Raw genomic sequence first — 72,089 nt, forward strand, 5'->3', positions numbered from 1 at the left:
GCCCTTTCCACCACCTCTATCATTTCCTCCACCCCCATTATTGCCCTTTCCACCATGACCATGATTGTACTTTCCACCACAACCATCATTGCCTTTTCCCCCACCACCCCCATCATTGCCCTTTCCACCACCTCCATCATTTCCTCCTCCCCCATCACCCTCATCATTGCTTTCTCCCCCACCACCTCCATCGTTGCCCTTTCCACCATCATTGCCTTTTCCCCACCACGACCATCATTGTCCTTTCCACCACCACCATTGCCTTTTCCCCCACCACCCCATCATTGTCCTTTCCACCATCCCCATCACTGCTTTCTCCCATACTACCCCCATCATTGCCTTCTCCTCTACCTACACACAGCACGATTCACCTCTCTGCACATTCCCCCGCAGCACTACACACACACACACACACACGCACACACTCACAGCACCACTCACCTCTCCGCATGTTCTCCCGCAGCATCACCGTCGCTGGCAGCTTCCTCTGCCTGACACAGCCGCGCGCTGAATGATGACATCATCCAGCCGCACTTCGGGGTCGAGACGGGAAGCGCAGGCAGGAAGCAGGACGGATGGCTGCAGCTCCGCTGCCATTTTCTCCTGTAGGCAGCCAAGCTACAGAGATCTCTCCCTGCGCGCCGCACAAGAGGGAACTCTGGCCAGGGCCCCTCGGGGCAAGATTGCCTTCATTATCGGCCTCCCTGCAGGGGCCCCCCTCCACCTCCAGGCCCCGGTGCAGCCGCACCAGCTCCACATGCAGCATGTCCACCCCTGCTCTCCTGTGTGGTACCATCATTGAGGGACAGGTAAGTAAATGACAAATAGAAATGATTTTTCTCCACGTTTATTTCCGAGGTGACGAAACACATAACTTCCATATAATCCTGTGCTCGGTTCTGGTGATGACGGTTCCGGTACATAAGACGTTGCGTTTCCCGCCTCTGATGAGCGCTGGTTGGCGGACGCTGGTTTATATTCTCTCCTTTCCATCTGATAATCCAGAATAACAGATTTTTCCCGTTATTGGGCCCTGACGCGTCCCCCAATACTCCGGGTTCCTCGGACCTCGGTGCGGAGACCCCACAGTCCCACCATGGTGGTGACACATTTGGCACAAGGGAAGATAAATATACGGGAAGGGGAAGAGGACGACATTTACACCAGAATTTATCAGATTGGTAAAAAAATGTAAAAAGACAACATTGAAAAATCTCCATACAGGTGAGAAAGTAGAAAAAAAGTCACAAAAATACCAGAAAATCTGTCACATTTATCCTGCTACCCTATGTTTCCGAGTTTAATGACTAGGGGACTCTATACATCATTCTTTATCAAGGAGCCCTTTAAGGCTACTCATAAGTCCTTTTCAGATGGATGCCAGGCCCAGTATACGGCCGCCCATCCTCCACTCCGACAGCCAGCAGAGAACTAGAAAGCATCCAAGAATGGGAACACAATGGCTATAAAAAGGGCCGAACGTTTCCTTCTGTCCTACAAGCTTACATAGAACCAGAAAACAGAAAAACCCCACGGAGCTCAGACATTAGTAATGGGGGCACTGCCAGACTGGTACTATCATGAGGACACTGGCATTAGTAATGGGGGCACTCTCTTGCTGGCACTATGAGGTGTCTCATGCATTCATAATGGGGGCACTCTCTGGCATTAGTAATGGGGGCACTCTCTTGCTGGCACTATGAGGAGGTGTCTCTGGCATCAGTAATGAGGGCGCTGCCAGACATTGGTAATGGGGGCACTCTCTGCTGGCACTATGAGGAGGACATTGGAATTAGTTATGGGGGCACTCTTGCTGGCACTAAGAGGAGGTATCTCATGCTTTCATAATGGGGGCACTCTCTGGCATTAGTAATGGGGGCACTCTTGTGGCACTATGAGGAGGACTCTGGCATTAGTAATGGGGGAACGCTCTTGTGGCACTATGAGGAGGACACTGGCATTAGTAATGGGGGCACTCTTGTGGCACTATGAGGACACTGGCATTAGTAATGGGGCACTCTTGTGGCACTCCACATAAAGCTATAGAATGGGACGGCACTAGAACGATACCATATACAGCAGTCAGGACTTGAGATGGGATCCAGAGTATTAGGCGTCACGCTTACTCCGGGGTATGAGGTGCTCAGCAGCTGAAAACTAATAGTTCATTTGTACTCATAAGTAAGAAAATATGCGGCACTCACCCCAAATTCTGCAGTGGAAAGCGTGAATTTTAATGGAAAACTTCAACAGATAAACATCCGTTACAACATAAGGTAAGCAGGAGGGTGCGGTGTTGGAGCTTGGACGACGGCCGTTTCGCACAGCAGGTGCTTCAACGGGTCCAGATGGTAGATTGCTACACGTCATTTCCTTATAAAGGTTTCTTGACGTGCAAGCGTTATTCAGAAAGTGAAAATACATATATAAAAAATATGTGAAATGGTGACAAATTATAACATAATCTACATAAACAGAACCTGCAATATAAAGGATTAATGCAATTAGTATTTTATACAACATTAAATATTAAATATTCTTATTAGTAATATTGCTTTTTATTTTTTACTTTTTAAGAGCTATATTTATAGTATTTTTCCGACCTATACTATTATAAAAATACAGACATGTCAAGCCTGTCGTTTAATCCTATCGGACCTTGTGCGTTAGCATTTAGGATCCATTTGGCTTCTTTTTGTAAAAGTAGCCTGTCTTGATCACCTCCCTGCGGGGGAAATTTAACTATTTCAATGCCTGCAAAACTGAGCAACTCAGGGTTGGTTTCATGTTTCTCTCTCATGTGTTCTATTAGTCTTAGACAGCCTTTTCCCGTTCTGATTGAATTATAGTGCTCTCTGAACCTCACAATCAAAGGTCTTATTGTCTTGCCGATATAGAAATACCGGCACGGACAAAACAAAACATATATCACATATTTGCTTTTACAGAAGATAAAATCTTTTACCCTATGTGTAATAGAACCTATTTTCAAAGGATTTTTTGTTACATGAAGGTGACAGAATCTGCAATTGCCGCATTTATGGTTCCCTACAGCAGTATTACTAGTTAACCATGTATTTTTAGAAGACAATAATCTGTTATGCACCAATAAATCAGACAAATTGTGGGCACGCTTATATGCAAACTTTGGAGCATTTTTATATATTGATACAAGATCTTTATCTGTTTGTAATATGTGCCAGTTTTTTCTGATAGAGGCATGAATAGCCTTATCCATATTACTGTGCTTAAAACAGAATGAAAAATTACTGTCAATTTTTTCACTTTTATTTTTTCTTTTTAGAAAATGGGATTGAGTATATTTATTTATCCGAGTTTCGGCTTCTTTTAGTAGCTGTGAAGGGTAACCTCTTTTTAGGAAGCGGGTTTTTAATTCATTTATCTGTTTATTAAATGTTATACTCTTGTGGCACTATGAGGAGGACACTGGCATTAGTAATGGGGGCACTCTCTTGCTGGCACTATGAGGAGGACTCTGGCATTAGTAATGGGGGCACTCTCTTGCTGGCACTATGAGGAGGACTCTGGCATTAGTAATGGGGGCACTCTTGCTGACACTATGAGGAGGACTCTGGCATTAGTAATGGGGGCACTCTTGTGGCACTATGAGGAGGACACTGGCATTAGTAATGGGGGCACTCTCTTGCTGGCACTATGAGGAGGACTCTGGCATTAGTAATGGGGGCACTCTCTTGCGGCACTATGAGGAGGACACTGGCATTAGTAATGGGGGCACTCTTGTGGCACTATGAGGAGGACTGGCATTAGTAATGGGGGCACTCTTGTGGCACTATGAGGAGGACTCTGGCATTAGTAATGGGGGCACTCTTGTGGCACTATGAGGAGGACTCTGGCATTAGTTATGGGGGCACTCTTGTGGCACTATGAGGAGGACTCTGGCATTAGTTATGGGGGCACTCTTGTGGCACTACGAGGGGGACTCTGGCATTAGTAATGGGGGGCACTCTTGCTGGCACTATGAGGAGGACACTGGAATAAGTAATGGGGCACTCTCGTGGCACTATGAGGAGGACTCTGGCATTAGTAATGGGGGCACTCTTGCTGGCACTATGAGGAGGACACTGGCATTAGTAATGGGGCACTCTCTTGCGGCACTATGAGGAGGACACTGGCATTAGTAATGGGGCACTCTTGTGGCACTATGAGGTATCTCTCTGGCATTAGTAATGGGGGCACTCTTGCTGGCACTATGAGGAGGACCCTGGCATTAGTAATGGGGGCACTCTTGTGGTACTATGAGGAGGACACTGGTATTAGTAATGGGGGCACTCTTGCTGGCACTATGAGGAGGACACTGGCATTAGTAAAGGGGGCACTCTTGCTGGCACTATGAGGAGGACACTGGCATTAGTAAAGGGGGCACTCTTGTGGCACTATGAGGAGGACACTGGCATTAATAATGGGGGCACTCTCTTGCTGGCACTATGAGGAGGACTGGCATTAGTAATGGGGGCACTCTCTTGCTGGCACTATGAGGAGGACACTGGCATTAGTAATGGGGGCACTCTCTTGCTGGCACCATGAGGAGGACACTGGCATTAGTAATGGGGGCACTCTCGTGGCACTATGAGGAGGACACTGGCATTAGTAATGGGGGCACTCTCTTGCTGGCACCATGAGGAGGACACTGGCATTAGTAATGGGGCACTCTCGTGGCACTATGAGGAGGACACTGGCATTAGTATTGGGGGCACTCTCTTGTGGCACTATGAGGAGGACACTGGCATTAGTAATGGGGGCACTCTCGTGGCACTATGAGGAGGACACTGGCATTAGTATTGGGGGCACTCTCTTGTGGCACTATGAGGAGGACACTAGCATTAGTAATGGGGGCACTCTCGTGGCACTATGAGGAGGACTCTGGCATTAGTAATGGGGGCACTCTCGTGGCACTATGAGGAGGACACTGGCAGTAATGGGGGCACTCTCGTGGCACTATGAGGAGGACTCTGGCATTAGTAATGGGGGCACTCTCGTGGCACTATGAGGAGGACTCTGGCATTAGTAATGGGGGCACTCTCGTGGCACTATGAGGAGCACACTGGAATTAGTAATGGGGCACTCTCTTGCTGGCACTATGAGGAGGACTCTGGCATTAGTAATGGGGGCACTCTTGTGGCACTATGAGGAGCACACTGGAATTAGTAATGGGGCACTCTCTTGCTGGCACTATGAGGAGGACTCTGGCATTAGTAATGGGGGCACTCTTGTGGCACTATGAGGAGGACTCTGGCATTAGTTATGGGGGCACTCTTGTGGCACTATGAGGAGGACTCTGGCATTAGTTATGGGGGCACTCTTGTGGCACTACGAGGGGGACTCTGGCATTAGTAATGGGGGGCACTCTTGCTGGCACTATGAGGAGGACACTGGAATAAGTAATGGGGCACTCTCGTGGCACTATGAGGAGGACTCTGGCATTAGTAATGGGGGCACTCTTGCTGGCACTATGAGGAGGACACTGGCATTAGTAATGGGGGCACTCTCTTGCTGGCACTATGAGAAGGACACTGGCATTAGTAATGGGGCACTCTCTTGCGGCACTATGAGGAGGACACTGGCATTAGTAATGGGGCACTCTTGTGGCACTATGAGGTATCTCTCTGGCATTAGTAATGGGGGCACTCTTGCTGGCACTATGAGGAGGACCCTGGCATTAGTAATGGGGGCACTCTTGTGGTACTATGAGGAGGACACTGGTATTAGTAATGGGGGCACTCTTGCTGGCACTATGAGGAGGACACTGGCATTAGTAAAGGGGGCACTCTTGCTGGCACTATGAGGAGGACACTGGCATTAGTAAAGGGGGCACTCTTGTGGCACTATGAGGAGGACACTGGCATTAATAATGGGGGCACTCTCTTGCTGGCACTATGAGGAGGACTCTGGCATTAGTAATGGGGGCACTCTCTTGCTGGCACCATGAGGAGGACACTGGCATTAGTAATGGGGGCACTCTCGTGGCACTATGAGGAGGACACTGGCATTAGTAATGGGGGCACTCTCGTGGCACTATGAGGAGGACACTGGCATTAGTAATGGGGGCACTCTCGTGGCACTATGAGGAGGACACTGGCATTAGTAATGGGGGCACTCTCTTGCTGGCACCATGAGGAGGACACTGGCATTAGTAATGGGGCACTCTCGTGGCACTATGAGGAGGACACTGGCATTAGTATTGGGGGCACTCTCTTGTGGCACTATGAGGAGGACACTGGCATTAGTAATGGGGGCACTCTCGTGGCACTATGAGGAGGACACTGGCATTAGTATTGGGGGCACTCTCTTGTGGCACTATGAGGAGGACACTAGCATTAGTAATGGGGGCACTCTCGTGGCACTATGAGGAGGACTCTGGCATTAGTAATGGGGGCACTCTCGTGGCACTATGAGGAGGACACTGGCAGTAATGGGGGCACTCTCGTGGCACTATGAGGAGGACTCTGGCATTAGTAATGGGGGCACTCTCGTGGCACTATGAGGAGGACTCTGGCATTAGTAATGGGGGCACTCTCGTGGCACTATGAGGAGGACTCTGGCATTAGTAATGGGGGCACTCTCGTGGCACTATGAGGAGGACTCTGGCATTAGTAATGGGGGCACTCTCGTGGCACTATGAGGAGGACTCTGGCATTAGTAATGGGGGCACTCTCGTGGCACTATGAGGAGGACACTGGTATTAGTAATGGGGGCACTCTCGTAGCACTATGAGGAGGACACTGGCATTAGTAATGGGGGCACTCTCTTGTGGCACTATGAGGAGGACACTGGAATAAGTAATGGGGCACTCTCGTGGCACTATGAGGAGGACTCTGGCATTAGTAATGGGGGCACTCTTGTGGCACTATGAGGAGGACTAGCATTAGTAATGGGGGCACTCTTGCTGGCACTATGAGGAGGACACTGGCATTAGTAATGGGGGCACTCTCTTGCTGGCACTATGAGGACTCTGGCATTAGTAATGGGGGCACTCTCTTGCGGCACTATGAGGAGGACACTGGCATTAGTAATGGGGCACTCTTGTGGCACTATGAGGTATCTCTCTGGCATTAGTAATGGGGGCACTCTTGCTGGCACTATGAGGAGGACCCTGGCATTAGTAAAGGGGGCACTCTTGCTGGCACTATGAGGAGGACTGGCATTAGTAATGGGGGCACTCTTGTGGCACTATGAGGAGGGCACTGGCATTAGTAATGGGGGCACTCTTGCTGGCACTATGAGGAGGACACTAGCATTAGTAATGGGGGCACTCTCTTGCTGGCACCATGAGGAGGACACTGGCATTAGTAATGGGGGCACTCTCGTGGCACTATGAGGAGGACACTGGCATTAGTAATGGGGGCACTCTCGTGGCACTATGAGGAGGACACTGGCATTAGTAATGGGGGCACTCTCTTGCTGGCACTATGAGGAGGACTCTGGCATTAGTAATGGGGGCACTCTCGTGGCACTATGAGGAGGACTCTGGCACTAGTAATGGGGGCACTCTCGTGGCACTATGAGGAGGACACTGGCATTAGTAATGGGGGCACTCTCTTGCTGGCACCATGAGGTATCTCTCTGGCATTAGTAATGGGGGCACTCTCTTGTGGCACTATGGGGAGGTGTCTCTGGCATCAGTAATGAGGGCACTGCCAGACATTAGTAATGGGGGCACTCTCGTGGCACTATGAGGAGGACACTGGCATTAGTAATGGGGGCACTCTCTTGTGGCACTATGAGGAGGACACTAGCATTAGTAATGGGGGCACTCTCGTGGCACTATGAGGAGGACTCTGGCATTAGTAATGGGGGCACTCTCGTGGCACTATGAGGAGGACACTGGCATTAGTAATGGGGGCACTCTCTTGCTGGCACTATGAGGAGGACTCTGGCATTAGTAATGGGGGCACTCTCGTGGCACTATGAGGAGGACACTGGCATTAGTAATGGGGGCACTCTTGCTGGCACTATGAGGAGGACACTGGCATTAGTAATGGGGGCACTCTCTTGCGGCACTATGAGGAGGACACTGGCATTAGTAATGGGGCACTCTTGTGGCACTATGAGGTATCTCTCTGGCATTAGTAATGGGGGCACTCTTGCTGGCACTATGAGGAGGACCCTGGCATTAGTAATGGGGGCACTCTCTTGTGGCACTATGAGGAGGACACTGGTATTAGTAATGGGGGCACTCTTGCTGGCACTATGAGGAGGACACTGGCATTAGTAAAGGGGGCACTCTTGCTGGCACTATGAGGAGGACTGGCATTAGTAATGGGGGCACTCTTGTGGCACTATGAGGAGGACACTGGCATTAGTAAAGGGGGCACTCTTGCTGGCACTATGAGGAGGACTGGCATTAGTAATGGGGGCACTCTCGTGGCACTATGAGGAGGACTCTGGCATTAGTAATGGGGGCACTCTCGTGGCACTATGAGGAGGACACTGGCATTAGTAATGGGGGCACTCTCTTGCTGGCACTATGAGGAGGACTCTGGCATTAGTAATGGGGGCACTCTCGTGGCACTATGAGGAGGACTCTGGCATTAGTAATGGGGGCACTCTCGAGGCACTATGAGGAGGACACTGGCATTAGTAATGGGGGCACTCTCTTGCTGGCACCATGAGGTATCTCTCTGGCATTAGTAATGGGGGCACTCTCTTGTGGCACTATGAGGACACTGGAATAAGTAATGGGGGCACTCTCTTGTGGCACTATGGGGAGGTGTCTCTGGCATCAGTAATGAGGGCACTGCCAGACGTTAGTAATGGGGGCACTCTCTTGGTGGCACTATGAGAAGGAATCTGGCATTAGTTATGGGGGCACTCTCTTGCTGACACTATGAGGAGGCATTAGTAATGGGGGCACTCTGGCATTAGTAATAGGGGCAATCTCGTGGCACTATGAGGAGGACTCTGGCATTAGTAATGGGGGCACTCTTGCTGGCACTATGAGGAGGACTCTGGCATTAGTAATGGGGGCACTCTTGTGGCACTATGAGGAGGACTCTGGCACTAGTAATGGGGGCACTCTTGTGGCACTATGAGGAGGACTCTGGCACTAGTAATGGGGGCACTCTTGTGGCACTATGAGGAGGACTCTGGCATTAGTAATGGGGGCACTCTCGTGGCACTATGAGGAGGACTCTGGCATTAGTAATGGGGCACTCTCGTGGCACTGTGAGGAGGACTCTGGCACTAGTAATGGGGGCACTCTTGCTGGCACTATGAGGAGGACTCTGGCATTAGTAATGGTGGCACTCTTGTGGCACTATGAGGAGGACTCTGGCATTAGTAATGGGGGAAATGTCTTGCTGGCACTATGAGGAGGACTCTGGCATTAGTAATGGGGGAACTGTCTTGCTGGCATTATGAGGAGGACACTGGTATTAGTAATGGGGCACTCTCTTGTGGCACTATGAGGAGGACACTGGCATTAGTAATGGGGCACTCTCTTGCTGGCACTATGAGGAGGACACTGGCATTAGTAATGGGGCACTCTCTTGCTGGCACTGTGAGGAGGACACTGGCATTAGTAATGGGGGCACTCTCTTGCTGGCACTATGAGGAGGACTCTGGCATTAGTAATGGGGCACTCTCGTGGCATTATGAGGAGGACACTGGTATTAGTAGTGGGGCACTCTTGTGGCACTATGAGGAGGACACTGGCATTAGTATTGGGGCACTCTCTTGCTGGCACTATGAGGAGGACACTGGCATTAGTAATGGGGGCACTCTCTTGCTGGCACTATGAGGAGGACTCTGGCATTAGTAATGGGGGCACTCTCTTGCTGGCACTATGAGGAGGACTCTGGCATTAGTAATGGGGGCACTCTTGTGGCACTATGAGGAGGACTGGCATTAGTAAAGGGGGCACTCTTGCTGGCACTATGAGGAGGACTGGCATTAGTAATGGGGGCTCTCGTGGCACTATGAGGAGGACTCTGGCATTAGTAATGGGGGCACTCTCTGGCATTAGTAATGGGGGCACTCTCTTGCTGGCACTATGAGGACTCTGGCATTAGTAATGGGGGCACTCTTGCTGGCACTATGAGGAGGACTGGCATTAGTAATGGGGGCACTCTCGTGGCACTATGAGGAGGACACTGGCATTAGTAAAGGGGGCACTCTTGCTGGCACTATGAGGAGGACACTGGCATTAGTAAAGGGGGCACTCTTGCTGGCACTATGAGGAGGACGGGCATTAGTAATGGGGGCTCTCTCGTGGCACTATGAGGAGGACACTGGCATTAGTAATGGGGGCACTCTCTTGCTGGCACTATTAGGAGGACACTGGTATTAGTAATGGGGGCACTCTCTTGCTGGCACTATGAGGAGGACACTGGCATTAGTAAAGGGGGCACTCTTGCTGGCACTATGAGGAGGACTCTGGCATTAGTAATGGGGGCACTCTTGTGGCACTATGAGGAGGACTCTGGCATTAGTAATGGGGGCACTCTCGTGGCACTATGAGGAGGACCCTGGCATTAGTAATGGGGGCACTCTTGTGGCACTATGAGGAGGACTGGCATTAGTAATGGGGGCACTCTTGCTGGCACTATGAGGAGGACACTGGCATTAGTAATGGGGCACTCTTGTGGCACTATGAGGTATCTCTCTGGCATTAGTAATGGGGGCACTCTTGCTGGCACTATGAGGAGGACCCTGGCATTAGTAATGGGGGCACTCTCTTGTGGCACTAGGAGGAGGACACTGGTATTAGTAATGGGGGCACTCTTGCTGGCACTATGAGGAGGACTGGCATTAGTAAAGGGGGCACTCTTGCTGGCACTATGAGGAGGACTGGCATTAGTAATGGGGGCACTCTTGTGGCACTATGAGGAGGACACTGGCATTAGTAATGGGGGCACTCTTGCTGGCACTATGAGGAGGACACTAGCATTAGTAATGGGGGCACTCTCTTGCTGGCACCATGAGGAGGACACTGGCATTAGTAATGGGGGCACTCTCGTGGCACTATGAGGAGGACACTGGCATTAGTAATGGGGGCACTCTCTTGCTGGCACTATGAGGACTCTGGCATTAGTAATGGGGGCACTCTTGCTGGCACTATGAGGAGGACACTGGCATTAGTAAAGGGGGCACTCTTGCTGGCACTATGAGGAGGACTGGCATTAGTAATGGGGGCTCTCTCGTGGCACTATGAGGAGGACACTGGCATTAGTAATGGGGGCACTCTCTTGCTGGCACTAAGGAGGACTCTGGCATTAGTTATGGGGGCACTCTCTTGTGGCACTATGAGGAGGACTCTGGCATTAGTAATGGGGGCACTCTTGTGGCACTATGAGGAGGACTCTGGCATTAGTAATTGGGGCACTCTCGTGGCACTATGAGGAGGACTCTGGCATTAGTAATGGGGGCACTCTCGTGGCACTATGAGGAGGACTCTGGCATTAGTAATGGGGGCACTCTCTTGTGGCACTATGAGGAGGACTCTGGCATTAGTAATGGGGGCACTCTCTTGTGGCACTATGAGGAGGACTCTGGCATTAGTAATGGGGCACTCTTGTGGCATTATGAGGAGGACACTGGTATTAGTAATGGGGGCACTCTTGCTGGCACTATGAGGAGGACACTGGCATTAGTAATGGGGGCACGTTTGCTGACACTATGAGGAGGACTCTGGCATTAGTAATGGGGCACTCTCTTGCTGGCACTATGAGGACGACACTGACATTAGTAATGGGGGCACTCTCGTGGCACTATGTGGAGGACCCTGGCATTAGTAATGGGGCACTCTCATGGCACTATGAGGAGGACTCTGGCATTAGTAATGGGGGAACTCTCTTGCTGGCACTATGAGGAGGACTCTGGCATTAGTAATGGGGCACTCTTGCTGGCACTATGAGGAGGACACTGGCATTAGTAATGGGGGCACTCTCTTGCTGGCACTATGAGGACTCTGGCATTAGTAATGGGGCACTCTTGCTGGCACTATGAGGAGGACACTGGCATTAGTAAAGGGGGCACTCTTGCTGGCACTATGAGGAGGACACTGGCATTAGTAAAGGGGGCACTCTTGCTGGCACTATGAGGACTGGCATTAGTAATGGGGGCACTCTCGTTGCACTATGAGGAGGACACTGGCATTAGTAATGGGGGCACTCTTGCTGGCACTATGAGGAGGACACTGGCATTAGTAATGGGGGCACTCTCTTGCTGGCACTATTAGGAGGACTCTGGCATTAGTAATGGGGGCATTCTCTTGCTGGCACTATGAGGAGGACTGGCATTAGTAATGGGAGCACTCTCGTGGCACTATGAGGAGGACTCTGGCATTAGTAATGGGGGCACTCTCTTGCTGGCACTATGAGGAGGACTCTGGCATTAGTAATGGGGGGCACTCTCTTGCTGGCACCATGAGGTATCTCTCTGGCATTAGTAAAGGGGGCACTCTCTTGCTGGCACTATGAGGAGGACACTTGGATTAGTAATGGGGGCACTCTCTTGTGGCACTATGAGGAGGTGTCTCTGGCATCAGTAATGAGGGCACTGCCAGACATTAGTAATGGGGGCACTCTCTGGTGGCACTATGAGAAGGAATCTGGCGTTAGTTATGGGGGCACTCTCTTGCTGACACTATGAGGAGGCATTAGTAATGGGGGCACTCTCTGGCATTAGTAATGGGGGGCAATCTCTGACATTAGTAATGGGGGCACTCTCTGGCTTTGTCTTTTGAACTCATTACTGTCTAAAGAGGCACCCTGGCACTGGTAACGGAGGTATTCTTTTGCTATCAATACTGCGGGGGTTCACTGGTCGCTGCACGCTGGCATTGTTGGGGCTCTGGACCGTACTGTGTATAGGGCCCCTGTACACGGAGTCTGGTACTGTCTGTCTGCTGGTCTATGCCTTATGGCACTTTTTAATGGCACAGTGTCAGCCCACACTGGCGGTATAATAAGCTCATATTCTTATAGAGATCGCACCTTTACTGTTCTAATCTCTAACTTTAATCCCATATGCTAATTAGGTGCTCGGTGCACCCTGGGTGTGTCCAGGAGACTCCACTCTCGCCCAGGCAAGTCAGTGCTGTCAGTCACCAGTGAGGGAGGTGGGACATGCACAACCATGGGTGGAATGGGGCGTGGAGCCTGGGGTGCACTGGGGGCGGGGTCAATGTGAAGGCGGGGCTTCTACGTCTATTACCAGTGATGTCTCCCCAGTTTTGGCATTTCACAGAAGGACATGGATCTCCTGACACTACGACATGCTAAGTAACAATATAACACCGTATATAATACACCACGCTACACGCAGAGCGGACGGACGTCTCCGCCGCAGGAGAACGCCGACCGTCCACAACATCGCATTCAGAGTATCGGGAAATTATCAAATGAAGTCCATGGTCCCGAGAGGTCTCCAGAGCGTCAGCCGGCCCCCCGGTGCAGGATGGTGACGCAGCCATGGTAGCTGGTGCCGCGCTGCAGGGGCGGCGCCGCATCAACCTGTCCGGTTCTGGGATCAAACACAAAAGCGTTTTCTGTTCCTTCGCCGTTTTCGTCTCTGCCGCCCAGTATGTACATTTTACCGCCACACACCGTCACACCGCAGCTCTCCTGCACACACACAACCAGAAAGTAAGACTAGAATATAGCGGAGGTAAGAAGGTCACATCCCAGGTCTAAAGGCTCAAACATGGCCGACCGGGGAGATAATCATAAAGGGTCATAAAAGCCTGGAAAGGGTAAATGGAGGTGTATGGAAACCATCAACAAGAAGGATGGCTGATTCTGAAGGCTCATGGTGGACAGGCGAAAATTGTCCAAACTCCCCAATCTCGGTCAACAATGTGTGTCTGGAGGGTCCGGACGTCAGATGTCGTCGGGGGGAAGAGTTCATTGTGCTCCATTCTTTGTTCTGACAGTAGATAAATATCTGCCGGAGGGACAAAGGGGTCTAAGGGTGCAGAGGGGTCTGCAGGGGACAAAGGGGTCTAAGGGTGCAGAGGGGTCTGCAGGGGACAAAGGGGGGGTCTAAGCGTGCAGAGTGGTCTGCAGGGGATAAAGGGGTCTAAGAGTGCAGAGGGGTCTGCAGAGGACAAAGGGGTCTAAGGGTGCAGAGGGGTCTGCAGGAGATAAAGGGGTCTAAGGGTGCAGAGGGGTCTGCAGGGGACAAAGGGGTCTAAGGGTGCAGAGGGGTCTGCAGGGTGCAGAGGGGTCTGCAGAGGACAAAGGGGGTCTAAGGGTGCAGAGGGGTCTGCAGGGGACAAAAGGGTCTAAGGGTGAAGAGTAGTGATGAGCGAGTGTACTCGTTGCTCGGGTTTTCCAGAGCACGCTCGGGTGATCTCCGTGTATTTGTTAGTGTTCGGAGATTTAGTTTTCATCCCTGCAGCTGAATGATTTACAGCTACTACCCAGCCTGAGTACATGTGGGGGTTGCCTGATTGCTAGGGAATCCCCACATGTATCCCCACCTCACTAACACACCCCTCCCCCTGTCTGACCACAACCTACTGACATTCTCCTCCCTCTCCTCTCCTAGTGTGCAACCCCCACTCCACAAACTCACTCACCCTCGCAGAAATCTCAAACATCTCAACTTACAATCACTCTCTGAGTCCCTTCTCTGTTGTGAATTCTGTGGCTGAATTCACTCCTGTGGTCACAAGTGGTACTGCAGCTTCTGAGCTTCCTTCCTCAGGTGTTCTGGTGAGCTCATTAGCTGCTTCGTTACTTAACTCCACCTGATGTTGCTATCCTTGCTCCTAGTCAATGTTCCAGTGTTGGATCTGAGCTTCTCCTGATTGTTCCTGTGACCTGCTGCTCTGTATAGCTAAGTGCTTTTTTGCTATTTTGTTGCCTTTTTTCTGTCCAGCTTGTCTTTTGTTTTGCTGGAAGCTCTGAGACGCAAAGGGTGTACCGCCGTGCCGTTAGTCCGGCACGGTGGGTCTTTTTTGCCCCCTTTGCGTGGGTTTCGCTTTAGGGTTTTTTGTAGACTGCAAAGTTCGCTTTACTGTCCTCGCTCTGTCTAAGAATATCGGGCCCCACTTTTCTGAATCTATTTCATCCCTACGTTTTGTCTTTTCATCTTACTCACAGTCATTATATGTGGGGGGCTGCCTTTTCCTTTGGGGTATTTCTCTGGGGGCAAGTCAGGCCTATTTTTCTATCTTCAGGCTAGCTAGTTTCTTAGGCTGTGCCGAGTTGCATAGGTAGTGGTTAGGCGCAATCCACAGCCACTTTTAGTTGTGTTTAGGATAGGATCAGGTGTGCAGTCTACAGAGTTTCCACGTCTCAGAGCTCGTTCTTTTGTTTTTGGGTATTTGTCAGATCACTGTGTGCGCTCTGATCGCTAGGCACACTGTGTCTCTGGATTGCCTTCATTACACCTTTCATTAGCAGACATAACACTTCTCCCTCTCACAGACATAGCTTCCCTTCATGACACAGATGCTGCTGCCACTTTTTATAACACCACAATAACAACAACACTCGATTCGGCCGCCCCACTCATGCATAGTAAAACTCGTACAATTAACAGGCAGCCCTGGCTGACCAGCCTGACCAAAGAATTGAGACGGGCTTCCAGGATTGCTGAGCGGAGATGGAAGCGATCCCACTCTGCCGACCACTTCACTGCATACAAGCAGTCCCTCGCCAGCTTCAAGTCTGCGCTCACTGCCGCAAAACAAACTTACTTCTCATCCCTCATATCCTCCCTGTCCCACAACCCTAAACAGCTTTTCAACACTTTCAATTCTCTACTCCGTCCCCCCGCACCTCCTCCCTCCCCCCTCATTTCTGCTGATGACTTCGCCTCTTTCTTTAAACAGAAGATCGATACGATCAGAGAAAGCTTTGGCCCACAGCGCCCACTGCCCCTCTTAGCTGCTCAACCCTGCTCCTCCAAAACCAGCTTCTCCACCATGACAGAAGATCAGCTCTCCACCCTCCTGTCAAGATCACACCTCACCACCTGCACGCTTGACCCGCTCCCATCCCACCTCATCCCTAACCTTTCCACGGTCTTCATCCCAACCCTAACGCACCTCTTCAACCGCTCACTCACAACAGGTGTCTTTCCCTCATCCTTCAAGCATGCCAAGATCACACCCATCCTCAAAAAGCCCTCCCTCGACCCATCCTCTGTGTCTAGCTATCGCCCAATATCTCTTCTCCCTTATGCCTCCAAATTGCTGGAGCAACACGTCCATCTTGAACTGTCCTCCCACTTCTCCTCCTGCTCCCTCTTTGATCGGCTACAATCAGGCTTCCGTTCCCATCACTCAACTGAAACTGCCCTAACTAAAGTCACCAATGACCTACTAACTGCCAGGAGCAAGCGACACTACTCTGTCCTCCTTCTCCTGGACCTGTCTTCTGCCTTTGACACTGTAGACCACTCCCTTTTGCTACAAATCCTCTCATCTCTTAGCATCACAGACTTGGCCCTTTCCTGGATCTCGTCATATCTGACAGACCGAACATTCAGTGTCTCCCTCCCCCACACCACCTCCTCATTTCGCCCCTTGTCAGTCGGTGTTCCTCAAGGCTCTGTTCTAGGCCCCCTACTCTTCTCCATCTACACTTTCGGCCTGGGACAGCTCATAGAATCCCACGGTATGCAGTACCATCTCTACGCTGACGACACGCAGATCTACCTCTCCGGACCTGACCTCTCCTCCTTGCTTACCAAAATCCCGCACTGTCTGTCTGCCATTTCAGCCTTCTTTTCTGCTCGCTTTCTACAACTGAACATGGACAAAACAGAATTCATCATCTTTCCCCATCTCACTCTACCCCTCCACCAGACCTATCCATCAATGTCAATGGCTGCTCACTATCCCCAGTCCCACACGCCCGGTGCCTCGGGGTGATCCTCGACTCTGCCCTCTCTTTCAAGCCACATATCCAAGCCCTTGCCTCCTCCTGTCGTCTCAAACTCAAAAATATTTCCCGGATCCGTGCTTTCCTTGACCGCAACACTGCAAAAACGCTAGTGCATGCCCTTATCATCTCCCGCCTCGACTACTGCAACCTCCTACTCTCTGGACTCCCCTCTAGCACTCTGGCACCACTCCAATCCATCCTACACTCTGCTGCCCGACTAATCCACCTGTCCCCCCGCTATTCCCCAGCCTCTCCCCTGTGTCAAGCCCTTCACTGGCTTCCTATCGCCCAGAGACTCCAGTTCAAAACCCTCACACTGACATACAAAGCCATCCACAACCTGTCTCCTCCATACATCTGTGACATGGTCTCCCGGTACCTACCTACACGCGACCTCCGATCCTCCCAAGACCTCCTTCTCTACTCCCCTCTCATCTCTTCTTCCCATAACCGCATCCAAGACTTCTCCCGTGCTTCCCCCATACTCTGGAACTCTCTACCCCAACACATCAGACTTGCGCCTACCATAGAAACCTTCAAAAAGAACCTGAAGACTCATCTCTTCCAACAAGCCTACAGCCTGCAGTGATCCTCAACCTACTGAACAGCCGCACAGCCAGCTCTTCCCTCTCCTAGTGTATCCTCACCCACCCCCTGCAGACTGTGAGCCCTCGCGGGCAGGGTCCTCCCTCCTCATGTACTCGTGTGCCTTGTTATCTGCTCATGTTTAATGTATTTGTCTATATTTGCCCCGTATTCACATGTAAAGCGCCATGGAATAAATGGCGCTATAAAAATGTATAATAATAATAAATAATAATAATGTATTCAGTTCAGTCTGTAAATCATGCAGCTGAGGCAACGAAAACTAAATCTCTGAGCAGTCACAAATACTCAGAGACCACCCGAGCGTGCTCTGGAAAACCTGAGCAACGAGTATACTCGCTCATCAATAGTGAAGAGGGGTCTGCAGAGGACAAAGAGGTCTAAGGGTGCAGAGGGGTCTGCAGAGGACAAAGAGGTCTAAGGGTGCAGAGGGGTCTGCAGGGGACAAAGGGGTCTAAGGGTGCAGAGGGGTCTGCAGGGGACAAAGGGGTCTAAGGGTGCAGAGGGGTCTGCAGAGGACAAAGGGGGTCTAAGGGTGCAGAGGGGTCTGCAGGGGACAAAGGGGTCTAAGGGTGCAGAGGGGTCTGCAGAGGACAAAGGGGGTCTAAGGGTGCAGAGGGGTCTGCAGAGGACAAAGAGGTCTAAGGGTGCAGAGGGGTCTGCAGGGGACAAAGGGGACAAAGGGGTCTAAGGGTGCAGAGGGGTCTGCAGAGGACAAAGGGGGTCTAAGGGTGCAGAGGGGTCTGCAGAGGACAAAGAGGTCTAAGGGTGCAGAGGGGTCTGCAGGGGACAAAGGGGTCTAAGGGTGCAGAGGGGTCTGCAGGGGACAAAGAGGTCTAAGGGTGCAGAGGGGTCTGCAGGGGACAAAGGGGTCTAAGGGTGCAGAGGGGTCTGCAGAGGACAAAGGGGGTCTAAGGGTGCAGAGGGGTCTGCAGGGGACAAAGGAGTCTAAGGCTAGGTTCACATTGCGTTAAGTGCAGTCCGTTCAGCACATACGCTAACGGACTGCGTTAACGCAAGTGCCGAAAAAGATCGCGTTTATGCGATCGCGCTAGCGCAGATGCTCTATCTGTGCTAGCGGTGACTGACCCAAAAACGCTGCAGACTGCGTCCGAGGGTCCGTCACAGAATGACGGAACATCGCTAACACATGCCGATTATGACATGCGTTAGCGATGCGCTACATAATGGTAGTCGATGGCTGCGCTAACGCATCTGTTACATAGCGTTAGTGCCGCTATGTAAAGGATGCCGTCAGCGGACCGCACTTAACGCAATGTGAACCCAGCCTAAGGATGCAGAAGGGTCTGCAAAGGACAAAGGGGTCTGAGGGTGAAGAGGTGTCTGCAGGGGCATCTAGGGGCACGCAGGGGCGCCTAGGGGCACGCAGGGGCATCTAGGGGCACGCAGGGGCATCTAGGGGCACGCAGGGGAGTCTAGGGGCACGCAGGGGCGTCTAGGGGCACGCAGGGGAGTCTAGGGGCACGCAGGGGCGTCTAGGGGCACGCAGGGGCGTCTAGGGGCACGCAGGGGCGTCTAGGGGCACGCAGGGGCGTCTAGGGGCACGCAGGGGCGTCTAGGGGCACGCAGGGGAGTCTAGGGGCACGCAGGGGAGACTATTGTCTACGGACCCTTCTAACAAGTGAGGATTGTTGGAGGTGGAGAAGCCCTTTAAGTAGGCTGAGACTCACCAGCGCCCCAGGCAGAGATGCCACTTCATTCCACGCATCGGTCTTTGGATTGTAACTGAAGATTTTGCTCAGCAGACCACCGACAACATAGATGAGACCATCCAGCTCTACGCCGTTAATGCATCTCTGAGAGAAAGGCGCCGACGTCTTATACGTCCATGTGTCCGTTTCCGGATCGTAGCACTGCACCTGGAAAGGGTTAATGAAGATTTACAAATTATGGGTCTATTAGGGTCCATCACAGTACGGGGGTCCTGCTACTCTGAAAAGCTGCATGGCCTATGCTGTAGTTTCCTCCGGGTCAGCTGCATTTATTACAAGTTGGATCTCTAGTTTTTCTGATACACAGCTCCAAATCTTCATACGCAGCATCAATAGTAAAAAGTGAAGCGGTGTTTAAATCCCGCTTGCCTTGTCTTGCTAAAGGGGTGTAAATATATTGGAAACTGCCCCATGTAACTCCAAATCCTCTGCTTCCTATTACGTAGTACAGTCTAAAATACTAGATGCAAGCGGCCACCTCTAGGGGGAGCTCTTCTTATATTGATTTATATACTGCCACTAATAAAAAATAATTATACAGTGAGCTCCCTCTAGTGGCAGCTTCGGGAATTTGATGTAACAGTCTTAGCAGAGGACCAGAGTTTGGTGACCCCTTTCCAATAGGATATGCATGATAACCAATGACTAACTCAGCTCTGCTTCAGCTAAAGAACGGCAAAACGACTGCTGTACCTTATCAGTGTTCCCACAATCCTCCACCGCTCCTCCAATAACATACAGCTTGTTCATGCAGGAGACCACAGCGGCCGAGGTCACAGCTTCCAACATGGGAGTCATAGAAGACCAGGAGTTCTTAAATGCGTTGTACCGTTCCACCGACGACAACCTCTTCAGGCCATCAAATCCTCCGACAGAGTAAATCTGTAGAATATAGCCCACCCCCTTTTATAAATTTCTGCAGTATATATTTATACAATGAAAGAGAAAAACTTTGCAACTTTAAAAGCTGAGAATCTTAGCTGGAATTCCCAGGTCTGTCCTGATGGCCCATGGGTCTCTTGATCGCCTCATGCAAAGAGACCCAAGGTCAGGTCAGGAGACCCGCGGTCAGAGCACGGACTGTGCAAATTCAATCTTAGCCCTGATTCATTGTAACAAACCCTGCACCGGGGTGAGGAGGACTAGATCAGGATGAATTTTGGATTTTCAGTAAAATGCATTTTTGTTTTTTTTACCTCTCCCTTAAGAACCGCCATCTTGTGTCTCCAGCGACCTTTATTCAGCGAAGCAACCTTAAGCCAGGAATTTAGCTGAGTACTGAACATCCAGACATCGCTGATGTTAATGTGGCCGCCTGGAGAAGCGAAAGACAAGCGAACGAACAACAGGTGATACAATGTTACAATAGTCTCTGAGGGAAAGACTAGGGTCATCCATATGTATCACAGCTAGAAAAAAAAAAAAGTCCTACAGCGCCACAGATACATCACCTGAGACATAGATATTATTCTTCAGCGTGGTGGCGGCAAACTCCGACTTAGTGTAGCCTGGTATGCTGGGGAGGGTCGTCCATTGACCGCTTTTTGGATGGTAGCACTCGGTATACGGCAGTTTTAGGATTCCTTTTTTATCGCAGCCGCCGATGATAACTATGGCTTCCGACAAGTTCATGAACCTGCAATGAATATAGCCCAGAAAGATCACGATGACATTTATAAATCATCTTCTTAGAAATTAAAGGATGTAAAAAATATTATAAAATCTGAAGAATCTAAGGTGGAACATATTCTGTGTTGTTTCAGGCGCATTTCTTTATTCCTTGTTTCCTTATGTGGTATAAGGGATGGATGTTAATGACCCCAAGAAGACAAACTATGGATTGTATATAAAATCTGCAAATGTCTTACCTTCTCGGTCTCACTCTGAGAGAATTCAGTGGATTTCCCAGGATCAGGTATCTCCGAGCCTCATGAAGTAGAGGGAAACACTCTGGACATTCTTGGATGGTCTTATCCATTTCAACCTTCTCCAAAAAATAAGCTGGATCCATCAAGGGTAACCTCACATGTTCCAGCAGATCCTTCAGAGCTTCCCTTCCTCTGCTTTTATTTTCTTTCACCCACCTCATGACAGCTTCATAGACTGTTTCTTCCTTGCTCACCACAAGGTTGTCACTGGACAAATACTCAGTCAGTTCCTCTTTAGTCAATTCCAGGAACTCCTCATGGCAGGAGACCTCCTCGAAACATTCCAGCATCAGCTTCTTACTTTTCTCCGACAAGGAAATGATGGATAACATGTCTGCAAACTTCATGATGCCCAAACAGTTGGAAGGGTCCAGTTGGCTGTCAAGAAATTTCACGCACTCGTCCCGTAGACTGCAGATGTGAAGAAGATCTGAAGCTTGCAAGATGTCCTCTACATTGTCTTCTTCTATATTAGGGTTCCCTCCGTACATGAAGTCCAGTAGAACATTCATAATTCGAGCCGAGATTTTCTCAATTTTCACAACGCTGAGATTGCTCTCCTTGAGTTTACCACCAAACATGGCCCGGAAATAAGAACTATTGGCAGATAAGACCCCTCGATGACAGGGAAACGTCTGATCTTCTATAAGGAGAACCACGTCAGTGAAAATTCCACTTTGTCTGTAAATGTTTAAGTTCTGCAGTATCTCCTTAGCATGACATGCCCCACTACATGACCTTGTTCGAGCTTTTCTTGTTCTTGGCTCTTGGGTGTATTTTTTGAGACAACAGGAATAGTCTAATTCTTCATCCATGATCTTCTGAACCCTAGATTAGACAACATGAAAATCATTAGAGTCTAGTTTCCTTAGAGGGAAAGTTCACCTTTATATATCACTGAAACATGCCAGAAGATGTCAATGATGGGTCGGGTGGCCTGAGCTCTTACACCCATAGTATGACTCCATCTCTTCCAACTTCTGCACATTAGAGCCCCATTGTGGAATAAATGTTATTTCAAGGAGAGGGTAGAGTTGATATACCAAAGTGTTTGAGAAGCTCCTTAGCCCCTCATACTAAAAACAATTGGTGGTGGATGCAGAGCATAGATCCCTAGAAATAACTTTCGTCTTGAATCTCCTTTTATAGATACAAATATTTGGATGCAATCACGTCATCGTGTTTGATAAGGTGGCAAAACAACCCTGAAAGATCACCACAGTGTCCAAGCAAAGATAGGAATGTTAACCAATTTAAAGTTTTGGTTATACGATACTTTAAAAGTTGGCATTTTTCAACAAGACCAGTTGGACCTTCACCGGTCCGGAGAACAGGGCTCTGAAATGTTGGTGACCACTTAAGTCATTGTCTATGCGACTGACAGAGATAGCTACATGGAGAATCTCCAGCAATCCCTTAAAGCCTGAGCCACAGTTCCATTTTGGCATGGGATTCCTGACCCCCGCTCTTGGGATGGACCCCTATTGACCAGAAAATTGTCACCTACCCTGTGGATAGGCAATGGCTTTCCATGTCTTTGATAACTCTTCATATAGTTATTCCCCTTGCTAGCATATGCCGTCAGATTATCGTTGGTGGAGGTCCGTGCTGTGGGACAATCACTTATCCTAAGAATAAAGGAACTGCAGTTCCGATTTAGCGCTCCATCTTCTATAAACGTTCTCCCAGTCACCGACCAGAAAGGACATCATTCATTTATTTGGGGGGCACGTAGGTGGCCCCAGAGATGACAAAGTCATGTTATATCCCGCTAATATGCTGTCATTTTATCAGATGGATCTAAAGGGTTGTCCATCACCGATCACTTCTTTATCAGGAGGTGAGTGAGGCCAATGACGTCCCGTCTACACATACTTGCACGGTCAGTTGGCATCACGCGTGGTCCTATTCATCCCCAACTGTACATTTACATGGAGCGATATTGGTTCTTATTCACTGCCCCAAAAAGAAGATTCTCCCAAGACATCCAGGAGGAAATCTCCTGGAGGATTTTGGCAAATTTTCGGCGTGCCACCAACACCGGCCTGGACAGAGGCGGGCTGGGCCGGGTGGCAAAAGGCCCTGGACCAAACTCCTGGAATCTCCATCCCATTGTACATTAAAGGTGGATGTTCTAGAGATGTGGTCATCTGCCAAACCTTTGAGAGGTGCCTTGCACATGCCACACTTGCTCAGCTCCCAAACAAATGTTCCAAAAAAGGTTTCCAAGTACAAACGTGATAAAAAAAATAAAAAAAACTGGCAAGGAATTAAAAATCCAAAAATTCTGACCCATAATATATGTAAATAGCGCTGGTCAGAATGTTTGGGATTTATTATTTTAGGCCAGATGTAAACAAATGTAAATATACAGGATACACGTGTCGCAGATCTATGGAGGATGTATGATACAGGGGGTCAGTGATGCGTTCCACGGACACTGACACATGATGACAGCGCCACCGATGATCCGCTGCTCCCACCCTCAATCCCTGCCACGACTGAAAGTGTTAATTACGGCACAACGATTTGGGTCCCATAGTAAGAGAATGTAGCCGCTTCTCCCCAGGCTAACCCCTTCAAGACTGGGACATTTTTTTATTTTTTTTTTTGGCATGTTTATTTATTTTTTCTAGAGCCATAACTTTATTTTTTCACCTTGAGGATTTGTTTTTGCAGGATGAGTTGTAGTTAATGATAAATATTCCTTTCACCATCTAACGTACTAACAACAGGAAAGAATGGCGACAATTTTTTTTTCCCATTACGCCCTTTTTGTTATATTTCCACGAAGCACTTGTTTTTTTTTTTGCACCCCAAGCTGTAGAATTCATTGTTATCATTTTTACATTGTTTTTAGCACATATCATGTTTTGTTTTATTTTTAGTGTATTTTTGAAAAGCAAGGTGACTGGAAAACGTCAATTATCTCGTATAGAAAAAAAATTTCCTCTACAAGGTTTATTGTACAGGTTATTTTTATAGTTGGATAGGTCAAAATTTTACAGACGCAACAATTGAAAAAATATTCATTTTTCATTTCTTTATTTTTGAAACATTATTAACCCTATGATCTATTAATATTTTTAGATAACATTTGTTAATTCATTTTTTTACCTATTTTTTTTAGTCGTTTAGTTATTCTTGAACCTGCGATCATTTGTTCTCTTTTTCTCTAGACTGCACTACTTCAATATTTTAGTAGACTGTTTGCAGGATTATTAGGCAATTTGGGTCGGAATATTTAAGAAAGTCACAGAGCGGTTTTCTCCTCCTCAGGAGAAGATCTCTGTGTGCAGAATGATTGGGCAACCAAATGAAAAACGGAACATTTTCCATCTCAATTGTTTATTTTAATCTGTTACAGTGAGAACATCAATGTACAAAATCCATTTTCAGGAGGTTTGGGAGGTGATTCCGAGTCCATCTTCAACCCAAAAAGGTCCAAAGAGCTCCTCTGTAATAATCGCACCCATAGCACAGGCGTGAGTGGAAGTGGACGTCTGCGCCCGGTACTGATCCAACCAGGGCCCATACATCTGGGTCTTGCTCAGTGGTGGTCGGGCTCAGCCTCCTCACCTCGGCCGTGTCTCTGGGCACTGAACTCCTTGCGCTTCTGGCCTCCAGGTCTGGAATAGGACAGCACTGGAGGATAATGGCTTCCTGGCCGCTTCACATCTGATTCTGCTCATATCTTTGGCAGCTAATCTGTTCTTTTACGTCAACTCGTTTTTTTGCGATCTTGTTGACTAATTTTTTTTTTTAAACTTTTGATGGTTCTGTAATTGTTCCAATATCTGAGCAATTTCTAAGCAATTCACCTATGTAGTTCACCGCAATCTGGACCTTATAGGAGTACCAAGATGGCGGCCACAGGGCCTTTAGTAGGCACCCGGCTGCGATTGCAACATTTTTGCGACATTTATTGTGCTTTGAAAGTGACCTAGAAACTTGATTCTTCTATTTTCTCAGACTTAATAACTTTATTTGCTTTTCCATTCATTGAGCTGAGATCTTTGCATCTTTATGGTTATCACTTTGGGGTCGATACGATATTTTTATCGCTATTGATTGGATTTTTTAATAGAGGTGCAGCGACCGAAAAATGGCAATTCTGGAGTTTCCATTTTTCTCTTTACGGCGTTCACCGATCAGGATAATTATTTTTATGTACAGTGCTCAAACAAATAAAGGGGACACTTAAACAACAGAATATAACTCCAAGTAAATCAGACTGTCCACTTAGGAAGCAACACTGATTGACAATCAATTTCACATGCTGTTGTGCAAATGGAATAGACAACAGATGGAAATTATTGGCAATTATCAAGACACCCTCAATAAAGGAGTGGTTCTGCAGGTGGGGACCACAGACCACATCTCAGTACCAATGCTTTCTGGCTGATGTTTTGGTCACTTTTGAATGTTGGTTGTACTTTCACACTCATGGTGCCATGAGACGGACTCTACAACCCACACAAGTGGCTCAGGTAGTGCAGCTCATCCAGGATGGCACATCAATGCGAGCTGTGGCAAGAAGGTTTGCTGTGTGTCAGTGTAGTGTCCAGAGGCTGGAGGCGCTACCAGGAGACAGGTCAGTACACCAGGAGACGTGGAGGGGGCCGTAGGAGGGCAACAACCCAGCAGCAGGACCGTTACCTCAGCCTTTGTGCAAGAAGGAACAGGAGGAGCACTGCCAGAGCCCTGCAAAATGACCTCCAGCAGGCCACAAATGTGCATGTGTCTGCACAAACGGTTAGAAACCGACTCCATGAGGATGGTCTGAGTGCCTGACGTCCACAGATGGGGGTTGTGCTCACAGCCCAACACCGTGCAGGACGCTTGGCATTTGCCACAGAACACCAGGATTGGCAAATTCGCCACTGGCGCCCTGTGCTCTTCACAGATGAAAGCAGGTTCACACTGAGCACATGTGACAGATGTGACAGAGTCTGGAGACGCCGTGAAGAGCGATCTGCTGCCTGCAACATCCTTCAGCATGACTGGTTTGGCAGTGCGTCAGTAATGGAGTGGGGTGGCATTTCTTTGGAGGGCCGCACAGCCCTCCATGTGCTCACCAGAGGTAGCCTGACTGCCATTAGGTACCGAGATGAGATCCTCAGACCCCTTGTGAGACCATATGCTGGTGCGGTTGGCCCTGGGTTCCTCCTAATGCAGGACAATGCCAGACCTCATGTGGCTGGAGTGTGTCAGCAGTTCCTGCAAGATGAAGGCATTGAAGCTATGGAATGGCCCGCCCGTTCCCCAGACCTGAATCCGATTGAACACATCTGGGACATCATGTCTCGCTCAATCCACCAACGTCACGTTGCACCACAGACTGTCCAGGAGTTGGCGGATGCTTTAGTCCAGGTCTGGGAGGAGATCCCTCAGGAGACCATCCGCCGCCTCATCAGGAGCATGCCCAGACGTTGTAGGGAGGTCATACAGGCACGTGGAGGCCACACACACTACTGAGCATCATTTCCTTGTCTTGAGGCATTTCCACTGAAGTTGGATCAGCCTGTAACTTCATTTTCCACTTTGATTTTGAGCAACATTCCAACTCCAGACCTCCGTGGGATATTAGTTGTGATTACGTTGATCATTTTTAGGTTTTTGTTGTTTTCAACACATTCCACTATGTAATGAATAAAGATTTACAACTGGAATATTTCATTCAGAGATATCTAGGATGTGGGACTTTAGTGTTCGCTCTATGTTTTTGAGCAGTGTATTAATAGATTTGACAATTACGGATGTGGCGATATCAAATATATATTACATTTTAATTTTTAAACTAAGAAAAGGAAGTTTTATATTTGTTTGTATTTTTGAAAACATTGGTTTTTTTTTGTTCCTTTTTTTACTTCCCCTTAGGGGGACTTGAACCTGTGACTGTCTGATCTCTTGTCCTGTGTACTGGAATAGCGCAGTATTGCGGAATACAACATTTTATGTAGTCGCTACAATAAATTCCCCCCCTCATCCTCCGCACAGCGGGGGCCATTTATTATTGTTTCTGCTCCAAAATATTTGTGCCACTTCATTGTCCTAAATATCTACCGCAAATTTCTCCGTGTTTTACACCATTTGTTGCCCCATTTTTGGCACCTACACCAAAACTTAAAACTTTTTAATGTGACGTACAATAAATGTATTATTTCAATTCTTCATAAAAATCTCATCTTCTAGAAAGATCTTAAACATTTTGCACAAATACTCCTTGTACCAAACTCTAATTTTTTACTTTTTTTTTTGTGCTAAGTAACTGGTCTAACAGAAACCATCAAAGCCCCTCCATGGATTTATGGGCTTCAATTCACTATAAACAGCGTGCCATTTTTTTAGTATTTATGTTAATACTAATTAATCTATATTTTTATCATTTATTTTTAGAATATATTTTTTTTTATTATTTACCTACCATAGTTTCATTGTATTTCTTTTTATCTCATGTTGTTTTATGTTTACTTATTTCTATATTAATCTCCTAGTGTATCCTCACCCACCCCCTGCAGACTGTGAGCCCTCGCGGGCAGGGTCCTCCCTCCTTATGTACTCGTGTGCCTTGTTATCTGCTCATGTTTAATGTAATTGTCTATATTTGCCGTGTATTCACATGTAAAGCGCCATGGAATAAATGGCGCTATAAAAATGTATAATAATAATAATATTATGTTGGGATGTATTGTTGATTTTTTTTTTTTTTTAAGGTTTGTATTTTTTTTTTAAAGGACTTTCTTTTTATGGACATTATACTTTTTTTTTTTTACACGTTTTTTTTCTTTTGCTTTATTAATTTATTTTTACATTAGAGTCGAATAGGTGAAATAATAATGATTTAAAGGGGTAAGGTAATAAAAAAAAAAAAAAGTGGAGTATCGATGCTCATAATGGGCAAGGACAGCCAACATGGAAGGTTAGAAAATTCAGATTTTTTTAAAACCACTAATTAATTAAAAAAAAAAAAAATACACAAGTTTAGTGTCTCCGTAATCGTATGGACCTGGAGAATCTTGTTACAAGGTTACTTTTTCACAATAAATACGGTAAAAACTAAACAAAGAAAAATCAATGATGAAATTTCGCTTTTTTTTCATCCTTTCCCCATACTGGGATTTTTTCCCCCCATTTTCCAGCACTTTGTGTGGTAAAGTGAATGGCGCCATTCAAAACGACGATATCTCGGTGTAAAAGCGTAAACGAGTTATGACATTGACATTGATTTCCATGTTTCCATGTGTCAGTTTTATTGTGGCGCCATCACACGCTGCAGCGCAGGGGTGTCCTCTTCACGGCGTGCAGATCAGAAGGATCCACAGATGGGACCTGTCCCTGCCACGTCCTCCGTACACATGTGGTTCTAGACACTGGTGGGAACTCGGCCATGGGGGAAGATCTCAGATTATGTAACGAGACGTCGTCTGCAGAAAAAGGGAAATCGCTCTGTCTCCATCAGTGTACGTGGCGACAACACACTGCGCCAGCACCGCACAACGAAGCAGCAGAGCCGAGCGCCACTACAGGAGACCACCGATCCCGGCGACATGTGTACAAGGGCGCCGAGCAGTGTGTATCACAGGGGAGGATTAGATACACGGCTCAGCAGTCAGTATCACACAGGGGAGGATTAGATACACGGCTCAGCAGTCAGTATCACACAGGAGAGGATTAGATACACGGCTCAGCAGACAGCATCACACAGGATGGGATTAGATACACAGCTCAGCACACAGCATCACACAGGATAGGATTAGATACACGGCTCAGCAGACAGTATCACACAGGAGAGGATTAGATACACGGCTCAGCAGACAGTATCACACAGGATGGGATTAGATACACAGCTCAGCAGTCAGTATCACACAGGATAGGATTAGATACACGGCTCAGCAGACAGTATCACACAGGAGAGGATTAGATACACAGGTCAGCAGACAGTATCACACAGGATGGGATTAGATACACGGCTCAGCAGACAGTATCACACAGGATAGGATTAGATACACGGCTCAGCAGACAGTATCACACAGGAGAGGATTAGATACACAGCTCAGCAGTCAGTATCACACAGGATAGGATTAGATACACGGCTCAGCAGACAGTATCACACAGGAGAGGATTAGATACACAGCTCAGCAGTCAGTATCACACAGGATAGGATTAGATACACGGCTCAGCAGACAGTATCACACAGGAGAGGATTAGATACACAGGTCAGCAGACAGTATCACACAGGATGGGATTAGATACACAGCTCAGCAGTCAGTATCACACAGGATAGGATTAGATACACGGCTCAGCAGTCAGTATCACACAAGATAGGATTAGATACACGGCTCAGCAGTCAGTATCACACAGGATGGGATTAGATACACAGCTCAGCAGTCAGTATCACACAGGATAGGATTAGATACACAGCTCAGCAGACAGTATCACACAGGAGAGGATTAGATACACGGCTCAGCAGACAGTATCACACAGGAGAGGATTAGATACACAGCTCAGCAGTCAGTATCACACAGGATAGGATTAGATACACGGCTCAGCAGACAGTATCACACAGGAGAGGATTAGATACACAGGTCAGCAGACAGTATCACACAGGATAGGATTAGATACACAGCTCAGCAGACAGTATCACACAGGATAGGATTAGATACACGGCTCAGCAGACAGTATCACACAGGAGAGGATTAGATACACAGCTCAGCAGTCAGTATCACACAGGATAGGATTAGATACACGGCTCAGCAGACAGTATCACACAGGAGAGGATTAGACAGTATCACACAGGAGAGGATTAGATACACGGCTCAGCAGTCAGTATCACACAGGATAGGATTAGATACACGGCTCAGCAGTCAGTATCACACAGGATAGGATTAGATACACGGCTCAGCAGTCAGTATCACACAGGATAGGATTAGATACACGGCTCAGCAGACAGTAACATATAGGATAGGATTAGATACACGGCTCAGCACACAGCATCACACAGGAGAAGATTAGATACACGGCTCAGCAGTCAGTATCACACAGGATAGGATTAGATACACGGCTCAGCAGTCAGTATCACACAGGAGAGGATTAGATACACAGCTCAGCAGTCAGTATCACACAGGATAGGATTAGATACACGGCTCAGCAGACAGTATCACACAGGAGAGGATTAGATACACAGCTCAGCAGACAGTATCACACAGGAGAGGATTAGATACACAGCTCAGCAGACAGTATCACACAGGAGAGGATTAGATACACGACTCAGCAGTCAGTATCACACAGGATGGGATTAGATACACAGCTCAGCAGTCAGTATCACACAGGATAGGATTAGATACACAGCTCAGCAGTCAGTATCACACAGGATAGGATTAGATACACAGCTCAGCAGACAGTATCACACAGGAGAGGATTAGATACACAGCTCAGCAGACAGTATCACACAGGAGAGGATTAGATACACGACTCAGCAGTCAGTATCACACAGGATGGGATTAGATACACAGCTCAGCAGTCAGTATCACACAGGATAGGATTAGATACACGGCTCAGCAGACAGTATCACACAGGAGAGGATTAAATACACAGCTCAGCAGACAGTATCACACAGGATAGGATTAGATACACAGCTCAGCAGACAGTATCACACAGGAGAGGATTAGATACACAGCTCAGCAGTCAGTATCACACAGGATAGGATTAGATACACGGCTCAGCAGACAGTATCACACAGGAGAGGATTAGATACACAGGTCAGCAGACAGTATCACACAGGATGGGATAAGATACACAGCTCAGCAGTCAGTATCACACAGGATAGGATTAGATACACGGCTCAGCAGTCAGTATCAAACAAGATAGGATTAGATACACGGCTCAGCAGTCAGTATCACACAGGATGGGATTAGATACACAGCTCAGCAGTCAGTATCACACAGGATAGGATTAGATACACAGCTCAGCAGACAGTATCACACAGGAGAGGATTAGATACACAGCTCAGCAGTCAGTATCACACAGGATAGGATTAGATACACGGCTCAGCAGACAGTATCACACAGGAGAGGATTAGATACACAGGTCAGCAGACAGTATCACACAGGAGAGGATTAGATACACGGCTCAGCAGTCAGTATCACACAGGATAGGATTAGATACACGGCTCAGCAGACAGTATCACACAGGAGAGGATTAGATACACAGCTCAGCAGTCAGTATCACACAGGATAGGATTAGATACACGGCTCAGCAGACAGTATCACACAGGAGAGGATTAGACAGTATCACACAGGAGAGGATTAGATACACGGCTCAGCAGTCAGTATCACACAGGATAGGATTAGATACACGGCTCAGCAGTCAGTATCACACAGGATAGGATTAGATACACGGCTCAGCAGTCAGTATCACACAGGATAGGATTAGATACACGGCTCAGCAGTCAGTATCACACAGGATAGGATTAGATACACGGCTCAGCAGTCAGTATCACACAGGATAGGATTAGATACACGGCTCAGCAGTCAGTATCACACAGGATAGGATTAGATACACGGCTCAGCAGACTGTTACACAGGACAGGATTAGATACACAGCTCAGCAGTCAGTATCACACAGGATAGGATTAGATACACAGCTCAGCAGACAGTATCACACAGGAGAGGATTAGATACACGGCTCAGCAGTCAGTATCACACAGGATAGGATTAGATACACGGCTCAGCAGACAGTATCACACAGGAGAGGATTAGATACACAGCTCAGCAGTCAGTATCACACACGATAGGATTAGATACACAGCTCAGCAGACAGTATCTCACAGGAAAGGATTAGATACACGGCTCAGCAGACTGTTACACAGGATAGGATTAGATACACGGCTCAGCAGACAGTATCACACAGGAGAGGATTAGATACACAGCTCAGCAGACAGTATCACACAGGATAGGATTAGATACACAGCTCAGCAGACAGTATCACACAGGATAGGATTAGATACACGGCTCAGCAGACAGTATCACACAGGAGAGGATTAGATACACAGGTCAGCAGACAGTATCACACAGGATGGGATTAGATACACAGCTCAGCAGTCAGTATCACACAGGATAGGATTAGATACACGGCTCAGCAGTCAGTATCACACAAGATAGGATTAGATACACGGCTCAGCAGTCAGTATCACACAGGATGGGATTAGATACACAGCTCAGCAGTCAGTATCACACAGGATAGGATTAGATACACAGCTCAGCAGACAGTATCACACAGGATAGGATTAGATACACGGCTCAGCAGACAGTATCACACAGGAGAGGATTAGATACACAGGTCAGCAGACAGTATCACACAGGAGAGGATTAGATACACGGCTCAGCAGTCAGTATCACACAGGATAGGATTAGATACACGGCTCAGCAGACAGTATCACACAGGAGAGGATTAGATACACAGGTCAGCAGACAGTATCACACAGGAGAGGATTAGATACACGGTTCAGCAGTCAGTATCACACAGGATAGGATTAGATACACGGCTCAGCAGACAGTATCACACAGGAGAGGATTAGATACACAGGTCAGCAGACAGTATCACACAGGAGAGGATTAGATACACGGCTCAGCAGTCAGTATCACACAGGATAGGATTAGATACACGGCTCAGCAGACAGTATCACACAGGAGAGGATTAGATACACAGCTCAGCAGTCAGTATCACACAGGATAGGATTAGATACACGGCTCAGCAGACAGTATCACACAGGAGAGGATTAGACAGTATCACACAGGAGAGGATTAGATACACGGCTCAGCAGTCAGTATCACACAGGATAGGATTAGATACACGGCTCAGCAGTCAGTATCACACAGGATAGGATTAGATACACAGCTCAGCAGACAGTATCACACAGGATAGGATTAGATACACGGCTCAGCAGACAGTATCACACAGGAGAGGATTAGATACACAGGTCAGCAGACAGTATCACACAGGAGAGGATTAGATACACGGCTCAGCAGTCAGTATCACACAGGATAGGATTAGATACACGGCTCAGCAGACAGTATCACACAGGAGAGGATTAGACAGTATCACACAGGAGAGGATTAGATACATGGCTCAGCAGTCAGTATCACACAGGATAGGATTAGATACACGGCTCAGCAGTCAGTATCACACAGGATAGGATTAGATACACGGCTCAGCAGTCAGTATCACACAGGATAGGATTAGATACACGGCTCAGCAGTCAGTATCACACAGGATAGGATTAGATACACGGCTCAGCAGACTGTTACACAGGACAGGATTAGATACACAGCTCAGCAGTCAGTATCACACAGGATAGGATTAGATACACAGCTCAGCAGACAGTATCACACAGGAGAGGATTAGATACACGGCTCAGCAGTCAGTATCACACAGGATAGGATTAGATACACGGCTCAGCAGACAGTATCACACAGGAGAGGATTAGATACACAGCTCAGCAGTCAGTATCACACACGATAGGATTAGATACACAGCTCAGCAGACAGTATCTCACAGGAAAGGATTAGATACACGGCTCAGCAGACTGTTACACAGGATAGGATTAGATACACGGCTCAGCAGACAGCATCACACAGGAGAGGATTAGATACACAGCTCAGCAGACAGTATCACACAGGATAGGATTAGATACACAGCTCAGCAGACAGTATCACACAGGAGAGGATTAGATACACAGCTCAGCAGTCAGTATCACACAGGATAGGATTAGATACACGGCTCAGCAGACAGTATCACACAGGAGAGGATTAGATACACAGGTCAGCAGACAGTATCACACAGGATGGGATTAGATACACAGCTCAGCAGTCAGTATCACACAGGATAGGATTAGATACACGGCTCAGCAGTCAGTATCACACAAGATAGGATTAGATACACGGCTCAGCAGTCAGTATCACACAGGATGGGATTAGATACACAGCTCAGCAGTCAGTATCACACAGGATAGGATTAGATACACAGCTCAGCAGACAGTATCACACAGGAGAGGATTAGATACACGGCTCAGCAGTCAGTATCACACAGGATAGGATTAGATACACGGCTCAGCAGACAGTATCACACAGGAGAGGATTAGATACACAGGTCAGCAGACAGTATCACACAGGAGAGGATTAGATACACGGTTCAGCAGTCAGTATCACACAGGATAGGATTAGATACACGGCTCAGCAGACAGTATCACACAGGAGAGGATTAGATACACAGGTCAGCAGACAGTATCACACAGGAGAGGATTAGATACACGGCTCAGCAGTCAGTATCACACAGGATAGGATTAGATACACGGCTCAGCAGACAGTATCACACAGGAGAGGATTAGATACACAGCTCAGCAGTCAGTATCACACAGGATAGGATTAGATACACGGCTCAGCAGACAGTATCACACAGGAGAGGATTAGACAGTATCACACAGGAGAGGATTAGATACACGGCTCAGCAGTCAGTATCACACAGGATAGGATTAGATACACGGCTCAGCAGTCAGTATCACACAGGATAGGATTAGATACACAGCTCAGCAGACAGTATCACACAGGATAGGATTAGATACACGGCTCAGCAGACAGTATCACACAGGAGAGGATTAGATACACAGGTCAGCAGACAGTATCACACAGGAGAGGATTAGATACACGGCTCAGCAGTCAGTATCACACAGGATAGGATTAGATACACGGCTCAGCAGACAGTATCACACAGGAGAGGATTAGACAGTATCACACAGGAGAGGATTAGATACATGGCTCAGCAGTCAGTATCACACAGGATAGGATTAGATACACGGCTCAGCAGTCAGTATCACACAGGATAGGATTAGATACACGGCTCAGCAGTCAGTATCACACAGGATAGGATTAGATACACGGCTCAGCAGTCAGTATCACACAGGATAGGATTAGATACACGGCTCAGCAGTCAGTATCACACAGGATAGGATTAGATACACGGCTCAGCAGACAGTATCACACACGATAGGATTAGATACACAGCTCAGCAGCCAGTAACACACAGGATAGGATTAGATACACGGCTCAGCAGACAGTATCGCACAGGATAGGATTAGATACACGGCTCAGCAGACTGTTACACAGGACAGGATTAGATACACAGCTCAGCAGTCAGTATCACACAGGATAGGATTAGATACACAGCTCAGCAGACAGTATCACACAGGAGAGGATTAGATACACGGCTCAGCAGTCAGTATCACACAGGATAGGATTAGATACACGGCTCAGCAGACAGTATCACACAGGAGAGGATTAGATACACGGCTCAGCAGTCAGTATCACACACGATAGGATTAGATACACAGCTCAGCAGACAGTATCTCACAGGAAAGGATTAGATACACGGCTCAGCAGACTGTTACACAGGATAGGATTAGATACACGGCTCAGCAGACTGTTACACAGGATAGGATTAGATACACAGCTCAGCAGACAGTATCACACAGGAGAGGATTAGATACACGGCTCAGCAGTCAGTATCACACAGGATAGGATTAGATACACGGCTCAGCAGACAGTATCACACAGGATGGGATTAGATACACAGCTCAGCAGTCAGTATCACACAGGATAGGATTAGATACACAGCTCAGCAGACAGTATCACACAGGAGAGGATTAGATACACGGCTCAGGAGACAGTATCACACAGGAGAGGCTTAGACAGTATCACACAGGAGAGGATTAGATACACGGCTCAGCAGTCAGTATCACACAGGAAAGGATTAGATACACGGCTCAGCAGTCAGTATCACACAGGATAGGATTAGATACACGGCTCAGCAGTCAGTATCACACAGGATAGGATTAGATACACGGCTCAGCAGACAGTATCACACACGATAGGATTAGATACACAGCTCAGCAGCCAGTAACACACAGGATAGGATTAGATACACGGCTCAGCAGACAGTATCGCACAGGATAGGATTAGATACACGGCTCAGCAGACTGTTACACAGGACAGGATTAGATACACAGCTCAGCAGTCAGTATCACACAGGATAGGATTAGATACACAGCTCAGCAGACAGTATCACACAGGATAGGATTAGATACACGGCTCAGCAGTCAGTATCACACAGGATAGGATTAGATACACAGCTCAGCAGACAGTATCACACAGGAGAGGATTAGATACACAGCTCAGCAGTCAGTATCACACAGGATAGGATTAGATACACGGCTCAGCAGACAGTATCACACAGGAGAGGATTAGATACACAGGTCAGCAGACAGTATCACACAGGAGAGGATTAGATACACGGCTCAGCAGTCAGTATCACACAGGATAGGATTAGATACACGGCTCAGCAGACAGTATCACACAGGAGAGGATTAGATACACAGCTCAGCAGTCAGTATCACACAGGATAGGATTAGATACACGGCTCAGCAGACAGTATCACACAGGAGAGGATTAGACAGTATCACACAGGAGAGGATTAGATACACGGCTCAGCAGTCAGTATCACACAGGATAGGATTAGATACACGGCTCAGCAGTCAGTATCACACAGGATAGGATTAGATACACGGCTCAGCAGTCAGTATCACACAGGATAGGATTAGATACACGGCTCAGCAGTCAGTATCACACAGGATAGGATTAGATACACGGCTCAGCAGACAGTATCACACACGATAGGATTAGATACACAGCTCAGCAGCCAGTAACACACAGGATAGGATTAGATACACAGCTCAGCAGTCAGTATCACACAGGATAGGATTAGATACAAGGCTCAGCAGACAGTATCACACAGGAGAGGATTAGATACACGGCTCAGCAGACAGTATCACACAGGAGAGGATTAGATACACGGCTCAGCAGTCAGTATCACACACGATAGGATTAGATACACAGCTCAGCAGACAGTATCTCACAGGAAAGGATTAGATACACGGCTCAGCAGTCAGTATCACACAGGATAGGATTAGATACACGGCTCAGCAGACAGTATCACACAGGAGAGGATTAGATACACGGCTCAGCAGTCAGTATCACACACGATAGGATTAGATACACGGCTCAGCAGACAGTATCACACAGGAGAGGATTAGATACACGGCTCAGCAGTCAGTATCACACAGGATAGGATTAGATACACGGCTCAGCAGTCAGTATCACACAGGAGAGGATTAGATACACGGCTCAGCAGACAGTATCACACAGGATAGGATTAGATACACGGCTCAGCAGACAGTATCACACAGGATAGGATTAGATACACGGCTCAGCAGACAGTATCACACAGGATAGGATTAGATACACGGCTCAGCAGTCAGTATCACACAGGAGAGGATTAGATACACGGCTCAGCAGACAGTATCACACAGGATGGGATTAGATACACGGCTCAGCAGACAGTATCACACAGGAGAGGATTAGATACACGGCTCAGCAGACAGTATCACACAGGAGAGGATTAGATACACAGCTCAGCAGACAGTAACATATAGGATAGGATTAGATACACGGCTCAGCAGTCAGTATCACACAGGAGAGGATTAGATACACGGCTCAGCAGACAGTATCACACAGGATAGGATTAGATACACAGCTCAGCAGACAGTATCACACAGGATAGGATTAGATACACAGCTCAGCAGTCAGTATCACACAGGAGAGGATTAGATACACGGCTCAGGAGACAGTATCACACAGGATAGGATTAGATACACAGCTCAGCAGACAGTATCACACAGGATAGGATTAGATACACAGCTCAGCAGTCAGTATCACACAGGAGAGGATTAGATACACGGCTCAGGAGACAGTATCACACAGGATAGGATTAGATACACAGCTCAGCAGACAGTATCACACAGGATAGGATTAGATACACAGCTCAGCAGTCAGTATCACACAGGAGAGGATTAGATACACGGCTCAGGAGACAGTATCACACAGGATAGGATTAGATACACAGCTCAGCAGACAGTATCACACAGGATAGGATTAGATACACAGCTCAGCAGTCAGTATCACACAGGAGAGGATTAGATACACAGCTCAGCAGACAGTATCACACAGGATAGGATTAGATACACAGCTCAGCAGACAGTATCACACAGGATAGGATTAGATACACAGCTCAGCAGTCAGTATCACACAGGATAGGATTAGATACACAGCTCAGCAGTCAGTATCACACAGGATAGAATTAGATACACGGCTCAGCAGACAGTATCACTCAGGATAGGATTAGATACACGGCTCAGCAGACAGTATCACACAAAATAGGATTAGATACACAGCTCAGCAGACAGTAAAATATAGGATAGGATTAGATACACGGCTCAGCACACAGCATCACACAGGAGAAGATTAGATACACGGCTCAGGAGACAGTATCACACAGGATAGGATTAGATACACAGCTCAGCAGACAGTATCACACAGGATGGGATTAGATACACGGCTCAGCAGACAGTATCACACAGGATAGGATTAGATACACAGCTCAGCAGCCAGTATCACACAGGATAGGATTAGATACACAGCTCAGCAGCCAGTATCACACAGGATAGGATTAGATACACAGCTCAGCAGCCAGTATCACACAGGATAGGATTAGATACACAGCTCAGCAGCCAGTATCACACAGGATAGGATTAGATACACAGCTCAGCAGCCAGTATAACACAGGATAGGATTAGATACACAGCTCAGCAGCCAGTATCACACAGGATAGGATTAGATACACAGCTCAGCAGCCAGTATCACACAGGATAGGATTAGATACACGGCTCAGCAGACAGTATCACACAGGATAGGATTAGATACACGGCTCAGCAGACAGTATCACACAGGATAGGATTAGATACACGGCTCAGCAGACAGTATCACACAGGATAGGATTAGATACACGGCTCAGCAGACAGTATCACACAGGATAGGATTAGATACACGGCTCAGCAGCCAGTATCACACAGGATAGGATTAGATACACGGCTCAGCAGTCAGTATCACACAGGATAGGATTAGATACACGGCTCAGCAGACAGTATCACACAGGATAGGATTAGATACACGGCTCAGCAGTCAGTATCACACAGGATAGGATTAGATACACGGCTCAGCAGCCAGTATCACACAGGATAGGATTAGATACACGGCTCAGCAGTCAGTATCACACAGGATAGGATTAGATACACGGCTCAGCAGTCAGTATCACACAGGATAGGATTAGATACACGGCTCAGCAGTCAGTATCACACAGGATAGGATTAGATACACGGCTCAGCAGCCAGTATCACACAGGATAGGATTAGATACACGGCTCAGCAGTCAGTATCACACAGGATAGGATTAGATACACGGCTCAGCAGACAGTATCACACAGGATAGGATTAGATACACGGCTCAGCAGTCAGTATCACACAGGATAGGATTAGATACACGGCTCAGCAGCCAGTATCACACAGGATAGGATTAGATACACGGCTCAGCAGTCAGTATCACACAGGATAGGATTAGATACACGGCTCAGCAGACAGTATCACACAGGATAGGATTAGATACACGGCTCAGCAGCCAGTATCACACAGGATAGGATTAGATACACGGCTCAGCAGTCAGTATCACACAGGATAGGATTAGATACACGGCTCAGCAGACAGTATCACACAGGATAGGATTAGATACACGGCTCAGCAGTCAGTATCACACAGGATAGGATTAGATACACGGCTCAGCAGCCAGTATCACACAGGATAGGATTAGATACACGGCTCAGCAGTCAGTATCACACAGGATAGGATTAGATACACGGCTCAGCAGACAGTATCACACAGGATAGGATTAGATACACGGCTCAGCAGTCAGTATCACACAGGATAGGATTAGATACACGGCTCAGCAGCCAGTATCACACAGGATAGGATTAGATACACAGCTCAGCAGACAGTATCACACAGGAGAGGATTGTGCTGGACATCTTCTCCCCTTATATACTGTACTAGATGGTGGCCCGATTTTAACGCATCGGGTATTCTAGAATATGCATGTCCCCGTAGTATGTTGCCCAGTCCACGTAGTATATTGTCCAGCCATGTAGTATATTGCCCAGCCACGTAGTATATTGCCCAGCCACGTAGTATATTGCCCAGCCACGTAGTATATAGCCCAGCCACGTAGTATATTGCCCAGCCACGTAGTATATTGCCCAGCCACGTAGTATATTGCCCAGTCACGTAGTATATTGCCCAGTCACGTAGTATATTGCCCAGCGACGTAGTATATTGCCCAGTCACGTAGTATATAGCCCAGTCACGTAGTATATTGCCCAACCACGTAGTATATTGTCCAGCCCCGTAGTATATTGCCCAGCCACGTAGTATATTGCCCAGCCACGTAGTATATTGCCCAGCGACGTAGTATATTGCCCAGCCACGTAGTATATTGCCCGGCCACGTAGTATATTGCCCGGCCACGTAGTATATTGCCCGGCCACGTAGTATATTGCCCGGCCACGTAGTATATTGCCCGGCCACGTAGTATATTGCCCGGCCACGTAGTATATTGCCCGGCCACGTAGTATATTGCCCGGCCACGTAGTATATTGCCCAGCCACGTAATATATTGCCCAGCCACGTAGTATATTGCCCAGTCACGTAGGTATATAACACAGCCCACGCAGTATTTAGAAGTCAGCACCATGTCCCTGTTAAAAAAAATAATTAAAATAAAAAATAGTTCTATACTCACCCCTGGGATCCAGTGGAGCTGTGTCATGCGGCCGTCATCTTCTGTTGCCAGGATGCATTGCGAAATTACCCAGATGACTTAGCGGTCTCGTGAGACCGCTAAGTCTTCTGGGTAATTTCGCAATGCATCCTGGGAACGGAAGATGGCGGCCGGCGTGAGCGCATCGTCTGATGACGGAAGGTGAGAATAGCAAGTTTTTTATTTTTATTATTTTTAACATTAGATCTTTTTACTATTGATGCTGCATAAGCAGCATCAATAGTAAAAACTTGGTCACACAGGGTTAATAGGAGCGGATACGGAGTGAGTTACCCGCGGCATAACGCGGTCCGTTACCGCTGGCATTAACCCTGTGTGAGCGGTGACCGGAGGGGAGTATGGAGCGGGTGCCGGGCACTGACTGCAGGGGAGTAGGGAGGGACTAATCGGACTGTGGCCGTTGCTGATTGGCGCAGGATTTAAATCCCGTGCCAATGTCACTGATTGGTCGCGCGGTGCATTGTGATCTCGCGAGATGATGACGTAGTGGTCTCGTGAGATGGCAATGCAAGGAGCCGTCACCGGAGCGTCGCGAAGAGCGGGAAAGGCCTGGGCTGGATCCAGAGGGTGAGTATATAATGATTTTTTTTTTTATTATTATTATTTTTAACATTAGATCTTTTTACTATTGATGCTGCAAGAGCAGCATCAATAGTAAAATGTTGGACACACAGGGTTAATAGCAGCTTTAATGGAGTGCGTTACACCGCGGCATAACGCGGTCCGTTACCGCTGCCATTAACCCTGTGTGAGCGCTGACCGGAGGGGAGCACGGAGCGGGCACTGACTGCGGGGAGGAAGGAGCGGCCATTTTTCTGCCGGACTGCGCCCGTTGCTCATTGGTTGTGGCTCTTTTGCTGCGACCAATCAGCGACTTGGGATTTCCGTGACAGACAGAAAGACGTAAGTGACCCTTAGACAATTATATAGTAGGATACAGTACACACATTATACACACACAGATTATATATATATATATATATATATATATATATATATATACACACACAGTACACAAATTATACACAGACAGTATATACACAGATATATATACATACAGGACACACATTATACACAGATTATATATATATATACACACAGTACACACATTATATATATATATATATATATACACACACAGTACACACATTATATATATATATATACACACACACAGTACACAAATTATACACAGACAGTATATACACAGAGATATATACATACAGGACACACATTATACACAGATTATATATATATATACACACAGTACACACATTATATATATATATACACACACAGTACACAAATTATACACAGACAGTATATACACAGAGATATATACATACAGGACACACATTATACACAGATTATATATATATATACACACAGTACACACATTATATATATATATACACACACAGTACACAAATTATACACAGACAGTATATACACAGATATATATATACATACAGGACACACATTATACACAGATTATATATATATACACACACAGGTGTAATGTGAGGCTTTGCCTGTTGTTGTGATGTCTCCATCATCTGCTCCTTCTGCAGACACAAAGACACAATGGTGCTACCTGCGGGGGGCGTCCTGGGGGGGCTCAGTCCCGGGCATGGTCCCCGCGGTCTCCTCCTGCCGGGTGCGCCCTCGTCTTCCTGCGCCTTTCCTGCTATTAGCACGGACCGGGCAGGAGCCGAGACTGCAGCCTGTTCCTCCCGCTCATCCGGTGCCGGGTGCGATGCTCTGCAGCCGGTCCCAGCTGTGCGCGGAGGGGGCGGAGCCTGCGGCATACAAAGGAGGGGAGAGGGCGGGGCCTGAAGGACACTGATCACAGCGGCGAGCAGAGAGAGCAGCGCACGGCGAGGCGACCGGCTGTAATCTGCTGTTCTCTGTTATCAGCCATTCCCCTGTCATGTCGTCAGTCTATTTCTCTCTATCAGCCATTCCACGTAGTATATTGCCCAGTCACTTAGTATTTTGTCCAGTCACGTAGTATATTGTCCAGTGACGTAGTATATTGTCCAGCCACGTAGTATATTGCCCAGCCACGTAGTATATTGCCCAGCCACGTAGTATATTGCCCAGCCACGTAGTATATTGTCCAGTCACGTAGTATATTGCCCAGCCACGTAGTATATGGGCCAGCCACGTAGTATATTGCCCAGCCACGTAGTATATTGCCCAGCCACGTAGTATATTGCCCAGCCACGTAGTATATTGTCCAGTCACATAGTATATTGCCCAGTCACGTAGTATATTGCCCAGTCACGTAGTATATTGTCCAGTCACGTAGTATATTGCCCAGTCACGTAGTATATTGTCCAGTCACGTAGTATATTGTCCAGTCACGTAGTATATTGCCCAGCCACGTAGTATATTGCCCAGCCACGTAGTATATGGGCCAGCCACGTAGTATATTGCCCAGCCACGTAGTATATTGCCCAGCCACGTAGTATATTGCCCAGTCACGTAGTATATTGCCCAGCCACGTAGTATATTGCCCAGTCACGTAGTATATTGCCCAGCCACGTAGTATATTGCCCAGCCACGTAGTATATTGTCCAGCCACGTAGTATATTGTCCAGTCACGTAGTATATTGCCCAGCTACGTAGTATATTGCCCAGCCACGTAGTATATGGGCCAGCCACGTAGTATATTGCCCAGCCACGTAGTATATTGCCCAGCCACGTAGTATATGGGCCAGCCACGTAGTATATTGCCCAGCCACGTAGTATATTGCCCAGCCACGTAGTATATTGCCCAGCCACGTAGTATATTGTCCAGCCACGTAGTATATTGCCCAGTCACGTAGTATATTGCCCAGCCACGTAGTATATTGTCCAGCCACGTAGTATATGGGCCAGCCACGTAGTATATTGCCCAGCCACGTAGTATATTGCCCAGCCACGTAGTATATTGTCCAGTCACATAGTATATTGCCCAGCCACGTAGTATATGGGCCAGCCACGTAGTATATTGCCCAGCCACGTAGTATATTGCCCAGCCACGTAGTATATTGTCCAGTCACATAGTATATTGCCCAGTCACGTAGTATATTGCCCAGTCACGTAGTATATTGTCCAGTCACGTAGTATATTGCCCAGTCACGTAGTATATTGTCCAGTCACGTAGTATATTGTCCAGTCACGTAGTATATTGCCCAGCCACGTAGTATATTGCCCAGCCACGTAGTATATGGGCCAGCCACGTAGTATATTGCCCAGCCACGTAGTATATTGCCCAGCCACGTAGTATATTGCCCAGCCACGTAGTATATTGCCCAGCCACGTAGTATATTGCCCAGCCACGTAGTATATTGTCCAGCCACGTAGTATATTGCCCAGCCACGTAGTATATTGCCCAGCCACGTAGTATATTGCCCAGCCACGTAGTATATTGTCCAGTCACGTAGTATATTGCCCAGCCACGTAGTATATGGGCCAGCCACGTAGTATATTGCCCAGCCACGTAGTATATTGCCCAGCCACGTAGTATATTGTCCAGTCACATAGTATATTGCCCAGTCACGTAGTATATTGCCCAGTCACGTAGTATATTGTCCAGTCACGTAGTATATTGCCCAGTCACGTAGTATATTGTCCAGTCACGTAGTATATTGTCCAGTCACGTAGTATATTGCCCAGCCACGTAGTATATTGCCCAGCCACGTAGTATATGGGCCAGCCACGTAGTATATTGCCCAGCCACGTAGTATATTGCCCAGCCACGTAGTATATTGCCCAGTCACGTAGTATATTGCCCAGCCACGTAGTATATTGCCCAGTCACGTAGTATATTGCCCAGCCACGTAGTATATTGCCCAGCCACGTAGTATATTGTCCAGCCACGTAGTATATTGTCCAGTCACGTAGTATATTGCCCAGCTACGTAGTATATTGCCCAGCCACGTAGTATATGGGCCAGCCACGTAGTATATTGCCCAGCCACGTAGTATATTGCCCAGCCACGTAGTATATGGGCCAGCCACGTAGTATATTGCCCAGCCACGTAGTATATTGCCCAGCCACGTAGTATATTGCCCAGCCACGTAGTATATTGTCCAGCCACGTAGTATATTGCCCAGTCACGTAGTATATTGCCCAGCCACGTAGTATATTGTCCAGCCACGTAGTATATTGTCCAGTCACGTAGTATATTGTCCAGCGACGTAGTATATTGCCCAGCCACGTAGTATATTGCCCAGCCACGTAGTATATGGGCCAGCCACGTAGTATATTGCCCAGCCACGTAGTATATTGCCCAGCCACGTAGTATATTGCCCAGCCACGTAGTATATTGTCCAGCCACGTAGTATATTGCCCAGTCACGTAGTATATTGCCCAGTCACGTAGTATTTTGTCCAGCCACGAAGTATATTGCCCAGCCACGTAGTATATTGCCCAGTCATGTAGTATATTGTCCAGCCACCTAGTATATTGCACAGTCCACGTAGTATATTGCCCAGTCACGTAGTATATTGCCCAGTCACGTAGTATATTGCCCAGCCACGTAGTATATTGCACAGTCCACGTAGTATATTGCCCAGTCACGTAGTATATTGCCCAGTCATGTAGTATATTGCCCAGCCACGTAGTATATTGTCCAGCCACGTAGTATATTGCACAGTCCACGTAGTATATTGCCCAGTCACGTAGTATATTTCCCAGCCACGTAGTATATTGCCCAGCCACGTAGTATATTGCCCAGCCACGTAGTATATTGCCCAGCCACTTAGTATTTTGTCCAGCCACGAAGTATATTGCCCAGCCACGTAGTATATTGCCCAGTCACGTAGTATATTGCCCAGCCACGTAGTATATTGCCCAGCCACGTAGTATATTGCCCAGCCACGTAGTATATTGCCCAGTCACGTAGTATATTGCCCAGTCACGTAGTATATTGCCCAGTCACGTAGTATATTGCCCAGTCACGTAGTATATTGCCCAGTCACGTAGTATATTGCCCATCCACGTAGTATATTGCCCAGCCACGTAGTATATTGCCCAGTCACGTAGTATATTGCCCAGCCACGTAGTATATTGCCCAGTCACGTAGTATATTGTCCAGCCACGTAGTATATTGCCCAGCTACGTAGTATATTGTCCAGCCACGTAGTATATTGCACAGGCATGTAGTATATTGCCCAGCCACGTAGTATATTGCCCAGCCACGTAGTATATTGCCCAGCCACGTAGTATATTGCACAGGCATGTAGTATATTGCCCAGCCACGTAGTATATTGCACAGCCACGTAGTATATTTCCCAGTGATGTAGTATATTGCCCAATCACTTAGTATTTTGTCCAGCCACGAAGTATATTGCCCAGCCACGTAGTATATTGCCCAGTCACTTAGTATTTTGTCCAGCCACGAAGTATATTGCCCAGCCACGTAGTATATTGCCCAGTCACGTAGTATATTGTCCAGCCACCTAGTATATTGCACAGTCCACGTAGTATATTGCCCAGTCACGTAGTATATTGCCCAGTCATGTAGTATATTGCCCAGCCACGTAGTATATTGCACAGTCCACGTAGTATATTGCCCAGTCACGTAGTATATTGCCCAGTCATGTAGTATATTGCCCAGCCACGTAGTATATTGTCCAGCCACGTAGTATATTGCACAGTGCACGTAGTATATTGCCCAGTCACGTAGTATATTGCCCAGCCACGTAGTATATTGTCCAGCCACGTAGTATATTGCCCAGCCACGTAGTATATTGCCCAGTCACGTAGTATATTGTCCAGCCACGTAGTATATTGCACAGTCCACGTAGTATATTGTCCAGCCACGTAGTATATTGCCCAGCCACGTAGTATATTGCCCAGTCACGTAGTATATTGTCCAGCCACGTAGTATATTGCACAGTCCACGTAGTATATTGTCCAGCCACGTAGTATATTGCCCAGCCACGTATTATATTGCCCACTCACGTAGTATATTGTCCAGCCACGTAGTATATTGCACAGTCCACGTAGTATATTGTCCAGCCACGTAGTATATTGCCCAGCCACGTAGTATATTGCCCAGTCACGTAGTATATTGTCCAGCCACATAGTATATTGCACAGTCCACGTAGTATATTGCCCAGTCACGTAGTATATTGCCCAGCCACGTAGTATATTGCCCAGTCACGTAGTATATTGTCCAGCCACGTAGTATATTGCCCAGCCACGTAGAAAGAACGAACACAGCCAATATATAGACATACCCGGAGGAAGTGACCAAGACAAGGATAGATATAAAAAATGCCTTTATTATAACTGATTGGCAAGTAAAATAATATAACAATTTGTGCGCATAACAGGACAAGAAAAATATTTACATCAATAATTAAAATCTAATAAAAGAAGATGGTAGAGGCTGACCCAATTGTATACATATATTATAAGTCCAAGGTAGTGCAACCCCAAGAGAGATGATAAAAAATACAGAAGTTAGCAATATATCAACCAGATGGTAAATTGTGCAAATAGCAATATATAAGGTGCGGGATGTCAAGTTTTAAAGGCCACTACTATATATCAACCTACATGGATAGTGGTATACCTCACAATATGCCTCAAAATATATAGTTGGGTGGTGTATGAAAAAAAGGGGGGTAAAGTGCAAGAAAAATAAAATTAATGCCAGTATATATATATATATATATATATATATATATATATATATATATATACACACATACATATATATATCAGGCTAAAACAAGTGTAAATTCTAAAACTGTGAGATAAAAAACAATGAATACAAAACCGTATAATATGCAAATCTAAAGTGCAAAATGTCAAGTGCTGACAACTGCCAATATATATCTCTCAAACCGCATGTAGTATGCTTCACAATATATAGTGTAATTAATATAAGGTGCAAATGAATAAAGAGCAGAGTAATAGGGCAGGATTATAATTTTGTAAAGTGACCAAGTACTAGAACATAATGTGCAAAATATCGCAAAAAATGGGGGCTATCAATAAGTATGTGGAGGCTCTTAGGCAGACCTGGGCAAGATGCGGCCCGCGGGCCGCATCCGGCCCACCTGATGATTTTAAGCGGCCCGCCAGCTAGCTGTCACTTCTGACAGCCACCCCCGGCACCGCTCGGCCAACCGCCAGCCGCTTCTGAGGACCGCTAGCGGCTGGAGTGAAGGCCAGGTTAATTACCTGTTTATCGGTGGTGGCGGCCATCTTCCCGAGGCCGTGCGTGCGCAGATGGAGTGCTCTGCTTCACGGGGCTTCAGGAAAATGGCCGCGAGAGGTCGCACGTGTGCAGATGGAGATCGCGGTGGCCATTTTCCTGAAGCCGAGTTTGCAGATTTAGATCTCAGCTTCAGGAAAATGGCCGCCGCAATCTCCACGCGCGGCCTCCCATGGCCATTTTTCTGAAGCCCCGTGAAGCAGAGTACTTCATCTGCGCACGCGCGGCCTCGGGAAGATGGCCACCGCCACCGATATTCAACCTGGCTCTGCTGCTCACATTGCATTCCGGGCCGCTGCGTCACCTCACCGGTGGAAGGGACCCTGCGCACGCCATACCGCACCTCTGCCGCCGCACCACCACTGCTGCAACCCCCCCATGGACACCAGGCCGTGGTGTCGCCCGCCTACGCAGGAAGGGACCCTGCTCAGGTGCACGCCACACCGCATCACCCCACCTCTGCCGACACCATGCCTCCTGTGACCCTACTCTGCCACCGCCATCCCTCAGGTAAGAATCTTACCGTAAGATACTGTAAATTCGGACAATAAGACGGACCCCCATCTTATAAAAAATCTTTTTTTCTGCAATTTTCACCCCAAATTTGGGGTGCGCATTATGGTCCGGTGCGTCTTATAGTCCGAAAAATACGGTAATTATATTAATTCGGCCCTTTACCATCCCACTTTCTCATGCGGCCCCATGGCAAAATTAATTGCCCACCCCTGCTCTTAGGTATAATGCCAATAGTCAATTCGTCTTGACCCCCTGACGAAGGACTAAGATCCGAAATGCGCGTCGGGGTGCGCTATTACGGGACCTGGCTGACCCTCATATTAAGGTATAGTGTGTATACATCCCCAGTTGTTTTACTCCGTGCACTTATATTGTTTTGATTGCGGGGCCCCTGCTGTATCTCCCCTTCTGAGGAGTAGGCTGCACATTGCATTGCACAATTAGGGCACCTGGACGCTCGGTGTTGTGGTATTGGTATTATACCTAAGAGCCTCCACATACTTATTGATAGCCCCCATTTTTTGCGATATTTTGCACATTATGTTCTAGTACTTGGTCACTTTACAAAATTATAATCCTGCCCTATTACTCTGCTCTTTATTCATTTGCACCTTATATTAATTACACTATATATTGTGACGCATACTACATGCGGTTTGAGAGATATATATTGGCAGTTGTCAGCACTTGACATTTTGCACTTTAGATTTGCATATTATACGGTTTTGTATTCATTGTTTTTTATCTCACAGTTTTAGAATTTACACTTGTTTTAGCCTGATATATATGTGTATGTATATATATATATATATATATATATATATATATATATATATATATATATATATATATATATATATATATATATATATATATATATATATACACTAGATGGCAGTTAATAATAGGCAATAGTTCTTTGCAGGAATGCAGATATTAATAAATAGGCAGTTTATATTGCAGAGAAATTGCTGGGCAATAATGGACAATGTCCTTATGTGGCAAATAATAGAGCAATATACCCAATGTGGCAAAGAAGAGGTTAATAAACGGCAGTCTCTCAGTATAACAGTCAGTGAATAATAGGCAGTAAATGGAGAAAACACCAAACAAAAGTTCAAAATTGGTGTGAAAATGTCACTGAACCACTTCACAACTAAATATATATAGTTTTGGTAAATGGTATTATCATTTTTTTGACGAAATTCGGCAGGAGCTTGAAGAGCAACGTCACTGGGCCCGCCTCCACGCAGTAGAAACTTGCTGTGAGGTAAAAATTCAAAAATCACACCAAAATGGTGGACGGAGTGTGTCACAGTACGGCACGTTTCTGATTGGTCGCTCGCAGCAGGCGGCAACCAATCAGACACTGGACACTGTTGACGTCACTTATCTCCGGACATTAGCTCCGGACATTATCTCCGGACATTAGCTCCGGACATTATCTCCGGACATTAGCTCCGGACATTAGCTCTGGACAAAGCCACGGAAGTTGGCACAAATTGCAGGAAGTAGTATTCTAGGCAATTATATATTAGATATATATATATACTGGCATTAATTTTATTTTTCTTGCACTTTACCCCCCTTTTTTTCATACACCACCCAACTATATATTTTGAGGCATACTGTGAGGCATATTGTGAGGTATACCACTATCCATGTAGGTTGATATACAGGTCCTTCTCAAAAAATTAGCATATAGTGTTAAATTTCATTATTTACCATAATGTAATGATTACAATTAAACTTTCATATATTATAGATTCATTATCCACCAACTGAAATTTGTCAGGTCTTTTATTGTTTTAATACTGATGATTTTGGCATACAACTCCTGATAACCCAAAAAACCTGTCTCAATAAATTAGCATATTTCACCCATCCAATCAAATAAAAGTGTTTTTTAATAACAAACAAAAAAACCATCAAATAATAATGTTCAGTTATGCACTCAATACTTGGTGGGGAATCCTTTGGCAGAAATGACTGCTTCAATGCGGCGTGGCATGGAGGCAATCAGCCTGTGACGCTGCTGAGATGTTATGGAGGCCCAGGATGCTTCAATAGCGGCCTTAAGCTCATCCAGAGTGTTGGGTCTTGCGTCTCTCAACTTTCTCTTCACAATATCCCACAGATTCTCTATGGGGTTCAGGTCAGGAGAGTTGGCAGGCCAATTGAGCACAGTAATACCATGGTCAGTAAACCATTTACCAGTGGTTTTGGCACTGTGAGCAGGTGCCAGGTCGTGCTGAAAAATGAAATCTTCATCTCCATAAAGCATTTCAGCCGATGGAAGCATGAAGTGCTCCAAAATCTCCTGATAGCTAGCTGCATTGACCCTGCCCTTGATGAAACACAGTGGACCAACACCAGCAGCTGACATGGCACCCCACACCATCACTGACTGTGGGTACTTGACACTGGACTTCAGGCATTTTGGCATTTCCTTCTCCCCAGTCTTCCTCCAGACTCTGGCACCTTGATTTCCGAATGACATGCAAAATTTGCTTTCATCAGAAAAAAGTACTTGGGACCACTTAGCAACAGTCCAGTGCTGCTTCTCTGTAGCCCAGGTCAGGCGCCTCTGCCGCTGTTTATGGTTCAAAAGTGGCTTTACCTGGTGAATGCGGCACCTGTAGCCCATTTCCTGCACACGCCTGTGCACGGTGGCTCTGGATGTTTCCACACCAGACTCAGTCCACTGCTTCCTCAGGTTCCCCAAGGTCTGGAATCGGTCCTTCTCCACAATCTTCCTCAGGGTCCGGTCTCCTCTTCTCGTTGTACAGCGTTTTCTGCCACATTGTTTCCTTCCAACAGACTTACCATTGAGGTGCCTTGATACAGCACTCTGGGAACAGCCTATTTGTTGAGAAATTTCTTTCTGGGTCTTACCCTCTTGCTTGAGGGTGTCAATGATGGCCTTCTTGACATCTGTCAGGTCGCTAGTCTTACCCATGATGGGGGTTTTGAGTAATGAACCAGGCAGGGAGTTTATAAAAGCCTCAGGTATCTTTTGCATGTGTTTAGAGTTAATTAGTTGATTCAGAAGATTAGGGTAATAGGTCGTTTAGAGAACCTTTTCTTGATATGCTAATTTATTGAGACAGGTTTTTTGGGTTATCAGGAGTTGTATGCCAAAATCATCAGTATTAAAACAATAAAAGACCTGACAAATTTCAGTTGGTGGATAATGAATCTATAATATATGAAAGTTTAATTGTAATCATTACATTATGGTAAATAATGAAATTTAACACTATATGCTAATTTTTTGAGAAGGACCTGTATAGTAGTGGCCTTTAAAACTTGACATCCCGCACCTTATATATTGCTATTTGCACAATTTACCATCTGGTTGATATATTGCTAACTTCTGTATTTTTTTATCATCTCTCTTGGGGTTGCACTACCTTGGACTTATAATATATGTATACAATTGGGTCAGCCTCTACCATCTTCTTTTATTAGATTTTAATTATCTATCTATATATATAATTGTCTAAGGGTTTTTCCGTCTGTCTGTCTGTCTGTCTGTCCTGGAAATCCCGGCTCTCTGATTGGTCGAGGCCGCCAGGCCTCGACCAATCAGAGACCGGCACAGCGACGATGATGTCATAAAGGACGTAGAAATCCCGCGTCTCTGATTGGTCGAGGCCGCCAGGCCTCGACCAATCAGCAACGGGCACAGCGACGATGATGTCATAAAGGACGTAGACATCTCACGTTTCTGATTCAGCGACGGGCACAGTATCGACGTAGATGTCATAATGGTTGCCATGGCGACGATGATGTCATAAAGGTTGCCTCGACCAATCAGCGACGGGCACAGTGTGCCGCGAATTCTGGAATCATCATTGTCCATATACTACGGGGACATGCATATTCTAGAATACCCGATGCGTTAGAATCGGGCCACAATCTAGTATATATATAATTGCCTAAGGGTTTTTCCGTCTGTCTGTCTGTCTGTCTGTCTGTCTTGGAAATCCCGGCTCTCTGATTGGTCGAGGCCGCCAGGCCTCGACCAATCAGCAACGGGCACAGCGACGATGATGTCATAAAGGACGTAGACATCCCGCGTTTCTGACTCAGCGACAGGCACAGTATCGACGTAGATGTCATAATGGTTGCCATGGCGACGATGATGTCATAAAGGTTGCCTCGACCAATCAGCAACGGTCACAGTCTGCCGCGAATTCTGGAATCATCATTGTCCATATACTACGGGGACATGCATATTCTAGAATACCCGATGCGTTAGAATCGGGCCACAATCTAGTATAGTATATTATGTAGTATATTGCCCAGTCACGTAGTATATTGCCCAGTGACATAGTGTATTGCCCAGTGACGTAGTATATTGCCTAGTGACGTAGTATATTGCCCAGTGACGTAGTATATTGCCCAGTGATGTAGTATATTGCACAGTCCACATAGTATATTGCCCAGTCATGTAGTATATTGCCCAGCCACGTAGTATATTGCCCAGCCACGTAGTATATTGCCCAGTCAGGTAGTATATTGCCCAGCCACGTAGTATATTGCCCAGCCACGTAGTATATTGCCCAGCCACGTAGTATATTGCACAGGCATGTAGTATATTGCCCAGCCACGTAGTATATTGCACAGCCACGTAGTATATTGCCCAGTGACATAGTGTATTGCCCAGTGACGTAGTATATTGCTCAGTGACGTAGTATATTGCCCAGTGATGTAGTATATTGCCCAGCCACGTAGTATATTGCGCAGCCACGTAGTATATTGCCCAGCCACATAGTATATTGCCCAGTCACGTAGCATATTGCCCAGCCACGTAGCATATTGCACAGTCCATGTAGTATATTGTTCAGTCACGTAGTATATTGCCCAGCCACGTAGTATATTGCCCAGCGACGTAGTATATTGCCAAGCGACGTAGTATATTGCCCAGCCACGTAGTATATTGCTCAGCGACGTAGTATATTGCCAAGTTACGTAGTATATTGCCTAGTGACGTAGTATATTGCCCAGCCACGTAGTATATTGCCCAGCCACGTAGTATATTGCCCAGCCACGTAGTATATTGCCCAGTCACTTAGTATTTTGTCCAGCCACGAAGTATATTGCCCAGACACGTAGTATATTGCCTAGTGACGTAGTATATTGCCCAGCCACATAGTATATTGCCCAGTCACGTAGTATACTGCCCAGTCACGTAGTATATTGCCAAGCCACATAGTACATATAGCTGTGCTGTATAATACTACGTGGCTGGGCAATATACTACGTGACTGGGCAATATACTACGTGCCTGGGCAATATACTATGTGGCTGGGCAATATACTATGTGACTGGGCAATATACTATGTGGCTGGGCAATATACTACGTGGCTGGGCAATATACTACGTGACTGGGCAATATACTACGTGGCTGGGCAATATACTACGTAACTGGGCAATATACTACGTGACTGGGCAATATACTACGTGCCTGGGCAATATACTATGTGGCTGGGCAATATACTACGTGACTGGGCAATATACTATGTGACTGGGCAATATACTACGTGACTGGGCAATATAACGGGCACAGCGACGATGATGTCATAAAGGACGTAGAAATCTCGCGTCTGATTGGTCGAGGCCGCCAGGCCTCGACCAATCAGCAACGGGCACAGCGACGATGATGTCATAAAGGACGTAGACATCCCGCGTTTCTGATCCAGCGACAGGCACAGTATCGACGTAGATGTCATAAAGGTTGCCTCGACCAATCAGCAACGGTCACAGTGTGCCGCGAATTCTGGAATCATCATTGTCCATATACTACGGGGACATGCATATTCTAGAATACCCGATGCGTTAGAATCGGGCCACAATCTAGTATAGTATATTATGTAGTATATTGCCCAGTCACGTAGTATATTGCCCAGTGACATAGTGTATTGCCCAGTGACGTAGTATATTGCCTAGTGACGTAGTATATTGCCCAGTGACGTAGTATATTGCCCAGTGATGTAGTATGTTGCCCAGCCACGTAGTATATTGTCCAGCCACGTAGTATATTGCACAGTCCACGTAGTATATTGCCCAGTCACGTAGTATATTGCCCAGCCACGTAGTATATTGCCCAGCCACGTAGTATATTGCCCAGCCACGTAGAATATTGCCCAGCCACGTAGTATATTGCACAGGCATGTAGTATATTGCCCAGCCACGTAGTATATTGCACAGCCACGTAGTATATTGCCCAGTGACATAGTGTATTGCCCAGTGACGTAGTATATTGCCCAGTGACGTAGTATATTGCCCAGTCACGTAGTATATTGCGCAGCCACGTAGTATATTGCCCAGCCACATAGTATATTGCCCAGTCACGTAGCATATTGCCCAGCCACGTAGCATATTGCACAGTCCATGTAGTATATTGTTCAGTCACGTAGTATATTGCCCAGCCACGTAGTATATTGCCCAGCGACGTAGTATATTGCCAAGCGACGTAGTATATTGCCCAGCCACGTAGTATATTGCTCAGCGACGTAGTATATTGCCAAGTTACGTAGTATATTGCCTAGTGACGTAGTATATTGCCCAGCCACGTAGTATATTGCCCAGCCACGTAGTATATTGCCCAGTCACTTAGTATTTTGTCCAGCCACGAAGTATATTGCCCAGACACGTAGTATATTGCCTAGTGACGTAGTATATTGCCCAGCCACATAGTATATTGCCCAGTCACGTAGTATACTGCCCAGTCACGTAGTACATTGCCAAGCCACATAGTACATATAGCTGTGCTGTATAATACTACGTGGCTGGGCAATATACTACGTGACTGGGCAATATACTACATGCCTGGGCAATATACTATGTGGCTGGGCAATATACTATGTGACTGGGCAATATACTATGTGGCTGGGCAATATACTACGTGGCTGGGCAATATACTACGTGACTGGGCAATATACTACGTGGCTGGGCAATATACTACGTAACTGGGCAATATACTACGTGACTGGGCAATATACTACGTGCCTGGGCAATATACTATGTGGCTGGGCAATATACTACGTGACTGGGCAATATACTATGTGGCTGGGCAATATACTACGTGACTGGGCAATATACTACGTGCCTGGGCAATATACTATGTGGCTGGGCAATATACTATGTGGCTGGGCAATATACTACGTCGCTGGGCAATATACTACGTGGCTGGGCAATATACTACGTGCCTGTGCAATATACTACGTGGCTGGGCAATATACTACGTGACTGGGCAATATACTACGTGACTGGACAATATACTACGTAACTGGGCAATATACTACGTGGCTGGGCAATATACTACGTCGCTGGGCAATATACTACGTGGCTGGACAATATACTATCTGACTGGCCAATATACTACGTAACTTGGCAATATACTACGTCACTGGGCAATATACTACGTGGCTGGGCAATATACTACGTGGCTGGGCAATATACTACGTGGCTGGGCAATATACTACGTAACTGGGCAATATACTACGTGGCTGGGCAATATACTACGTCGCTGGGCAATATACTACGTGGCTGGACAATATACTATGTGACTGGCCAATATACTACGTAACTTGGCAATATACTACGTCACTGGGCAATATACTACGTGGTTGGGCAATATACCACGTGGCTGGGCAACATACTACGTGGCTGGGCAATTGTTGTGAGTTCTGTTTTTGGGCTCCCTCTGGTGGTTACTGATGGTACTGGGTGACTTGTCTTTCCTGGGTTTCTGGGTTCCACCTGTTCCATCAGCATATGGGAGTTTCCTATTTTACCTGGCTTTGCTGGCATTTCCTCGCCGGTTATCAATGTATCCAGTGTGTCTTGTTACCGCTGCTCCCTGCTCCTAGAACCTTCTGGACAAGCTAAGTTTGGATTTTCCGGTTTTGTGTTTTGCTTAATTTGGTTTTTAGTCCAGCCTGCAGATATGTGATTCTCTGCTGCTGGTTGCTCTAGTGGGCTGAAATTGCTTTTCATGTACCATGAGTTGGCACATGAGTTCAAGTAATTTCAGGATGGTTTTTTGAAGGGTTTTTCGCTGACCGCGCAGTTCACTTTTGTATCCTCTGCTATCTAGCTTTAGCGGGCCTCATTTTGCTGAAACTGTTTTCATACTACGTATGTGCTTTCCTCTCATTTCACCGTCATTATATGTGGGGGGCTGCTATTTGCTGTGGGGTATTTCTCTGGAGGCAAGAGAGGTCTGTGTTTCTTCTGATAGGGGAAGTTAGATCTTCGGCTGGAGCGAGACGTCTAGGATCATCGTAGGCACGTTCCCTGGCTACTTTTATTTGTGTGTTAGGTTCAGGGTCGCGGTCAGCTCAGGTTCCATCGCCCTAGAGCTTGTTTGTATCTGTGCTTGTCCTTTTTGTGATCCCCTGCCATTGGGATCATGACAGTATAACCGGCCCACAAAGTGTTAATTGTATTGGCTGAAGTAGGAGGATAAGTAGTCTGAGGAAGTTTTTTTTTTTTTTTTTTTTTTTCCCCTCAGAGTTTGCTGCCTAGCCTTATTGCAGCCTGGCTACTTCCTCCTCCTCTTAATCTTTGAATGGCTCTGATCTCAGCTGTTTATCATGGACGTCCAGAGTTTGGCTTCCAGCCTGAATAATCTTGCCACTAAGGTTCAAAATATACAGGATTTTGTTGTACATGCTCCTATGTCTGAACCTAGAATTCCTGTCCCAGAGTTTTTTTCTGGAGATAGATCTCGTTTTCTGAATTTTAGGAACAATTGCAAGTTGTTTCTTTCTTTGAAATCTCGCTCCTCTGGAGACCCTGCTCAGCAAGTCAAGATAATTATATCTTTCCTGCGGGGTGACCCTCAGGATTGGGCATTTGCATTGGCACCAGGGGACCCTGCGTTGCTTAATGCAGATGCGTTTTTTCTGGCATTGGGTTTGCTCTATGAGGAACCTAACCAAGAGATTCAGGCTGAAAAAGCTTTGTTGGCCCTCTCTCAGGGGCAAGATGAAGCAGAAATTTATTGTCAAAAATTTCGGAAGTGGTCGGTACTTACTCAGTGGAATGAGTGCGCTCTGGCTGCAAAGTTTAGAGATGGCCTTTCTGAGGCCATTAAAGATGTTATGGTGGGGTTCCCTGCGCCTGCTGGTCTGAATGAGTCTATGACTATGGCTGTTCAGATTGATCGGCGTTTACGGGAGCGCAAACCTGTGCATCATTTGGCGGTGTCGTCTGAACCGTCACCTGAGATAATGCAATGTGATAGAATTCAGTCCAGAAGTGAACGGCAAAAGTATAGACGGAAAAAAGGGTTGTGCTTTTATTGTGGTGATTCAGCTCATGTTATATCAGCATGCTCTAAACGCACAAAAAAGGTTGATAAGTCTGTTGCCATTAGTACTTTACAGTCTAAGTTCATTCTGTCTGTGACTCTGATTTGTTCATTATCATCCATTTCCGTCGATGCCTATGTGGATTCAGGCGCTGCCCTGAGTCTTATGGATTGGTCATTTGCCAATCGCTGTGGGTTTAGTCTGGAGCCTCTGGAAGTCCCTATTCCTTTGAAGGGAATTGACTCTACACCTTTGGCTATGAATAAACCTCAGTACTGGACACAAGTGACCATGCGTATGACTCCCGTTCATCAGGAGGTGATTCGCTTCCTGGTACTGTATAATTTGCATGATGTTCTAGTACTTGGTCTGCCATGGTTACAAACTCATAATCCAGTCCTTGACTGGAAATCAGTGTCTGTGTTAAGCTGGGGTTGTCAGGGGGTTCATGATGATGCACCTCCGATTTCTATCGCTTCATCTACTCCTTCTGAGATTCCTGTGTTTTTGTCTGACTATCGGGATGTTTTTGAGGAGCCTAAGCTCAGTTCGCTTCCTCCTCACAGGGATTGTTCAATCTGTCAGTGCCAGAGCATACTGCTATGCGGGATTATGTTAAGGAGTCCTTGGAAAAGGGACATATCCGTCCATCTTTGTCCCCTTTGGGAGCAGGTTTTTTTTTCGTGGCCAAGAAAGATGGTTCCTTGAGGCCTTGTATAGATTATCGTCTTTTGAATAAGATTACCGTAAAATATCAGTATCCTTTGCCATTGTTGACTGATTTGTTTGCTCGCATTAAGGGGGCTAAATGGTTCACTAAGATTGATCTTCGGGGTGCGTATAATCTTATACGAATAAAGCAAGGTGATGAGTGGAAAACCGCATTTAATACGCCTGAGGGCCATTTTGAGTATTTGGTAATGCCTTTTGGACTTTCTAATGCTCCTTCAGTCTTCCAGTCCTTTATGCACGATATTTTCCGTGAATATCTGGATAAATTTATGATTGTGTATTTGGATGATATTTTGGTTTTTTCTGATGACTGGGAGTCTCATGTTCAGCAGGTCAGGAAGGTGTTTCAGGTCCTGCGGGCCAATTCCTTGTTTGTAAAAGGCTCAAAGTGTCTCTTTGGAGTCCAGAAGATTTCTTTCTTGGGGTATATTTTTTCCCCTTCTACTATTGAGATGGATCCCGTCAAGGTTCAGGCTATTTGTGACTGGACGCAGCCTACATCTCTTAAGAGTCTACAGAAGTTCTTGGGCTTTGCTAATTTCTATCGTCGTTTTATAACTAATTTTTCTAGTGTTGTTAAGCCTTTGACGGATTTGACTAAGAAGGGTGCTGATGTTGCTAATTGGTCTCCTGCGGCTGTGGAGGCCTTTCAGGAACTTAAGCGCCGGTTTTCTTCTGCTCCTGTGTTGCGTCAGCCAGATGTTTCGCTCCCTTTTCAGGTTGAGGTTGATGCTTCCGAGATTGGAGCGGGGGCGGTTTTGTCACAGAGAAGCTCCGATGGCTCAGTGATGAAGCCATGCGCGTTTTTTTCTAGAAAGTTTTCGCCGGCTGAGCGGAATTATGATGTTGGTAATCGGGAACTTTTGGCCATGAAGTGGGCATTTGAGGAGTGGCATCATTGGCTAGAGGGTGCTAGACATCGTGTGGTGGTCTTGACTGATCACAAAAATTTGATTTACCTTGAGTCTGCCAGGCGTCTGAATCCTAGACAGGCTCGTTGGTCACTGTTTTTCTCTCGTTTCAATTTTGTGGTTTCATACCTGCCAGGTTCAAAGAATGTGAAGGCGGATGCTCTTTCTAGGAGTTTTGTGCCTGACTCCCTTGGAAATTCTGAGCCCTCTGGTATCCTTAGGGATGGGGTGATTTTGTCTGCTGTCTCCCCAGACTTGCGACGTGCTTTGCAGGAGTTTCAGGTGGCTAAACCTGATCGTTGTCCGCCTGAGAGACTGTTTGTTCCGGATAATTGGACCAGTAGAGTCATCTCCGAGGTCCATTCTTCTGCGTTGGCAGGTCATCCTGGAATATTTGGTACTAGAGACTTGGTGGCCAGGTCTTTTTGGTGGCCTTCCTTGTCGAGGGATGTGCGTTCTTTTGTGCAGTCTTGTGAGGTTTGTGCTCGGGCTAAGCCTTGCTGTTCTCGGGCCAGTGGATTGTTGTCACCTTTGCCTATCCCGAAGAGGCCTTGGACGCACATTTCCATGGACTTTATTTCGGATCTCCCTGTCTCTCAAAAAATGTCCGTCATCTGGGTTGTGTGTGATCGCTTTTCTAAAATGGTTCATCTGGTACCCTTGCCTAAGTTGCCTTCCTCCTCTGAGTTGGTCCCTCTGTTTTTTCAGAATGTGGTTCGTTTGCATGGGATTCCTGAGAACATCGTTTCTGACAGGGGATCCCAGTTTGTGTCTAGATTTTGGCGGACTTTCTGTGCTAAGATGGGCATTGATTTGTCCTTTTCGTCTGCATTCCATCCTCAGACGAATGGCCAGACTGAACGAACTAATCAGACCTTGGAAACTTATTTAAGGTGTTTTGTTTCTGCTGATCAGGATGACTGGGTTACCTTTTTGCCGCTGGCCGAGTTTGCGCTTAATAATCGGGCTAGTTCTGCTACCTTGGTTTCTCCTTTCTTTTGTAATTCGGGGTTTCATCCTCGTTTTTCCTCTGGTCAGGTGGAACCTTCTGATTGTCCTGGAGTGGACATGGTGGTGGATAGGTTGCATCGGATTTGGAGTCATGTGGTGGACAATTTGAAGTTGTCCCAGGAGAAGGCTCAGCAGTTTGCTAATCGCCGTCGCCGCGTGGGTCCTCGACTTCTTGTTGGTGACTTGGTGTGGTTGTCTTCTCGTTTTGTTCCTATGAAGGTCTCTTCTCCTAAGTTCAAGCCTCGGTTCATCGGTCCCTATAGGATCTTGGAAATTCTTAACCCTGTGTCGTTTCGTTTGGATCTCCCGGCATCGTTTGCTATTCATAATGTGTTTCATCGGTCGTTGTTGCGGAAGTATGAGGTACCTGTTGTTCCTTCTCTTGAGCCTCCTGCTCCAGTGCTGGTGGAGGGAGAATTGGAGTATGTTGTGGAGAAGATCTTGGATTCTCGTGTTTCCAGACGGAAACTCCAGTATTTGGTCAAGTGGAAGGGTTATGGTCAGGAGGATAATTCTTGGGTGGTTGCCTCGGATGTTCATGCTGATGATTTGGTTCGCGCTTTTCATAGGGCTCATCCTGGTCGCCCTGGTGGTTCTCGTGAGGGTTCGGTGACCCCTCCTCAAGGGGGGGTACTGTTGTGAGTTCTGTTTTGGGCTCCCTCTGGTGGTTACTGATGGTACTGGCTGACTTGTCTTTCCTGGGTTTCTGGGTTCCACCTGTTCCATCAGCATATGGGAGTTTCCTATTTTACCTGGCTTTGCTGGCATTTCCTCGCCGGTTATCAATGTATCCAGTGTGTCTTGTTACCTCTGCTCCCTGCTCCTAGAACCTTCTGGACAAGCTAAGTTTGGATTTTCCGGTTTTGTGTTTTGCTTAATTTGGTTTTTAGTCCAGCCTGCAGATATGTGATTCTCTGCTGCTGGTTGCTCTAGTGGGCTGAAATTGCTTTTCATGTACCATGAGTTGGCACATGAGTTCAAGTAATTTCAGGATGGTTTTTTGAAGGGTTTTTCGCTGACCGCGCAGTTCACTTTTGTATCCTCTGCTATCTAGCTTTAGCGGGCCTCATTTTGCTGAAACTGTTTTCATACTACGTATGTGCTTTCCTCTCATTTCACCGTCATTATATGTGGGGGGCTGCTATTTGCTGTGGGGTATTTCTCTGGAGGCAAGAGAGGTCTGTGTTTCTTCTGATAGGGGAAGTTAGATCTTCGGCTGGAGCGAGACGTCTAGGATCATCGTAGGCACGTTCCCTGGCTACTTTTATTTGTGTGTTAGGTTCAGGGTCGCGGTCAGCTCAGGTTCCATCGCCCTAGAGCTTGTTTGTATCTGTGCTTGTCCTTTTTGTGATCCCCTGCCATTGGGATCATGACAGGCAATATACTACATGACTAGCCAATATACTACGTAGCTGGGCAATGTACTACGTGGCTCTGTGCTGTATACTACGTCACTGGGCAATATGCTACGTCGCTGGGCAATATACTACGTCGCTGGGCAATATACTACATGACTGACCAATATACTACGTCACTGGGCAATATACTACGTCACTGGGCAATATACTACGTCGCTGGGCAATATACAGTTAGGGCCAGAAATATTTGGACAGTGACACAATTTTCGCGAGTTATGCTCTGCATGCCACCACATTGGATTTGAAATGAAACCTCTACAACAGAATTCAAGTGCAGATTGTAACGTTTAATTTGAAGGGTTGAACAAAAATATCTGATAGAAAATGTAGGAATTGTACACATTTCTTTACAAACACTCCACATTTTAGGAGGTCAAAAGTAATTGGACAAATAAACATAACCCAAACAAAATATTTTTATTTTCAATATTTTGTTGCAAATCCTTTGGAGGCAATCACTGCCTTAAGTCTGGAACCCATGGACATCACCAAACGCTGGGTTTCCTCCTTCTTAATGCTTTGCCAGGCCTTTACAGCCGCAGCCTTCAGGTCTTGCTTGTTTGTGGGTCTTTCCGTCTTAAGTCTGGATTTGAGCAAGTGAAATGCATGCTCAATTGGGTTTAGATCTGGAGATTGACTTGGCCATTGCAGAATGTTCCACTTTTTGGCACTCATGAACTCCTGGGTAGCTTTGGCTGTATGCTTGGGGTCATTGTCCATCTGTACTATGAAGCGCCGTCCAATCAACTTTGCAGCATTTGGCTGAATCTGGGCTGAAAGTATATCCCGGTACACTTCAGAATTCATCCGGCTACTCTTGTCTGCTCTTATGTCATCAATAAACACAAGTGACCCAGTGCCATTGAAAGCCATGCATGCCCATGCCATCACGTTGCCTCCACCATGTTTTACAGAGGATGTGGTGTGCCTTGGATCATGTGCCGTTCCCTTTCTTCTCCAAACTTTTTTCTTCCCATCATTCTGGTACAGGTTGATCTTTGTCTCATCTGTCCATAGAATACTTTTCCAGAACTGAGCTGGCTTCTTGAGGTGTTTTTCTGCAAATTTAACTCTGGCCTGTCTGTTTTTGGTATTGATGAATGGTTTGCATCTAGATGTGAACCCTTTGTATTTACTGTCATGGAGTCTTCTCTTTACTGTTGACTTAGAGACAGATACACCTACTTCACTGAGAGTGTTCTGGACTTCAGTTGATGTTGTGAACGGGTTCTTCTTCACCAAATTAAGTATGCGGCGATCATCCACCACTGTTGTCATCCGTGGACGCCCAGGCCTTTTTGAGTTCCCAAGCTCACCAGTCAATTCCTTTTTTATCAGAATGTACCCAACTGTTGATTTTGCTACTCCAAGGATGTCTGCTATCTCTCTGATGGATTTTTTCTTTTTTTTTCAGCCTCAGGATGTTCTGCTTCACCTCAATTGAGAGTTCCTTTGACCGCATGTTGTCTGCTCACAGCAACAGCTTCCAAATGCAAAACCACACACCTGGAATCCACCCCTGACCTTTTAACTACTTCATTGATTACAGGTTAACGAGGGAGACGCCTTCAGAGTTAATTGCAGCCCTTAGAGTCCATTGTCCAATTACTTTTGGCCCCTTGAAAAAGAGGACGCTATGCATTACAGAGCTATGATTCCTAAACCCTTTCTCCGATTTGGATGTGGAAACTATCATATTGCAGCTGGGAGTGTGCACTTTCAGCCCATATTATATATATAATTGTATTTCTGAACATGTTTTTGTAAACAGCTAAAATAACAAAACTTGTGTCACTGTCCAAATATTTCTGGCCCTAACTGTACTAGGTCGCTGGGCAATATACTACGTGGCTGGGCAATATACTACGTGACTGGGCAATATACTACGTGGCTGGACAATATACTATGTCGCTGGGCAATATACTACGTGGCTGGGCAATATACTACGTCACTGGGCAATATACTACGTGACTGACCAACATACTACGTCACTGGGCAATATACTACGTCACTGAGCAATATACTACGTGCCTGGGCAATATATTACGTGGCTGGGCAATATACTAGGTGACTGGGCAATATGTTATGTGGCTGGACAATATACTACGTGGCTGGGCAATATACTACGTGGCTGGGCAATAAACTACGTGGCTGGGCAATATACTACGTGGCTGCGCAATATACTACGTGCCTGGGCAATATACTATGTAGCTGGGCAATATACTACGTGACTGGGCAATATACTACGTCGCTGGGCAATATACTACGTGGCTGGGCAATATATTACGTAACTGGGCAATATACTACGTGGCTGGGCAATATACTACGTCGCTGGGCAATATACTACGTAACTGGGCAATATACTACGTCGCTGGGCAATATACTACGTGGCTGGGCAATATACTACGTGGCTGGGCAACATACTACGTGGCTGGGCAATATACTACATGACTAGCCAATATACTACGTGGCTGGGCAATGTACTACGTGGCTCTGTGCTGTATACTACGTCACTGGGCAATATACTACGTCGCTGGGCAATATACTACGTCGCTGGGCAATATACTACATGACTGACCAATATACTACATCGCTGGGCAATATACTACGTCGCTGGGCAATATACTATGTCGCTGGGCAATATACTACGTCGCTGGGCAATATACTACGTGGCTGGGCAATATACTACGTCACTAGGCAATATACTACGTGGCTGGGCAATATACTACATGACTGACCAATATACTACGTCACTGGGCAATATACTACATGACTGACCAATATACTACATCACTGGGCAATATACTACGTTACTGAGCAATATACTACGTGGCTGGGCAATATACTACGTGGCTGCGCAATATACTACGTGGCTGCGCAATATAATACGTGCCTGGGCAATATACTATGTGACTCGGCAATATACTACGTGGCTGGACAATATACTACGTGACTGGGCAATATACTACGTGGCTGGGCAATATACTACGTCGCTGGGCAATATACTACGTGGCTGGACAATATACTACGTAACTGGGCAATATACTACGTGGCTGGGCAATATACTACGTCGCTGGGCAATATGCTACATAACTGGGCAATATACTACGTCGCTGGGCAATATACTACGTGGCTGGACAAGATACTACGTGGCTGGGCAATACACTACGTGGCTGGGCAATATACTATGTGGCTGGGCAATATACTACGTGGCTGGGCAATATATTACGTGGCTGGGCAATATACTATGTGGCTGGGCAATATACTACATGACTGGCCAATATACTACGTGGCTGGGCAATGTACTACGTGGCTCTGTGCTGTATACTACGTCACTGGGCAATATACTACGTCACTGGGCAATATAGTACGTGGCTGGACAATATACTACGTGGCTGGGCAATATACTACGTGGCTGGACAATATACTACGTGGCTGGGCAATACACTACGTGGCTGGGCAATATACTATGTGGCTGGGCAATATAATATGTGGCTGGGCAATATACTACGTGGCTGGGCAATATATTACGTGGCTGGGCAATATACTACGTGGCTGTGCAATATACTACGTGGCTGGGCAATATACTACGTCACTGGGAAATATACGACGTGTCTGGGCAATATACTACGTGGCTGGACAAAATACTACGTGACTGGGCAATATACTACGTGGCTGGGCAATATACTACGTGACTGGACAATATACTACGTGACTGGGCAATATACTGCATGGACTGTGCAATATACTACGTGGCTGGGCAATATACTACGTGGCTGGGCAATATACTACGTGACTGGGCAATATACTACGTGGCTGGGCAATATACTATGTGACTGGGCAGTATACTACGTGACTGGGCAATATACTATGTGGCTGGGCAATATACTACGTCACTAGGCAATATACTACGTGTCTGGGCAGTATACTACGTGGCTGGACAAAATACTAAGTGACTGGGCAATATACTACGTGGCTGGGCAATATACTACGTAACTTGGCAATATACTACGCCGCTGGGCAATATACTACGTCGCTGGGCAATATACTACGTGGCTGGGCAATATACTACGTGGCTGGGCAATATACTACGTGGCTGGGCAATATACTATGTGGCTGTGCAATATACTACGTGGCTGGGCAATATACTACGTGGTTGGGCAATATACTACGTGGCTGGGCAATATACTACGTGGCTGTGCAATATACTACGTGGCTGTGCAATATACTAAGTGGCTGTGCAATATACTACGTGGCTGTGCAATATACTACGTGGCTGGCCAATATACTACGTGGCTGGGCAATATACTATGTGGCTGTGCAATATGCTACGTGGCTGGGCAAGATACTACGTGGCTGGACATTATACTATGTGACTGGGCAATATACTACGTGGCTGCGCAATATACTACGCAACTGGGCAATATACTATGTGGCTGGACAATATACTACGTGACTGGGCAATATGCTACATGGGCTGTGCAATATACTACGTGGCTGGGCAATATACTACGTCACTGGGAAATATACTTCGTGGCTGGGCAATATACTACGTCGCTGGGCAATATACTACGTAACTGGGCAATATACTATGTGGCTGGGCAATATACTACGTGGCTGGGCAATATACTATGTGGCTGGACAATATACTACGTGACTGGGCAATGTACTACGTGGCTGCGCAATATACTACATGGCTGGACAATATACTACGTGACTGGGCAATATACTATGTGGCTGGGCAATATACTATGTGGCTGGGCAATATACTACGTGACTGGGCAATATACTACGTGACTGGGCAATATACTATGTGGCTGGGCAATATACTACGTGACTGGGCAATATACTACATGACTAGCCAATATACTACGTGGCTGGGCAATGTACTACGTGGCTCTGTGCTGTATACTACGTCACTGGGCAATATACTACGTCGCTGGGCAATATACTACGTCGCTGGGCAATATACTACATGACTGACCAATATACTACATCGCTGGGCAATATACTACGTCGCTGGGCAATATACTATGTCGCTGGGCAATATACTACGTCGCTGGGCAATATACTACGTGGCTGGGCAATATACTACGTCACTAGGCAATATACTACGTGGCTGGGCAATATACTACATGACTGACCAATACACTACGTCACTGGGCAATATACTACATGACTGACCAATATACTACATCACTGGGCAATATACTACGTTACTGAGCAATATACTACGTGCCTGGGCAATATACTACGTGCCTGGGCAATATACTAGGTGACTGGGCAATATATTACGTGGCTGGACAATATACTACGTGGCAGGGCAATATACAACGTGGCTGGGCAATATACTACGTGGCTGCGCAATATAATACGTGCCTGGGCAATATACTATGTGACTCGGCAATATACTACGTGGCTGGACAATATACTACGTGACTGGGCAATATACTACGTGGCTGGGCAATATACTACGTCGCTGGGCAATATACTACGTGGCTGGACAATATACTACGTAACTGGGCAATATACTACGTGGCTGGGCAATATACTACGTCGCTGGGCAATATGCTACATAACTGGGCAATATACTACGTCGCTGGGCAATATACTACGTGGCTGGACAATATACTACGTGGCTGGACAATATACTACGTGGCTGGGCAATACACTACGTGGCTGGGCAATATACTATGTGGCTGGGCAATATACTACGTGGCTGGGCAATATATTACGTGGCTGGGCAATATACTATGTGGCTGGGCAATATACTACATGACTGGCCAATATACTACGTGGCTGGGCAATGTACTACGTGGCTCTGTGCTGTATACTACGTCACTGGGCAATATACTACGTCACTGGGCAATATAGTACGTGGCTGGACAATATACTACGTGGCTGGGCAATATACTACGTGGCTGGACAATATACTACGTGGCTGGGCAATACACTACGTGGCTGGGCAATATACTATGTGGCTGGGCAATATAATATGTGGCTGGGCAATATACTACGTGGCTGGGCAATATATTACGTGGCTGGGCAATATACTACGTGGCTGTGCAATATACTACGTGGCTGGGCAATATACTACGTCACTGGGAAATATACGACGTGTCTGGGCAATATACTACGTGGCTGGACAAAATACTACGTGACTGGGCAATATACTACGTGGCTGGGCAATATACTACGTGACTGGACAATATACTACGTGACTGGGCAATATACTGCATGGACTGTGCAATATACTACGTGGCTGGGCAATATACTACGTGGCTGGGCAATATACTACGTGACTGGGCAATATACTACGTGGCTGGGCAATATACTATGTGACTGGGCAGTATACTACGTGACTGGGCAATATACTATGTGGCTGGGCAATATACTACGTCACTAGGCAATATACTACGTGTCTGGGCAGTATACTACGTGGCTGGACAAAATATTAAGTGACTGGGCAATATACTACGTGGCTGGGCAATATACTACGTAACTTGGCAATATACTACGCCGCTGGGCAATATACTACGTCGCTGGGCAATATACTACGTGGCTGGGCAATATACTACGTGGCTGGGCAATATACTACGTGGCTGGGCAATATACTATGTGGCTGTGCAATATACTACGTGGCTGGGCAATATACTATGTGGTTGGGCAATATACTACGTGGCTGGGCAATATACTAAGTGGCTGTGCAATATACTACGTGGCTGTGCAATATACTAAGTGGCTGTGCAATATACTACGTGGCTGTGCAATATACTACGTGGCTGGCCAATATACTACGTGGCTGGGCAATATACTATGTGGCTGTGCAATATGCTACGTGGCTGGGCAAGATACTACGTGGCTGGACATTATACTACGTGACTGGGCAATATACTACGTGGCTGCGCAATATACTACGCAACTGGGCAATATACTATGTGGCTGGACAATATACTACGTGACTGGGCAATATGCTACATGGGCTGTGCAATATACTACGTGGCTGGGCAATATACTACGTCACTGGGAAATATACTTCGTGGCTGGGCAATATACTATGTCACTGGGCAATATACTACGTGGCTGGGCAATATACTACGTGGCTGGGCAATATACTATGTGGCTGGACAATATACTACGTGACTGGGCAATGTACTACGTGGCTGCGCAATATACTACATGGCTGGACAATATACTACGTGACTGGGCAATATACTATGTGGCTGGGCAATATACTATGTGGCTGGGCAATATACTACGTGACTGGGCAATATACTACGTGACTGGGCAATATACTATGTGGCTGGGCAATATACTACGTGACTGGGCAATATACTACGTGCCTGGGCAATATACTATGTGGCTGGGCAATATACTACGTGGCTGGGCAATATACTATGTGGCTGGGCAATATACTACGTCGCTGGGCAATATACTACGTGGCTGTGCAATATACTACGTGGCTGTGCAATATACTACGTGGCTGGGCAATATACTACGTGGCTGGGCAATATACTACGTCGCTGGGCAATATACTACGTGGCTGGACAATATACTATCTGACTGGCCAATATACTACGTCACTGGGCAATATACTACGTGGCTGGGCAATATACTACGTGGCTGGGCAATATACTACGTGGCTGGGCAATATACTACGTAACTGGGCAATATACTACGTGGCTGGGCAATATACTACGTCGCTGGGCAATATACTATGTGACTGGCCAATATACTACGTAACTTGGCAATATACTACGTCACTGGGCAACATACTACGTGGCTGGGCAATATACTACATGACTAGCCAATATACTACGTGGCTGGGCAATGTACTACGTGGCTCTGTGCTGTATACTACGTCACTGGGCAATATGCTACGTCGCTGGGCAATATACTACGTCGCTGGGCAATATACTACATGACTGACCAATATACTACGTCACTGGGCAATATACTACGTCACTGGGCAATATACTACGTCGCTGGGCAATATACAGTTAGGGCCAGAAATATTTGGACAGTGACACAATTTTCGCGAGTTATGCTCTGCATGCCACCACATTGGATTTGAAATGAAACCTCTACAACAGAATTCAAGTGCAGATTGTAACGTTTAATTTGAAGGGTTGAACAAAAATATCTGATAGAAAATGTAGGAATTGTACACATTTCTTTACAAACACTCCACATTTTAGGAGGTCAAAAGTAATTGGACAAATAAACATAACCCAAACAAAATATTTTTATTTTCAATATTTTGTTGCAAATCCTTTGGAGGCAATCACTGCCTTAAGTCTGGAACCCATGGACATCACCAAACGCTGGGTTTCCTCCTTCTTAATGCTTTGCCAGGCCTTTACAGCCGCAGCCTTCAGGTCTTGCTTGTTTGTGGGTCTTTCCGTCTTAAGTCTGGATTTGAGCAAGTGAAATGCATGCTCAATTGGGTTTAGATCTGGAGATTGACTTGGCCATTGCAGAATGTTCCACTTTTTGGCACTCATGAACTCCTGGGTAGCTTTGGCTGTATGCTTGGGGTCATTGTCCATCTGTACTATGAAGCGCCGTCCAATCAACTTTGCAGCATTTGGCTGAATCTGGGCTGAAAGTATATCCCGGTACACTTCAGAATTCATCCGGCTACTCTTGTCTGCTCTTATGTCATCAATAAACACAAGTGACCCAGTGCCATTGAAAGCCATGCATGCCCATGCCATCACGTTGCCTCCACCATGTTTTACAGAGGATGTGGTGTGCCTTGGATCATGTGCCGTTCCCTTTCTTCTCCAAACTTTTTTCTTCCCATCATTCTGGTACAGGTTGATCTTTGTCTCATCTGTCCATAGAATACTTTTCCAGAACTGAGCTGGCTTCTTGAGGTGTTTTTCTGCAAATTTAACTCTGGCCTGTCTATTTTTGGTATTGATGAATGGTTTGCATCTAGATGTGAACCCTTTGTATTTACTGTCATGGAGTCTTCTCTTTACTGTTGACTTAGAGACAGATACACCTACTTCACTGAGAGTGTTCTGGACTTCAGTTGATGTTGTGAACGGGTTCTTCTTCACCAAATTAAGTATGCGGCGATCATCCACCACTGTTGTCATCCGTGGACGCCCAGGCCTTTTTGAGTTCCCAAGCTCACCAGTCAATTCCTTTTTTATCAGAATGTACCCAACTGTTGATTTTGCTACTCCAAGGATGTCTGCTATCTCTCTGATGGATTTTTTCTTTTTTTTTCAGCCTCAGGATGTTCTGCTTCACCTCAATTGAGAGTTCCTTTGACCGCATGTTGTCTGCTCACAGCAACAGCTTCCAAATGCAAAACCACACACCTGGAATCCACCCCTGACCTTTTAACTACTTCATTGATTACAGGTTAACGAGGGAGACGCCTTCAGAGTTAATTGCAGCCCTTAGAGTCCATTGTCCAATTACTTTTGGCCCCTTGAAAAAGAGGACGCTATGCATTACAGAGCTATGATTCCTAAACCCTTTCTCCGATTTGGATGTGGAAACTATCATATTGCAGCTGGGAGTGTGCACTTTCAGCCCATATTATATATATAATTGTATTTCTGAACATGTTTTTGTAAACAGCTAAAATAACAAAACTTGTGTCACTGTCCAAATATTTCTGGCCCTAACTGTACTAGGTCGCTGGGCAATATACTACGTGGCTGGGCAATATACTACGTGACTGGGCAATATACTACGTGGCTGGACAATATACTACGTCGCTGGGCAATATACTACGTGGCTGGGCAATATACTACGTGGCTGGGCAATATACTACGTCACTGGGCAATATACTACGTGACTGACCAACATACTACGTCACTGGGCAATATACTACGTCACTGAGCAATATACTACGTGCCTGGGCAATATATTACGTGGCTGGGCAATATATTATGTGGCTGGACAATATACTACGTGGCTGGGCAATATACTACGTGGCTGGGCAATATACTACGTGG

General features: G+C 46.6%; 1 protein-coding gene across 1 annotated transcript; it reads right to left on the bottom strand.

The window, feature by feature from the left end:
• Window positions 1-12,226: 12,226 nt before the first annotated feature.
• Window positions 12,227-42,759, bottom strand: KLHL35 (kelch like family member 35). Its single transcript, XM_069759401.1, has 7 exons — window positions 42,571-42,759; window positions 21,085-21,972; window positions 20,668-20,852; window positions 20,413-20,531; window positions 19,910-20,098; window positions 19,175-19,363; window positions 12,227-13,604 (listed from the first exon to the last, which is right to left on the bottom strand). The coding sequence occupies exons 1-7, from the start codon at window positions 42,606-42,608 to the stop codon at window positions 13,416-13,418; spliced, it is 1,797 nt and encodes a 598-aa protein (XP_069615502.1). The 5' UTR covers window positions 42,609-42,759; the 3' UTR covers window positions 12,227-13,415.
• Between the last annotated feature and the right edge of the window lie 29,330 nt (window positions 42,760-72,089).

Source organism: Ranitomeya imitator, chromosome 3 (genome assembly GCF_032444005.1).
Source record: "Ranitomeya imitator isolate aRanImi1 chromosome 3, aRanImi1.pri, whole genome shotgun sequence".
In the NCBI taxonomy this organism is placed as follows: domain Eukaryota; kingdom Metazoa; phylum Chordata; class Amphibia; order Anura; family Dendrobatidae; genus Ranitomeya; species Ranitomeya imitator.

Bases quoted from the DNA above. Each gene is read 5' to 3' on its own strand.
- KLHL35 (XM_069759401.1), bottom strand. From the start codon at position 42,608: ATGCCCGGGACTGAGCCCCCCCAGGACGCCCCCCGCAG. The intron at 21,973-42,570 runs GTAGCACCATTG...TGTCTAATCTAG, and splicing joins CCCCAGGACGCCCCCCGCAG to GGTTCAGAAGATCATGGATG. The intron at 13,605-19,174 runs GTGAGTCTCAGC...GTGTGTGTGCAG, and splicing joins CATCTCTGCCTGGGGCGCTG to GAGAGCTGCGGTGTGACGGT.